The 72,089-nt window shown below is 36.6% G+C and overlaps 1 protein-coding gene and 1 non-coding gene across 2 annotated transcripts; both read left to right on the top strand.

Annotated features, from left to right (window-relative positions):
* The first annotated feature begins 16,980 nt into the window (after positions 1-16,980).
* Positions 16,981-30,177, top strand: LOC130962798 (uncharacterized). Its single transcript, XM_057888965.1, has 5 exons — positions 16,981-17,063; positions 17,794-17,978; positions 18,080-18,203; positions 18,271-18,357; positions 29,002-30,177. The coding sequence occupies exons 1-5, from the start codon at positions 16,981-16,983 to the stop codon at positions 30,083-30,085; spliced, it is 1,563 nt and encodes a 520-aa protein (XP_057744948.1). The 3' UTR covers positions 30,086-30,177.
* A 35,793-nt stretch (positions 30,178-65,970) lies between these two features.
* LOC130964189 (small nucleolar RNA R71) lies at positions 65,971-66,078 on the top strand. Its single transcript, XR_009080293.1, has one exon. It is a non-coding gene; the product is annotated as a small nucleolar RNA R71 (small nucleolar RNA).
* The last annotated feature ends 6,011 nt before the right edge of the window (positions 66,079-72,089 follow it).

The raw sequence follows: 72,089 nt of genomic DNA, 5'->3' as shown, positions 1-72,089 counted from the left end.
TTGGGGACAAGCAAATTTTAAGTTTGGTGTGGTAAAAAGCCTAAGCTTTTTATTTTTCATTCACCATCAATAGCACCCAAGGCCGGAGTTTCCTCAAGAAAAGGAAAAGGGAAGGCAAAAGCTTCCACTTCCGAGTCATGGGAGAGGGAAAGATTCATCTCCAAGAGCCATCAAGACCACTTCTATGATGTTGTGGCAAAGAAGAAAGTGATCCCTGAGGTCCCTTTCAAGCTCAAGAAGAATGAGTATCCGGAAATCCGACATGAAATTCAAAAAAAAGAGGTTGGGAAGTCTTAGCCAACCCCATGCAACAAGTCGGAATTCTCATGGTTCAAGAGTTCTATGCCAATGCATGGATCACTAGAAACCATGACCAAAGTATGAACCCAAGCCCAAAGAATTATCTCACAATGGTTAGGGGGAAATACTTGGATTTTAGTCCGGAGAATGTGAGGTTGGCGTTTCATTTGCCTATGATGCAAGGTGATGAACACCCCTACACTAGAAGGGTCAACTTTGATCAAAGGTTGGACCAAGTCCTTAGGGACATTTGTGTGGAAGGCGCCCAATGGAGAGTTGACTCCAAAGGCAAGCCAGTCCAACTAAGAAGACTGGACCTCAAGCCTGTAGCTAGAGGATGGTTGGAGTTCATTCAAAGATCCATCATCCCCACAAGCAACCGATCTGAAGTTACTGTGGATCGGGCCATCATGGTTCATAGCATCATGATTGGTGAAGAAGTAGAGGTTCATGAAGTCATAGCCAATGAACTCTACAAAATAGCTGACAAACCTTCATACATGGCACGGCTAGCATTCCCTCACCTCATATGCCATCTATGTTATTCAGCCGGAGTTATCATAGATGGAGATGCCTCCATAGAAGAAGACAAGCCCATCACCAAGAAAAGGATGGAGCAAACAAGGGAAGTTCCTCACGGCCCTCAAGGAGAACAAGAGAGGTTCACCATCAACAAATGCCTCAAATGCACTTTCCTCCCAACAACTATTGGGAGCAACTTAGCACCTCCTTGGAAGATTTGAGCCATAATGTGGAACAACTAAGGGTGGAACACCATGAGCACGCCCTCACTCTTCAAGAAATAAGAGAAGATCAAAGAGCAATGAGGGAGGAGCAACAAAGGCAAGGAAGGGACATAGAAGAGTTGAAGAACATCATTGGTCCTTCAAGAAGAAGACGCCACTAGAGGTGGATTCATTCCTTGTTCTTTATTTCTTTCTATTTTCGGTTTTTAATTATTATGTTTATCTATGTTTTGTGTCTTTATTTCATGATCATTAGTATGTAACCATGCCTTAAAGCTATAAATAAATTCCATTAGTCCTTCACCTCTCTTAAAAGAAAAATGTTTTAATTCAAAAGAACAAAAAGTACATAATTTTCGAAATTATTATTGAATTTAGTTTAATTATATTGATGTGGTGACAATGCTTTTGTTTTCTGAATGAATGAATGAACAGTGCATATATCTTTGGATCTTGTTGTTTATGAGTGTTAAAATTGTTGGTTCTTGAAAGAATGAGGAACAAAGAGAAATGTTATTGATGATCTGAAAAATATCATGAAATTGATTCTTGAAGCAAGAAAAAGCAGTAAAAAAAAAAAAAAAAAAAAAAGAGAGGCGAAAATTCCAAAAGCAAGGATCCAAGGCTTTGAGCATCAATGGGTAGGAGGGCCCAAGGAAATTTAATCCGGGCCTAAGCGGCTAAATCAAGCTGTCCCTAACCATGTGCTTGTGTCATGAAGGTCCAAGTGAAAAGCTTGAGACTGAGTGGTTAAAGTCGTGATCTAAAGCAAAGAGTGTGCTTAAGAGCTCTGGACACCACTAATTGGGGACTTTAGCAAAGCTAAGTCACAATCTGAAAAGGTTCACCCAGTTATGTGTCTGTGGCATTTGTGTATCTGGTGGTAATACTGGAAGACAAAATGCTTAGGGCCACAGCCAAGACTCATGAGTAGCTGTGTTCAAGAATCAACATGCTTAACTAAGAAAGTCAATAACACTATCCAAATTCTAAGTTCCTAGAGATGCCAATCACTCTGAACTTCAAAGGAAAAAGTGAGATGCCAAAACTGTTCAGAAGCAAAAGCTACAAGTCCCGCTCATGTAATTAAATTAATATTCATTGATATTTTGGACTTTATAGTACATTCTCTTCTTTTTATCCTATTTGATTTTCAGTTGCTTGGGGACAAGCAACAATTTAAGTTTGGTGTTGTGATGAGCGGATAATTTATACACTTTTTGGCATTGTTTTTATATAGTTTTTAGTAAGTTTAAGCTACTTTTAGGGATGTTTTCATTAGTTTTTATGTTAAATTCACATTTCTGGACTTTACTATGAGTTTGTGTGTTTTTCTGTGATTTCAGGTAAATTCTGACTGAAATTGAGGGATTTGAGCAAAACTCTGAAAAAGGCTGACAAAAGGACTGCTGATGCTGTTGGATTCTGACCTCCCTGCACTCGAAATGGATTTTCTGGAGCTACAGAACTCCAAATGGCGCGCTCTCAACGGCGTTGGAAAGTAGACATCCAGGGCTTTCCGGAAATATATAATAGTCCATGCTTTATTCGAAGAATGACGACGTAACTTGGCGTTAAACGCCAAGTACATGCTGCTGTCTGGAGTTAAACGCCAGAAAAACGTCATGATCCGGAGTTAAACGCCCAAAACACGTCATAACCTGAAGTTTGACGCCAAGAAATGCCTCTACACGTGGATTGATCAAGCTCAGCCCAAACACACACCAAGTGGGCCCCGGAAGTGGATTTATGCATCAATTACTTACTCATGTAAACCCTAGTAGCTAGTCTAGTATATATAGGACCTTTTACTATTGTATTAGACATTCTGGATCCTGGATTGTATTTTGATCTAGTGATCACGTTTAGGGGGCTGGCCATTCGGCCATGCCTGAACCTCTTGCTTATGTATTTCAACGGTGGAGTTTCTGCACACCATAGATTAAGGGTGTGGAGCTCTGCTGTACCTCAGAGATTAATGAAGTTCTATTTCTTTTATTCAATTCTCTATCTTATTCTTATTCCAAGATATTCATTCGTACCCAAGAATATGATGAATGTGATGAGCTAATAACTCTCATCATCATTCTCACTTATGAGCGCGCGTGATTGACAACCACTTCCGTTCTACATGCAACAAAGCTTGAATGTGTATCTCTTAGATTCCCCAACAGAATCTTCGTGGTATAAGCTAGATAGATGGCGGCATTCATCTGGATCCGGAAAGTCCAACCTTGTCTGTGGTGTTCCGAGTAGGATCCTGGGAATCCGGAAAGTCTCACCTTGTCTGTGGTGTTCCGAGTAGGATTCCGTTCATGAATGACTGTGACGTGCTTCAAACTTTAACCTGCTGGGCGTTAGTGACAAACGCAAAAGAGGGATTCTATTCCAGTAGGAGCGGGAACCAACCGGTGATTGGCCGTACTGTGACAGAGTGCGTGCATTAGCTTTCACTGCGAGGATGGGATGTAGCTATCAACCATGGGTGATGCCTCCAGACTGGTTAGCTGTGCGAGTGACAGCCGTACAGGTTATTTCCCCGAGAGGAATGAAAGTAGCCACAGCTGATAGTGAACCCCTATACAAAGCTTGCCATGGAAAGGAGTAAACTCAGGATTGAATTGAAGCAATAGAAGAGCAGGCGTCCGAGAGCTCTACAGCATCTCCATTCCGCTTATCTGAAATTCCTACCAATGAATCTGCATAAGTATTTCTATCCTTTTTATTATTTAACTTCTTTCTATTTTATTTAAACCCATAAACTATTTTAATCTGCCTAACTGAGATTTGCAAGGTGACCATAGCTTGCTTCATACCAACAATCTCTGTGGATTCGACCCTTACTCACGTAAGGTTATTACTTGGACGACCCAGTACACTTGCTGGTTAGTTGAACGGAGTTGTGACTTCAAATAAGGACAATTATTGAATAAATCTAATTACAATGAATCAGATCAAAGAACAGTGATCACAATTTCGTCCACCAATATGCAATTGACACCAAACTTAAAAATTGACTCAAGACTCAAACAAGAAACACAAAATATTTTTGGTTTTTATAATTTTATGATTTTTTTGGTATTTTCTTTATTTATTTTCGAAAAAAAGGAAAAAAAAATTTTGAAAAATTTTTGAAAACAAAACAAAAAGAAAATTACCTAATCTGAGCAACAAGATGAACCGTCAGTTGTCCATACTCGAACAATCCCCGGCAACGGCGCCAAAAACTTGGTGCACGGATTTTGTGATCATCAACAATGGCTCCAATAATTTGGTAGCTCTCACACGTGAATTACACTTAGTCACAACTCCGCACAATTAACCAGCAAGTGCACTGGGTCGTCCAAGTAATACCTTACGTGAGTAAGGGTCGATCTCACGGAGATTGTTGGTATGAAGCAATCTATGGTCATCTTGTAGATCTCAGTCAGGATGATTCAAATGTGATTGGATTAAATAATTAAAAGATAAATAAAATAGGATAGAAATACTTATGTAAATTAATGGTGGGAATTTCAGATAAGCGCATGGAGATGCTTGTCCCTGTTGAATCTCTGCTTTCCTACTGCTTTCATCCAATCCTTCTTACTCCTTTCCATGGCAAGCTGTATGTAGGGCATCACCGTTGTCAATGGCTACATCCCATCCTCTCAGTGAAAATGGTCCAAATGCTCTGTCACAGCACGGCTAATCATCTGTCGGTTCTCAATCAAGTTGGAATAGAATCCCGTGATTCTTTTGCGTCTGTCACTAACGCCCAGCCTTCAGGAGTTTGAAGCTCGTCGCAGTCATTCAATCCTAGACTTTCCGGATTCCCATGAATGCCACCATCAATTCTAGCTTATACCACGAAGATTCTGATCAAGGAATCCAAGAGATATGCGCCCGGTCTAAGGTAGAACGAAAGTGGTTGTCAGTCACGCGCGTTCATATGTGAGAATGATGATGAGTGTCACGGATCATCACATTCATCAAGTTGAAGTGCAACGAATATCTTAGAACAGGAATAAATCGAATTGGATAGAAAATAGTAGTAATTGCATTAAAACTTGAGGTACAGCAGAGCTCCACACCCTTAATCTATGGTGTGTAGAAACTCTACCATTGAAGATACATAAGTGATAGGTCCAGGCATGGCCGAATGGCCAGCCCCCAAACGTGGTCACAAGACCGAATGATCAAAAGACCCTTAATAAACTAGTAAAAAGTTCTATTTATACTAAACTAGCTACTACGGTTTACAGAGGAAAGTAATTGATGCATAAATTCAATTCCGGGGCCCACTTGGTGTGTGCTTGGGCTGAGCTTGATCTATCCACGAGCTGAGGCTTCTCTTGGAGTTGAACGCCAAGTTGTAATGTGTTTTGGGCGTTCAACTCTGGTTCGTGACATGTTTCTAGCGTTTGACTCCAGAATGCAGCATGGAACTGGCGTTGACCGCCAGTTTATGTCATCTAATGACGAATAAAGTATAGAATATTATATATTGCTGGAAAGCTCTGGATGTCTACTTTCCAACGTTGTTGAGAGCGCGTCATTTGGAGTTCTGTAGCTCCAGAAAATCCTTTTCGAGTGCAGGGAGGTCAGATTCCAACAGCATCAGCAGTCCTTTGTCAGCCTCCTATCAGAGTTTTGCTCAGGTCCCTCAATTTCAACCAGAAAATACCTGAAATCACAGAAAAACACACAAACTCATAGTAAAGTCGAGAAATGTGAATTTAGCATAAAAACTAATGAAAACATCCCTAAAAGTAACTAGATCATACTAAAAACTACCTAAAAACAATGCCAAAAAGCGTATAAATTATCCGCTTATCAATGGTGAATAGAGAGGGTCCTAAGACTTCCCCCCCCAATGCCGCATGACTAATTCTATGAGGCTAAGGCCTTTATATAGGCTTTCCTAAATTACAAACTTAAATGAAATTGAAAGCAAATTACAATGAAATGAAAATAAACTATTCTAGATGCTTCTTGTGGCCTTGATTGGCTAACAATTGTGGCTTGAATGAGAGTTAGAGTGGGCATGGTTGAAGGTTGGAGGCTGCAGGGAGAAGTTGGCGTGTGGTTTCAAGTGCCTCTCCTACTTGATTTTGCTCTTTGGATTTTGACCTATTTGACACGCTGAAATGATGGAGTTGTTTAGGCCTTAAATTGAATGTCCACTATAAAGTATTATATATTTTTAGAAAGTCCTGGATGTCAGCTTTTCAACTCCTTTGGAATCAACTCATTTGGACCTTTGTAGCTCAAGTTATGCCCATTTGAAGATGAAGAGGTCAGTCTGTCAAGTAGCCCGGCGTGCCACGCCCATATGTTATGAAAGTGACATGCCACGCCCACTCCTTGGCATGCCACGCCTTCAATGATGCACAAAATCTCCTCTCTGGCCATTAGAACTGGCGTGCCATGCCTGCGATATCAAGTAGCACGCTCAGGTTTTGCAATGCTGAAATAATGGCCTTTTTCACCTCCAGTTTTAATGTCCACCCTAAAGTACTATATATCGTTGGAAAGATCTTGATGTCCGCTTTCCAACGCCACCAAAATCAGATCATTTGGACCTCTACAACTAAAGTTATGCTCATTTGAATTTGAAGAGGTCAGGCTGGTAACTCTGCAGTGACGTGTTTTTCTCCTTGTGATTTTGGGATCAATATTTTCCTCAATTCCAGTGTCCATTATAAAGTGTTATATATGGTTGGAAAGCTCCGGATATCTAATTTCTAATGGCACTAAAATATCTTTATTTGGAGTTGTGTAGCTCAATATATTTTCATTTGAATGAGAGGAGGTCAGGCTGACATATGCCCCGGCATGCCACGCCCACTTCTTGGCGTGCCACGCCCATAGTGGGGCTCAAAATTACTCCTCTGGAACTTAAGCCTGGTGTGCCATGCCTATAGCACCAAGTGGCACGCCCTCTTTGAGACTTGGCTTCACAAACTTGGTGTGCCACGCCCATAGCACCAAGTGGCACGCCCATTGTTGAGAATTGGTTCAAAAGTTTGGCGTGCCACGCCCAGAGCTTTAACTAGCATGCCCAGCTTCACACACATAGCTTTATTTGTTATTTCCTTTCCTCTTTTGTTGCTCTTTTCACCTAAAATTCAGTACAAACCCATTTCAAAGCAATGTACCATAATATATATCATTTGGTTCATGAAATTGCATTGATTTAATGAGATTATGCTCTTTTTATGGTCCTTTTAGATAAGAAAAAGGGGTAAATAATGCAAGTCATCAATAACAAAACTCTAAACCCTTATGGTTTGTCTAATTTTTTGTGACCTAGTACTAATCTCTAGGAATTATATGAATTAGATTGATATTGTATTAAATTGGAGTTGAATTGGTAAAATTCGAGCAATTAGAATCAAATTGGTGGATGTTGGGTGCTTGAAGTGAGCCTTGGAAACTAGAAATTTCATTTGGTGTAGAGTTGAAGACTTGGAGCTTGTGGAGGAAAGATCTTTTGAGGCATTTTTGGCTTTGGGAGGAATCAGTCAAGGTATGATTTTGGTTTCTCATAGTTAATATATAATGTTGTGTGAAAACATAAACTAGTTACCTTAGGATATGTTTGAATGACATGAATTTTCCTGGTTTGATTGATTAGAAATGGTATATGTATATAATGTTATTTGTTGATGATTAATGTTGAAGTTGGTTAGAAATTATGAATTGAATTGTTGAATAGATGAAGATTGTGATGTGGGTGAGAATTGTGAATGGTGGAATGTGAATTTAATTGAATAATTAGGATTGGTATGATTGAGGTATGATAAAAAGGCAGTGGTATTGATTTGGTTGGTGTTGAATTGAGGTTTGGTGCTATTTTAGGTTGTGCTTTATAGGCTTTTGAATTGAGGATTTGAAAAAATAGAGATTTGATTTCTTTTGGTAAAAAACTTATTTTTGACCAACTTCGACGGGCCATAATTTGGCTTCCGGGCCCTCAAATTTTGTAAGACTTATTTTGAATAAAAATTGGGTCCGTGAAGTTCATATCGTTCGAGGAATGCACTAAAAATAATTTTTTACAAAAAAAAAAAGTTATGCACGTTCGAAGTTGGGTGTAAAAAACTGATTTTTATGACTTAACAGCTTTTTGAAGTTCTGATGCAAATGCGTACATGGACATGCACGCGACGCAGACCCTGGGCTTTGTCTAGACGTCTCGTGTACGCAAACATGGCGTATGTATGCAGAATTGGCCAAATAACAGGCTCACGTATGCGAGCAATGCTACGCGATGTGAGAATGCTTCCCTGCCTAAGGGCTCGCGTACGTGGGCAAGGGGTTCGTACGCGAGGTTGTCTAAATTCACACTATCGCGTACGCGAAACCCCTGTTCTCTGAAAATGTTGTTTTCAAGTTTTAGACCATTCCTCTAACTTTTCAAACCTCTGTAATTACCATTTGAGATTTCTTAACTGGTGTTTAGGTTGTTGGTGTGAGTGAGAGTGTACTAGTAGAATAAAAAAGATAGTTTCTATTTTGTATTTAGAGTTAGAAACTTAGGGCTACAGAGTACTGTGGGTAGATTAACTAGAGTGGTTTAGTGAAGTGTTTTGAATTGATTAAAGAAAAGATATCGGATTATAGTGAAGATAGGGTTGCATAAATATATTTTTAATATTATAAAACTAATTTTTAAAGAAATAATTGCTTCATCTGAGCACTTTTTCTTAAAAGTGTGACCCCAGGAGATGTGGAAAGTGAGGATCCCCTTCTTTGTTCCTCCTGGTATTGTAAAATCGCCTCCAGCGAGATGGTAGGAGGTTAGGATCCCCTCATTTATTTCTCCTGGACATATGAGAATGTACCTCTTGGGTAGACGCAAGGGTTGTGGTTTCACCCCCACTTGCTCCAGGTTGGTTAGTATTGAGGCTCTCTCGGTAGATGCAAGGGTATGGTTTGCCTCACTTGCTCCAGGTTATGATGATTTGAGCTTCGTGGGTAGTAGCAAGGGTTGCGGTTTGCACCACTTGCTCCAAGATGGAAAATTATAAATTATTTCCATCTCATTCCTTTGACCCTACATCGTCAGTATGGCTGAACACTTATACCTTTTTAAATGAGCTCTTTCCCATGGATATATATATATATATTGAATGATTATGATTGTTGAGCTTGGGGATGTGTGCACGCAAGGACTGTCCAAGGTTAGTTACCAGACATGTCGTGTTTGGCTGGGTAATCGACAGATGAAACTCATCGGTCATAGGGCAAACATGCATCATGTGCATTTACATGTTTTGCTTGAGTGTGCATTATTTTGGTTTGCCTAATTGATTAGCCATGCTTATCTGTTATTTGTCTTACTTGCTGTAATTGCATCATATCTGTGTTTTCTTTACCTGTCTTGTGTGTCTTTACAATTGAGAGATCTCTCATGCTGGCAGAGGTTACATTGAGGGCAGTTTCACCGGTGAATAGGAGGCTTGGTAAGACAGAAGGTGCAGAGTTATATTAGAATTAGAATTCTCTTAGATAGATTACCGATATTACTGGTTTAGAATTAATTTTAAGTTTGAATCTGAGTGTCGAAGTTCTAGAAATGCCTCTGGCTTTCTCGGGACCTTATATATTATTTACGTGGACACCTTTACTATACTGAGAACTACCGGTTCTCATTCCATACATGTTGTTATTTTTCAAATGCAGGTCGAGAGGCACCTCGTTGAGCGTCTGGAGATTTCCTGTGCAAGCAAATATTTAGTTTTGGGGTTGTTATATTTTGTATATGAGCTATGTATATATGTAGATATATTCTCCACCTATATATTTTATATTTTGTCCCTCTTAGAGGTTGATTAAGGAGAAACAAGGTGTTTTGTTTTATGTTTTGGGATACCTTTGGTTGTGTGTATATATACATATACTCTGGCCAGTCTTAGCTTTGCAGGTCAACTCTAGAGTTTGATATCTGTATCTTAGAACTCTAATATGTATATATATGTTTTTAGCCTTCTTTCAATCTTATTTATCCGTCTTACATTTATCCGGATGAGTGTGACGTAATTGTCTGGTCTTGGTTTTGCTTATCTTTTTCCTTCAAGGCTCCTAGTCAAACTATTCTTCACATATATCTATGTATGTATTTTGTTTTTAGAGATAGTAGTACCTCACCACCTTTAGTTTACGTCCTAGGCGTAAGGCTCTGTGTGGTAGGGTATTACATCTTATTTGTTTGTGTGGTGCTTCCAATATGAAAATCCTTTGTTTTGTGATTCTTTCTCTCCTTAGCTATGTTTTTTTACTACACTTATCCCTAATTCATCCTGAAACATTAGCAAGCACATCAAGGCACGAAGTAGATTATTAAAGATTCAAATACATTCAAATAATGACAAAAGTCCATGTAATTTATCACTAAATACAATTGGAAAAGAGAATTACAAATATAAGCAATTAAGTACAAAAAAATTGAATATAATTTCCTAAACATACAATTAATCACATGAACTTTGGTTCTGTCAACCATCCAACTTGTCATATTAAATTACTGAATAGGACTTTAGATGACAAGTGGATTGTAGGACAAAAAGGTCCCTACGAAGCCTCACACAAAAATAACATTTCATCCAAAATGCTTAAACACAATGTTTGGATATCATCTTCTTCATTGTTACAGAACTCTCATAATGTTGAAAAAGGTGCACGAGAAAAAGGAGTTAAATCATGTGTTTGTTTGCAATGGAAATATGTGTTAATTTGTTCATGTTACAAACTTGGTTTAAGTTTTTTTTAAGAAAGATTACAAGATTTGAATTCAGATATATCTTTTGAGGTCTATTATTAACTTTAGATAGCCTTTTAAAATAATTTCTAAAAATTTTAGATACTTTTAGTAGAAAGGTTGTTTGCTTTTGAAATCTGAATAAACTACTGTTAGTTAAAATAATTACTTTCAAAAAATTAAGCTAATTTGAAATGATAGTGAGGTGTCAAGAAGAGAGTAGAGGCCGAAAAGACACACATGAAAGTGATAAATGGAAATTATATGACACAGATTTGATTTCAATATCTTGACAAATCAAGCAATCACTCGAATGAATAATCAAATAGTCTTTCAAATAGAGAATCGAGCGGTTACACAAATAGGGAAGTTGAGGGTTTTTTTCTAAATTAAGGATTTGTTGGTAATGTTCGTGGGCAAATAAGCGGGAACAGTTACCTAAGAATTCGCATGCAAGGCAGCATCATGTAATTAATAGTCGGTTATGAAAGTGAGTTATAAATATTAGTAAGTGTTAGGAAATAGGGGTTGGAACTTCTTTTTTCAGAAATACACTCAAGCACACTCATATCCCAGCGTAATCCTGAGTCTGCATTCGAGTTTGATTTCTGTAGGGTTCCTTCCATGTCTTTGTCTTTCAATTTATGGTTTCAGTAAAACTTCACTTTTCCTGCTCAATTTATCTTTCAAGCAACTTTAATTTCCTTGTTTAATTCAACATTTCAGCACCTTTAATTTTCATGTCTGAAGTCCTTCAATTAAATCAAAGGAATCTTTATCGCTTTCTTTAAAATTTAATGCAAACCATTTCGATTTAAGTCAATTTTACTTTTCGAATCCTTTAATTTACACACTTCTTTTAGCCTTCTGCACTTTTTGAACTTATTTCCTATCTTAATACTCATCTAATTCAAGAACCTTTGATGAACTTTTAGAAAACTGGTACCTGCAAAAGAGGAGTTCGTTTCGCTCCCAAACCATTAGAATCGAACCACCATCGATTTGCTAAAAATCGACAAAACAACTATCAAACAATAAAATGATAGTAAATGCAAGGGATAAGAGTTTAGAGAGAAAGTACACAAGCGATATATACTAATTCGGCTTAAAGTGCCTACGTTTAGTTGATGCCAGGGCATTTTGGCCAGTTTCACTGACCTTTTCTTTACTATTTTTAAGGTAGTTTCATGCATTTTCTCAGAAAATAAGCGAGTTTTGGGTAGATATTCACTTACATCTTGATTCAAGCATACATTGTGCACTTTACATGATTTCATGAGAATTTTGCATGAATTATATGATAAATTGGATGATGCATGATCCCATGATTAAGAGCAAGACTTTGATGCACTTTGTTTGATTGATTTCAGGCCAAAAGAAGAAGAGAAGAGCCACGTTAGTGGCTACGTTAGTTACACTAACGTGGGCACTAACGTGGAAGAAAGGAAAGTCCCAACGTTAGAGAGAAAAGTTAGTGGCATTAACTTTGAAGAAGGGCCAACGTTAGTGGAAAAAGTGAGTGCCACTAACGTTTGCGAAGAAGCAAAAAGACCCACGTTAACAGCCACGTTAACTTAGTTAATGTGGTAGTTAACGTGGAAAGAAAGGGAGATGCCAACGTTAGTGGAAAAGGTGAGTTCCACTAACGTTGGCGAGGCAAAAAAAAAGACCCACGTTAACTTCTACGTTAACTAAGTTAACGTGGAAGTTAACGTAGGCAAAAGTCCCACCTGGCAGCCTGACCATGCCTTCTTCAAACACGCATAACTTGAGCCAAAAAGCTCCAAATTAGGTGATTCCAGCGGCATTGGAAAGTAGGATTCCAGAGCTTTCCAAGCATATATGGCATTACATGGTTGACACTAAATTTGAGGGAGAAAACCTGCCTCAAAAGTGCAAAGATGAACATGGTATCAACCTGTAGTAAGGCCAACTGACCTCTTCACCTTCCAAGAAGTATAACTCGAGCTGTAGAGCTCCAAATGATGCGCTTTTAGAAGCGTTGGAAAGTAGACATCCAGAGCTTTCCAACAATATATAATAGTATGGGGTGGACATTAAGTTTGAGCCCCTGATCGCTAGCGTTATTGTGACTCACGTTTTCCACTAACGCTAGTCGCTAGCGTTAACGTGACTCACGTTTTCCATTAACGCTAGCGACTATGCCAGCGACCATGTCCACTTCAAAGGAGCATAACTTGAGTTACAGAGATCTAATTGAGGTGATTTTAATTGCGTTAGAAAGCTGACGTTCAGAGCTTTCCAAAGATATATAATAGTCTATAGTGGACATGAAATTGGAGCACAAACAAGAGACATCTTTTAAGCCCCAAAAACGCCAAAGCAATAAAGCCAAGTCACCCTAGACCTCAATTTGCTTCATTTCTCTTGGACCACCCAACCTCAAGGAAGCAAGCCCACAAGTGTCAACCAATCAAGGCCACAAGAAGCATCTAGAATAGGAATTTTCATTTAATTGTAATTTGCTTTTACTTTCATTTTGTAATTTAGGAGAGCCTTATAAAGGCTTTAGTTTTTACTTTAAAAGAAGATTGGACGGAAGGGAACAGAAATTGGGGATTGAAAGAGGGGTCTTCGAACTCCCTCCCCTCACTCACTTTTCCTTCTCTTCTTTTCTTTGTACTTTTCATTTATGAATTTAGAAGTTTGAATGTTAGATTTAATCTTCATCTTTACTTTTCTGCACTTTCTTCTTTTCTATTTTGGTAGAGCAATGATCAACTAACTCTTTTCATTGGGTTAGAGACCTCTATTGTGATTCAATGGATCAATTATAGTTTTCATTCTTCTTCTTCTTTCTTTTCTCTTGATCTTACTAGAAAGCTTTCAATCTTAATTCAATTGGTTAGTTGTCTTGGAAAAGAAACTCTCCATAATTGGATCTCTTCGGAACCTTGGAAGAGGAATAAAGAGATCATGTTAGAATTGCTTTCTCATGCTGGACCAATTTGGGTTGGGATGGATATGTGACTATAATCTTACCAATACTTTAATTGGGAAATGTATGTGGTATAATCAGTGACCATACTTCATCTCTTCTCATGAGCAATTGACCAAGGAATTGGCTATTAATCAAGATTTGAGAGATTGGATTACCAAGGAATTGGAATCCAATCACTTAAGATTGCCAAGGAGATCAATGAATGCATTGATTGAGGGAGAGATGAGAATGAACTTGATCCGGAGGATTGCAATATCACTTGATCCCAATGTTCATTTTATTTTTAGTTCTTACATTTTCTTTTCTTGCCATTTTACTCTTCTGCACTTTATAGCTTTTCTTTACTTTTATGCCATTTACATTTCCTTGTTACTTATCACTCCAATATGATTTGTCTAACTAGGAGAATCAATTAATCATTGTTTGCTTAATCCGTTAATCTCCGTGGGATTCGACCTCACTCTATTGTGAGTTTTACTTGACGACAATTCGGTATACTTGCCGAAGGGAAATTTGTTGAGAGACAAGTTTTCATGCATCATTAGTCTCCAAAAAATTTGAAAGTTTCACTAATAGAATAAGTATACAAACATATTATTTGGATAAAGTCTTCTCAGACTATAACTTTAACTCAAATTGCACCACAGGAAAGTACAACTTAAGAACTTTTAATATTATGTTCTATTGTTTTCTTAGAACTATGATTGACTCAATTTGATGCCCATCAACAAAAAATCTTAGATACTCTACAAAATCCACTACTTTATTTTTTAGGTAAGTCGCAAAATCATTTCAGTTCTTCATCCCCTAAATTCGAATTTCATGGTGAAATGTGTTGAGATTTTGGGCTCTTTGATGTTATAGAACCCAACTCTCTTGAAGGAGAAGGTTAATCTTATCTCCTTGAACCTTGGGTGTGGTAAGATTCTCAACCCTAGTGTAATTTGTTGTTTTATGATGGTTGGGTATTGAGTTGTGGTGTTTGGGTATGATAATTGTGGCCTAGGAAGTTTGTATAGGAATATTAGAGCTTGATTGGGATTTTAGAAAGCTTGAATAAGGGTTTTGGTATGCAAAAATCTATTCTTGGAGGTGTTGAGACCTTGAGTGCTTGTGGACAAGTAGTTTGAAAGTGCTCCGGTTGAGCTTGGGAAATCGGCTAAGGTATGATCTCGGTTTTCTGTATCTAAAACATAATGTGATGTAAAAACTTAGGCTAGAGGCCCTAATATAGTCATTGAATTGTTGATGTTGTTGAATGGTTGAGATATATGTTATGGTCATATATGTGATTATGAATATTGATGCCTTGATGGTGTGATATGTGAGAAAATGCATGTTGTGATATATGCTTGATGAATGATTAAGATCAAATTGTGGGTAAAACCATGTTGATGGTGAGTATGATATTGATTATGTATAATGATGATTGTTTAGAAATGGTATTATTGGAAATTGGGATGAGATAGGATATATGACATGTTAATATGTTTGTCTATTAGCCATTCGATTGAGAAGTGTTAAAATGGTTGGATGGTGATTTTGTGAATTGTGGTAAAGTGTTAATGTATGAGTTGAGGAGTCTTGATGTTGATTTTGGTATATTTTGATTTATTTCAAAAAGGGTTAAAATTGGCATATTTTGATTGATTTTGAAAAGGGTTTAAAATGGCTTGTTTTGAAAATGGCACTTTGTGGTTTTGTATGAAAATATGGTATTTAGGCATACTTTGACGAGCTATATCTTGGACTCCGGATTCCCATTTTGTGCCAAACTTGTTTAGAAATGAAATTGGATCTGAGATGTTCATGTCGTTCGAAGAACGAGCGAAAAATGATTTGAAATGAAGAAGTTTTGTCCGTCGGAAGATTGGAGGTTGAATTTGTGAATTTTGCAGCTTTTAACTTATAAATATTTTTGGTAAAATGCGCATCCACGCGTAGGCGTGACCAACGCGTACGCGTCGTTTTCACTACCCACGCGTGCGCGAGGCCGACGCGTACGCATCGGTGTGCTCCAGCACATGCCTAGCCACTTTTCCGAGAGTTATGCCAGAGTTGTGCCAGTTTTGTGCGTGGGGCACAAACAAACCCACACGTATGTCTGGCTGACGCGTACGCGTCACTTGGCTGTTTTTCCATCCACACGTGCGCGTGGGCGACGCATGCGCGTCGATGAACTTTGAGACCATCCACGCGTGCACGTGGAGGACGTGTACGTGTGGCCCTGTTTTCATCCCAAAGTTGATTTTTGAGCTTTAAAAGCCAAATTTCATACTTCTGAGCCTCCGGTCTCACCCTTTATGTCTTAAATCATTATGATAAGACTAGAAATGAGAAAGGAGTTAGGGGATGTGGTAACTTGTGAATGAAGCAAGGGCAAAAGTTATGATCAATGATGATCAAAGATGATTATATGAGATACAGAGGATGGCAGTGGAAGTGCTGTGTGTGCCATGAGCCGAAGGGCTGTGTTTATTGATAAATTAGCTGGTTCTGGATTGAACCGTGAGCCGGATGGCTGAGTTATTGCCGAGTTACGGCGGAGCCATTATTGATTATGGCCGTTTATAAATGCATATATGCTATTGAATGAAATGTGAATGTTGCACTTCCACTATCTGAGATACGAGTTTTCCTGGGTGAAAGCAGTGGCTAGCCACTATGTGCTCCAGGTGGAGACTCGATACTCTGTTGACCCTATGTCGTAAGTGTGGCCGGACACTGTGAAAGTTCCAAATGAGCTCGCCCCCGTGAAAATACACCAATGAGGATGTTGGATATGGATTATGATTATGATCATGATGATGATCGAGGATAACTTGAGTTGGGGATGCACGACAGAGAGACAGTCCAATGGTTAGCTACCAGAACTTGTCGGGTAGGTTATATAACCGACAGATGATATCATCAGCCATTAGGGACAGGCATTCATCATATGCATACTATGTGAATTGTTTGAGATTGCCTACTTGACTGTATATTACTTGTTAATTGTCTAAATGCCTTATCTATTCCTGTTTGTATATCTTTTGTCTGACATAACTGTGTTTGCTATATTATACTCTTATTACTGGTGGTTGGGAGGTCTGAAGGATTTGGAAAGGGAATTATTAGTTAGACTGAAGAATCTTTAGTTAGTTGCCATTTATGGTTTAGCCAACTTATAAGCTTTGATTTCTCTGGTGGAAGTTCTAGGATTGCCTTTGGCTTTTCCAGGACATTACATGTTAGATATGTGGGTACTGTTACCATACAGAGAACCTCCGGTTCTCAACCATGCGGATTTTGTGGTTTTCAGATGTAGGACGTGAGGCTTTTCGCTGAATCATGTTGGAGACTTCTAGATTTAGCGAAGATCCTTGTTCTTGGGGATCTATTTTGGTTTATATATTTTGTTTAGATACTTTTATCTCCACTAAATAAAAGAAACTGTGATGACTCCTCTTAGAGGATATTTTGGAGAATAGGTTTTCTGTATTTATGTCCCTTTGGGTTTCCTTGCGGTTTCTTATTTTATTTACATGTATATATTGCTATGCTCGGACCGGTTATCTTCGCAACCAGATTTTGAGTTTTGATATTCCTGTTTTTGACACTCCTTTGTATATATATAATCTCACGTTAGTTTATCTCTTATTCGTTACGTTACCGATCGGAGTGTTGCGCTTTCGAGTTACGATTTTGTTTTACCCTTTTTCTTCAAAGGCTTCTAGTTATAATCATTTTTCCACTATTATACGTACTAAATTTTTATTTTAGAGGTCATAATACCTTGCCATCTCTAAATTATGACTTAAGCATAAGGCTCTGTATGGTAGGGTGTTACATTATGGTATCAGAGCAGTTCGTTCCTGTAGAGCCTGAGGGACGGAGTGGCTATACTTCTGTGCATTCTATGTATGTGTGTTATGTGCTATTAGTATATCTACTTGATAGAACTAGCATAAATGTTCATGAGCATGCATTTGGGACTTTGAAGCACTAAACTTTCGATATTGAGACTGATCAACTTAATATCGATTGTTTGGTGTGTATAGAAACCAGATAGCGCCTCGTGGACGCGGTAGAGGCCATGGGAGAGGTCGTACTAATGCTCGTGGACCGGAGATCAACCCTAACGACCTGGTGAACTTTATGACTGTGTTGGAGAACATGGCTGCTGCTATGCAGGCCACTACTGAAGCTCTTGGGCAACAGATGAACAACCATGGCAATGACGGAGGTGGAGCTCAGGGCCCGATGACATTAGCAAACTTTTTGAAGGTTAATCCACCTAAGTTCAAGGGAACTACAAGCCCGACTGAAGCCGATATCTGGTTTCAGGCTATGGAGCAAGCACTGCAAGCACATGTGGTACCCGAAGGGCAGCGTGTCGAGTTTGCTACCTATTTTCTCACTGGGGAAGCATCGCATTGGTGGCAATGAGTCTGACGTCTCCTATAGCAAGGTGATGACTATATCACCTGGGATGTTCGAGAGGAGTTCTATAAGAAGTACTTTCCAACTTCTGCCAGGACGGCCAAGGAACTTGAGTTACTGCAGCTGAAGCATGGTACTATGTCTGTATCTGAGTATACTAACAAGTTTGAGGAGCTGTTCAGGTTCTCCCGTATGTGTCAAGAAACTCCAGGAGACTATGAGGAATGGAAGTGCATTAAGTATGAAGGAGGACTTCGGAGTGATATCTTCACCTCAGTGGGACCAATAGAGATTAGGACTTTCTCCGAGTTGGTGAACAAGAGTAGGGTTGCTGAAGAGTGTGTGAAGAAGGTAGCTACTGAGAGAGGAAGTCACAAGGGATCATTCCCATAGAACCAAGGGAAGAGCTTTGCACCTAGAGGTCTGACTTTCAAGAGGGAAGGCTCTTTCAAGAGGCCCAACAACAACAACTCCCAAGGAAAAAGGTCTGGGAAGCAGCCTCAGAATGAGCAAGCTTGTGCTAGGTGTGGAAGTCACCATCTGGAGGCACCGTACAAGACCGGATGGGGTTTGTGCTATTCTTGTGGTAAGGTAGGACATAAGGCCGCGAACTGTTCAGAGAAGCAGAAACAAGGTGCTGGGAAGGCACAACAGACTGGTCGGGTGTTCACCACCTCAGCTATAGGTGCCGAGGGATCCGAGACACTTATTCGAGATAACTGTGAAATGGCTGGTTAAACTTTAAATGCTTTATTTGATTCCGGAGCAACCCATTCATTCATTGCATTCGAAAAGCCTAGTGAGTTAGGCTTGAAGATTGTAGTTTTAGGTTATGACCTAAAGGTGTATAATGCCACCCATGAAGACATGATAACTAGGCTAGGATGCCTGCGAGTTACTTTTAGGGTCAAGTAACGTGACTTTGTCCATAACTTTATCTGCTTGCTGATGATCGGTCTTGATCTTATCTTGGGATTGAACTGGTTATCTGAGAACCATGTCCTGCATGATTATTTTGCAAAATTGGTATACTTTATGCCAGAAGATACAGAAGGACCGATTGTATTGAATAGTTATTACTTGAATTCGATGATGGTGAATTGTTTTGGATCCGAATGTCAGGGTATCTTGTTGTTAACTGCGGGTGTTTCGGGTGATGATCAAAGATTGGAACAAATTCCGGTTGTGTGTGAGTTTCCGGAAGTGTTTCCTGACGATATTGATGAATTTCCACCTAACCGAGCGGTTGAGTTTGCTATTGAGTTGGTGTCTGGGGCTGGACCAATCTCGAGTGCTCCTTATAAGATGTCACCGCTAGAAATGGTCAAGTTAAAGTCTCAGTTAGAGGATCTGTTGGGTAAGAATTTTATCCGACCAAGTGTTTTCCCGTGGGGTGCGCCAGTGTTACTGGTAAAGAAGAAGGACGAGAGCATGCAGCTCTGTGTGGATTACAGGCAGCTAAACAAGGTCACAATAAAGAATAAGTACCCATTGCCGAGAATTGATGATCTCATGGATCAGTTACAAGGAGCCGATATTTTCTCCAAGATCGATTTGTGATCCGGTTATCACCAGATAAGGGTGAGGGGTGAGGATATCCCTAAGACTGCTTTTAGGACTCGTTATGGTCATTACGAATACACTGTAATGTCTTTTGGGTTGACAAATGCTCCTGTAGTGTTCATGGATTATATGAACAGAGTCTTCCGTCCGTTTCTAGATAAATTTGTTGTTGTCTTCATTGATGACATACTGATTTATTCCAAGACTAAAAAAGAGCATGCAGAACACTTGAGGACCGTGTTGCAGATACTAAAGGAAAAGAAACTCTATGCGAAACTGTCTAAGTGTGAATTCTGGAAGAGTGAAGTGAAGTTTTTGGGTCATGTGGTAAGTAAGCAAGGGATAGCAGTAGATCCCTCTAAAGTGGAGGCGGTAATGGATTGGGGGCGACCGACCACAGTGACTGAGATAAGAAATTTTCTGGGCTTAGCTGGCTATTACCGAAGGTTCATCAAGGGCTTTTCATAAATAGCTTTACCGTTGACAAAGTTAACCCGCAAGGACGCACTATTCGTATGGACTCCTGAGTGCAAGGAGAGCTTTTAGGCGTTGAAGCAAAAGTTGACCACTGCACCTGTGTTGGTGTTACCCGTGCCAAATGAGTCATTTGAGGTGTACTGTGATGCCTCATTGAAGGGTCTAAGGTGCGTGCTGATGCAACATCGTAATGTGTGGCGTATGCCTCACGTCAATTGAGACCTCATGAAGTTAATTATCCTATGCACGATTTAGAACTCGTTGCGGTTGTGTTTGCACTAAAGTTGTGGAGGCATTACCTCTATGGGGTTAAGTTCCAAATTTTCTCGGATCACAAGAGCTTGAAGTATCACTTTGATCAGAAAGAGCTTAATATGAGACAGAGGAGGTGGATGAAATTATTGAAGGACTACGACTTTGAGTTAAATTACCATCCGGGGAAAGCGAATGTAGTAGCGGATGCATTAAGTTGGAAGTAATTGTATGCTGCTTGGATGATGATCCGAGAAGAAGAGTTACTCAAAGAATTCAAGAGTCTGAAGAGTGGTGTTCAAGAAGTGTTTGGGACTTTGTGTTTGAGTCGATTACAGATCTCCAGTGATTTTAAATCTGAACTCTTAAAGGCTCATGAAAATGATGAAGCATTATGAAAGGTGTTACCAGCCATTGAGCAAGGGAAACAGTGGAGAGTGTCGGAGGATAAAGATGGGTTATGGAGATTCAATGGTAGGATCATTGTGCCAGATGTTGGCACTTTGCGGCAAGATATCTTAAAGGAAGCACACAAAAGCGGATTCTCCATTCACCCGGGAAGTACTAAGATGTACCATGATTTAAAGGCGATGTTTTGGTGGCCGGGTATGAAGAATGATGTGGCAGAATATGTTTTAAAGTATGTAACCTGTCAGAAGGTGAAGATTGAACATCAAAGACCTGCCGAGATGTTGCAACCTTTAGAGGTGCCGCAATGGAAGTGGAAAAGGATTGCGATGGACTTTGTGTCTGGATTGCCAAGACTAGGGCTGGTTTTGATGCTATCTGAGTGATTGTGGACCAACTGACGAAGTCAGCTCACTTTTTACCCATTCGGATGACTTACACCCTTGAGGAGCTAGCACGGTTATACATAAAGGAGATTGTGAGACTTCATGGTGTACCTGCTACTATAATCTCTGATAGAGATCCTCGTTTCACTTCGAGATTTGGGGGTGCATTTCAGAAAGCTTTCAGAACCCGATTAAACCTGAGCACGACTTACCATCCTCAAACAGATGGTCAATCCGAGAGGACGATCCAAAGCTTAGAGGATATGTTGAGGGCTTGTGTCCTGGATCAGCCGACGAGCTGGGATCGTTATATGCCACTAGTGGAGTTTACGTACAATAATAGCTACAATGCGAGCATCGGGATGGCTCCATATGAGGCTCTATATGGAAGAAAATGTCAATCTCCGCTATGTTGGTATGAAGCTGGGGAGAAAGGCTTGTTGGGGCCAGAGATGATAGCTGAGACCACTGAACAAGTCAAGAAAATCCGAGAAAGAATGCTTACGGCGCAGAGTCGTCAGAAGAGTTACCCCGATCAGAGGTGGAAGCCCTTGGAATTTGAGGAAGGAGACCATGTTTTCCTTAAAGTCACTCCAACCACAGGAATAGGTAGGGCGATTAAAGCAAAGAAGTTGAATCTTCGGTACATTGGTCCATTTTAGATCCTGGAGAGGATTGGACCGGTGGCGTATCGGATGGCTCTACCACCTCATCTTTCGAACCTGCACGACATATTTCACGTGTCGCAGCTTCAGAAGTATACTCCTGATGCAAGCCATGTGTTAGAACCTGAATCGGTTCAGTTAAAAGAAGATTTGACGCTTCCGGTGACTCCAGTCAGAATTGATGATACTAGTATCAAATGGTTGCGTGGAAAAGAGGTTTCATTAGTCAAAGTGGCATGTAGTCGAGGCAGTGTTGAGGAACACACTTGGGAACTTGAGACGGAGATGCGAACGAACTATCCGCACTTATTCTCAGGTAATTGAATTTGAATTTTTTGGGCAAAATTTCCAATTAGGTGGGTAGAATGTAAAACCCGGTAAATTAATGGCTAATTAATCCATAAATGAGAATTTATTCTTGAAAGCCAAAAATGTGATTTTTATGGCTAAATATGATAGAGGAGATTGAGACGAGAATTTCGATACCAATTTTGTAGAGATAGGACCAAGATTGGACCAAATGGGCCAAATCGGGCCAACCGGACCCATATTGGGCCCTTGACCCAACTAAACTAAACCTAATACACTCATTTCAGTACTCTCTCTCCTCACTTAGCTCTCATTCACGTTGGAAATGAAGGCACAAGGGGGAAGAGCATTTCTCCAAAGTTCTACCCTTGTTTGATCTTCAAACCACCATAACCTTTGATCTAGAGCTCCAATTTCCGCACCATTTGCGTTCACATGTTCACCACGAAGAGCTCTACAAAACTCACTACTTTATTATTGAGGTAAGCCACGAAATTATTTCAGTTCTTCATCCCCTAAATTTGAAATTCATGGTGAAATGTGCTGAAATTTTGGGCTCTTTGATGTTATAGGACCCAACTCTCTTGAAGGAGAAGGTTAATCTTGTCTCCTTGAACCTTGGGTGTGGTAAAATTCTCAATCCTAGTGTAATTTGTTGTTTTATGATGCTTGGGTATTGAGTTGTGGTGTTTGGGTATGATAATTGTGGCTTAGGAAGTGTCTATGCGAATATTAGAGCTTGATTGGGATTTTGGAAAGCTTGAATAAGAGTTTTGGTGTGCAAAAATCTGTTCTTGAAGGTGTTGAGACCTTGAGAGCTTGCGGACAAGTAGTTTGGAAGTGCTCCAGTTGAGCTTGGAAAATCGGCTAAGGTATGGTCTCAGTTTCCTGTAACTAAAATGTAATGTAGTGTGAAAACTTAGGCTAGAGGCCCTAAAATAGGCATTGAATTGTTGATATTGTTGAATGGTTGAGATATATGATGTGCTCATACATGTGATTATGAATATTGATGCCCTGATGGTATGATATATGAGAAAATGCATGTTGTGATATATGCTTGATGAATGATTGAGGTTAAATTGTGGGTGGAACCATGTTGATAGTGAGTATGATATTGATTATGTATAATGATGATTGATTGGAAATTGTATTATTAGAAATTGAGATGAGAAAGGATGTATGACATGTTAATATGTTTGTCTATTGGCCATTCAATTGAGAAGTGTTAAAATGGTTGGATGGTGGTTTTGTGAATTGTGGTAAAGTGTTAATGTGTGAGTTAAGGAGGCTTGATGTTGATTTTGGTATATTTTGATTTATTTCAAAAAGGGTTGAAATTGGCATGTTTTGGTTGATTTTGAAAAGGGTTGAAAATGACTTGTTTTGAAAATGGCACTTTGTGGTTTTGTATGAAAATATGGTTTTTGGACAAACTTTGACGGGACATAACTTGGACTTCGGATCCCCGTTTTGTCCCAAACTTATTTAGAAATGAAATTGGATCTGGGATGCTCACGCCGTTCGAAGAACGGGTAAAAAATGATTTGAAATAAAGAAGTTATGTCCGTCGAAAGATTGGGGGTTGAATCTGTGAATTCTGCAGCTTTTAACTTAGAAAATTTTTTGGTAAAATGCGCATTCACGCGTAGGCGTGACCGACGCGTATGCGTTGTTTTCTCTACCCACGCGTGCGCGTGGCTGACGCGTACGTGTCGATGTGCTGCAGCAGATGCCTAGCCATTTTTCTGAGAGTTGTGCCAGTTTTGTGCGTGGGGCACAAACGCAACCACGCGTACGCGTGGTTGACGCGTACGTGTGGCTGACGCGTACGCGTCACTTGGCTATTTTTCCATCCACTCGTGCGCATGGAAGACGCATACGCGTGGCCCTGTTTTCATCCCAAAGTTAATTTTTGAGTTTTAAAAGCCAAATTTCATACTTCTAAGCCTCCGTAATCATTATGATATGCCTAGCAATGAGAAAGGAGCTAGGGGATGTGGTAACTTACAAATGAAGCAAGGGCAAAAGTTATGATTAATGATGATTAAAGATGATTATATGAGATACAGAGGATGGCGGTGGAAGTGTTGTGTGTGCCATGAGCCGAAAGGCTGTGTTTATTGATAAATTGGCTGGTTCTGGATTGAACCGTGAGCCGGATGGCTGAGTTATTGTCGAGTTACGGCGGAGCCATTATTGATTATGGCCAATTATAAATGCATATATGCTATTGAATGAAATGTGAATGTTGCACTTCTACTATCTGAGATACGAGTTTTCCTAGGTAAAAGCAGTGACTAGCCACCATGTGCTCTAGGTGGAGACTCGATACTTTGCTGACCCTATGTCGTAGGTGTGGCCGGACACTGTGAAAGTTCCAGATGAGCTCGCCCCCGTGAATATACACCAGTGAGGGTGTTGGATATGGATTATGATTATGATCATGATGATGATCGAGGATAACTCGAGTTGGGGATGCACGATAAAGGGACAGTCCAATGGTTAGCTACCAGGACTTGTCGGGTTGGCTATATAACCGACAGATGATATCATCAGCCATTAGGGACAGACGTTCATCATATGCATACTATGTGAATTGTTTGAGATTGCCTACTTGACTGCATATTACTTGCTAATTGTCTAAATGCCTTATCTGTTCCTATTTGTATATCTCTTGTCTGACATAACTGTGTTTGCTATATTATACTTCTACTGGTAGTTGGGAGGTCTGAAGGATTTGGAAAGGGAATTGTTAGTTAGACTGAAGAATCTTTAGTCAGTTACCATTTATGGTTTAGCCTACTTATAAGCTTTGATTTCTCTGGTGCAATTTCTAGGATTGTCTTTGGCTTTCCCAGGACATTACATGTTAGATATGTGGGTACTGTTACCATACTGAGAACCTCTAGTTCTCACCCATGCAGATTTTGTGGTTTTCAGATGCAGGACGTGAGGCTTCTCGCTGAAGCATGCTGGAGACTTCTGGATTTAGCAAAGATCCTTGTTCTCGGGGCTCTATTTTGGTTTATATGTTTTGTTTAGATACTTTTATCTCCACTAAATAATACAAACTGTGATGACTCCTCTTAGAAGGGATTTTGGAAAATAGGTTTTCTGTATTTATGTTCCTTTGGGTTTCCTTGTGGTTTCTTATTTTATTTACATGTATATATTGCTATGCTCGGCCCAGTTATCTTCGCAACCGGATTTTGAGTTTTGATATTTCTATTTTTGACACTCCTTTGTATATATATAATATCGCGTTAGTTTATCTCTTATTCGTTACGTTACCGATCGGAGTGTTGCGCTTTCGAGTTATGATTTTGTTTTACCCTTTTTATTCAAAGGCTCCTAGTTATAATCATTTTTTCCACTACTATACGTACTAAATTTTTATTTTGGAGGTCATAATACCTTGCCATCTCTGAATTATGACTTAAGCATAAGGCTCTGTATGGTAGAGTGTTACAACAATAAATTTTTATTTCTTCACAGCAATGGTTTTTATAAGAACTACCTATGATGCACGAACACTGACACGGATACGGGACACGACACAATATGGGACACGTCGACACGTAAATTTTAAAATATTACATGACACGGAAATACGTATACATATAAAATATAAAGTATTTTTTAGATAAATCGTAATGATATTTTGATATTTTATTAATATTAAAATATAAATTAAATTTTTTAACTATTTTTAATGTCTTATTTTAATTATGTCAAGTATTTTAAATATTTTTTATTTTAATAAATAATAATTTATACTATACGTAAATTTATTTTAAGAATATATGTTAAGAATAAGATTGGACACGCTGACACGTGATGATATTTAGGTGTGTCCAAACGTGTCTGAAAAAAATTTGTTTGTTATTTATTAAGACACGACTGGACACAGCAGACACGCGTGTCGGACGAGTGTCGGTGAATATCATATTCAAAATGTGTCCGACACGCAGACACGACAATTTAATGAAGTGTCTGTACTTCATAGAGACTACTATAAAAAGTTGTTCTCCAATCCAAAGGATGTTTTGAAACTCTGCTAAATATTATCATTTTAGATCAATACTTAATTAGTAATAATTTATATTATATTTATAGATATTTGTATATAAAAAATATATTATTTATATTTATATTTATTAAAATTTATACATATAAATTAATATAATTTTTAATTATATTTTTTAAAATTTATATATATAAATTAATATAATCTATTTATTAAAAATAATTTAATATTTATATTAATTAAATAATAGTCAAAATTATTAAAAATTGCTGATAGCCTAGAATTTCTAAAAGCTAAACATGTTATTAATTTATTATTATTGTGTGAATATAAAATTGACACATCTATTTTTAATTAAGACAAGATGTGACATAAAAGAGACACAATAAATATTCAATAAAAAATATGTTCTAAATGTACCTAATATTCTGATATATAGATAAGGCAATTCAGTAGTATCCGTATTTCATATATTATAAATATATAAATCATAAATCATTATCATTATAATTTATATATTTTACATTTATATAACTGATATGGAAACTACATCAATGTTTATTATTATTATTAATTGAGATGTCCAAGTCATTATATACAGAACAAGACATTTGGAAAATAAAATCGATCATGGTAATGGTAAGAATTACATCGTATATTGAACTTCTACCGAAAGGAGATATTGGAGAAAGAGGAAAAGAAAAAGAATAGTGAAACCACCAAGGGGCTTTCAAGTATCATCATTGCTCTCTTTATTGCTACTTTGGCATAAGTGATGTATTTGTTTTGTATTTTAAAAAAGATTTGGTAATTGTTAAGGATATTATAGATAAAAGAAATCTTAATAAAGATATTTTAAAATTTTCAATATATTTAATTTATCATTAATATATTGAAAAATTATTTTTTATTTTTTCTCTTATTTAATGTCTTTAAAATTTTCTTTACTTAATTTCTTTTTAAAATATTGAATTAAATTTAATTAGAAGATAATCTATTTAATTTTAAAGAATTATTTATTTTTAAATAATTATATAAATATCTAAGAACTAATTATTTAATACTTGTTTGGGTGTCATTATTTTAATAAGAAAAGATCTTTTTTAATAAAAAAATATCTTTTTTATTTTTTAACGTATTTGACAAATTTCTAGTAGTAAAAGTAAAAGTATTAGAAAAATAAAAAATATCTTTTTTGAGAAGTTATAATTTACATCTTTTTTTAAAAGATGTTATTTTTTAGAAAAAGATATTTTTCATGTAATAAGTAAATAAATAAAGTACTTTTATATTATTATACCCAAACATAATTGATAAATAAAAAAATCTTTTTATATGAGATATCCAAACATAAAATTACTTTTATTTTTTCATAAAATCTTTTAAAAAAAATTAAAAAAAAATCTTTTTTTATAAACTTACCCAAACAACCTCTTAGTTTTAATTTTTCTTTTCAAAGTGAAAACTACAACAAATACACCCTGATTTGGCGTGGACAAGTCACCTACATTCATGATGCATTCCTAACTAGTGCCTTAAAAGTATATTCTCACATCTCAATGGGAAAAAAGAGAAAAATAATTCACCTCACATTGTCTTAACATGTCACAACAGGACCACAAATTTTAGATCCCCGGATTATTCAAACTATTGCATGATGTGGTGTCAATCATTTATTTTTTAAACACCTATACACAAAAAATGAGGAATAATTAATTTGGTAAAGTAATGGCTCCACTTATAAAATAATACCTACCTTTCATGCTTGGGAAGTACCACATGATTTTTTAGTTGATAAAACTTAGGGAAATTCATTATCAGTCATCAATCATCATACTAATTAAAATTACAACAGTTTTCTCAAACTTTAATAAATATTTACATGTATAAAGATATTTATGATTTATTCACTAAAAAAAATTCTAACAATCCCAATAACTTGAACATAAAAATCTTTACAACATGCATTTTAAATCCTATCACATGTGGTTTTCATTAATGAACACTTGACTTAAAATTGAAACTCTTTTCTTCTTAAGATTTAGTTATCGTATATCTTAAAAGCACATGTTAAAATTATTATTAATAAAAATTTTTATATTTTTATTTTAATAAACAAATAATAAATACATAAATTTTATAATTTTTCATAAACATTTTTTAATTAATAACTTTAATTTGTGACAATAGGATATACGTCAGTTAAACTTTTTTTAACCTGTATTAACTATTTAAGTAGTCTTGCTATTTATACGATTCAGTTATATAATTTGAGGCCAACTCTGTCAAATTGTTCTAGTGTTAGATATTAGAGTTTTAAATAAAAGTAGTTTTTATTCGAAAATTTCATTTGTATGAGTCATGGCTGGAAGTTACAAGAATGCCATGTGATATGAAAAAAAGTTTTGGATTTAACCTCTTACAACTCGTATAAGAAAATGGATTATTTGAGTTGTCCAAATAACATTTTGATAACTTAAAGAGGTAATTCAAAATTTCAGATGGTAGAACTTAGAAGAGAGGTGATAAGGGTTAATATATATATATATATATATATATATATATATATATATATATATATATATATATATATATATATATTTTAATAAATTTAAAAATGAAAAAATAGTCCTTTTTATATTGCAAAAGTTTGGCAAAGATCATCACTTCAAATAATACCATACCCCCTATACTCTCTCTCTTTCTCTCTCTCTCGCTGCTCAATTTCCCATATAGGCATCTCCATACTCCAAACCAAAGCAAAAATATTCATTTAAGTTTAACACATAGAAGAAGAGATCAAGAATCACATGAAATAAAAATGGCCACAAAACAATCAACAACTACTACTTTGGTTCATGTGAATGAAGACTACATTGACATGGAATTAGTCACTTCTTGTTCTTCAAACTTGTGTCCACCACAAAAAAGCTACAGCAGAGAATTTGAATTCCAAATGACTCCATTGTCATCAAATGAGAAAGATTCAACAGCTTCTGTTGCTGATGAACTCTTCTACAATGGAAAACTACTCCCTCTTCATAATGTGAAGTCATTTTCATCTTTGGAAGATTCCAACTTTCCCATCATCACCAACACCAACACCAACAACAACCACCTTTTCGATGATTCATTCAGTAACATTATTTCACCTTCAGAATCATGCAGATTAAGCAGTGATTTTGCTGTAACCCCAGATGAATACTTGTTTGAATGGTCTAATTGTTCTTCTCAAATCAACAACAATAGCAATGTTCTTCTTCCAAATAATAAGAAATCTTCTTCTTCTTCATGGTCAAAGAAGCTGAAGCAGATTAATGTGGGTCAAAGGATCAAGAATTCAAGGTCTTACATTAGATCCTTGTTCTTCACCAAAGCATCATCTGGTTCTTCAAGATGCAAAGAGTATCAGGATTTGAAGATGAAGAACAAGAAGAACAACCACCAATTTGGGATGAACATTGTTGAAGATGATGAGTTTAGTAGCATCCATGGTAGAAGATCTTTTTCTGGGGTGGTTCAGCGGCATTGTGGTCCATCAAAGTCTTCATATTTATCAACATCTTCATCTGGGTCAAGTTCATGTTCTTCATCTTTCTCATTCAGTTCTTCATCAGGGTATAACAATAATGATTTGCAATTTTTCAAAAGGAACATCATCAATGCTGCAAATAATTGTGAAATTGAAGGTTCAATTGAAGGTGCCATTGCACATTGCAAGAAGTCTCAGCAGAAATTTGCTTCCCCAAAAGTTGCAATTTGTGGGAAACAAGAAAATGAAGAATTACTACCTACCATTCCTAGAAGAGAGGTTAATTAATTAACCATCACACTTATAAAAGTAGAGATCTTCGGAATGTTTAGACGTTATGTCTTGAATTCAATTTTTAGAAGCCATGTGTATGCAGCAGATTTTATAACCACTCTGTAATGGAATTTTTTTTAAATAAATTATTTTATTTAGCAAAATATATAATTTGTAGTCTATTAATCAATTTATATCACATTGGCTAATTATTTTGTTTGCACTATAAACAAATATATGTATTATTATAAAAAAAGTTATAATTAAAATAATATTAATTTAATTTTTATTTTTAAATTAATCTAATTTTTAGATTAAAGATTCATCCTAACAAAAAAAATGTCTGTTAACCCAAAAAAAAGTGTGTAAAGAAAAAAATTAAAAAAATGACATTTTAATTTCATTAATTTCAATTGAGATGCTATTTTATTTTCCAATGGAGTTTTGTTGATGTTTGAGTTACCCAAGTATTGTTGAGTTGTCCAGCGTTAATATATCTTTTCTTTGGTTCAATTTAATATCGTACTATTAAAAAACTTTTAAATGTACCGTACATTAGTGTTTTAATAATTTTTAACCGTTGATGTTAATTATAAAAAATATATAATATATAATTAAAATTAACAATTAAAATTTATTAAAATATCAATACATCAGTATATTTAAAAGTTTTTTTATATTATTATTCTTGTCTTTTGTCTTTTTTTTTGTATAACTTATTACTACTGAATCTCTTAGTAGCTCCAAAGAATAATTTATTTGTGCAATTGTCTTTTAACTATGAAATTATGTACGTTTTTTCATAATACAGTTATTTTATTATTGGTTAAAAAAGGAAAAAGATATACATAAAAAGACAGAAATATAAAGTAAGTTACGTATATAAATTAATTAGTGTTTAAATTTATGAGATTGCAATTTTCTAAAACAGCATATGTGTTTGCAATTTTTTAATATCTATATAGACCGTTACAAGATGTAGCAGTCTTTAACTGTACACATAATTCGTTACAGAGTAGCACAGATTACGTGAAAAAAAAATACAAAGTTAGAGGATGTAGCGGTTTTTTGAAAGAACGCGACCAATCATAAATCTTATAGAGTCCAATAGTTTATAAAAAAATAACGGCTACCCTAATTTACTGGAGGGTGTCACGGTTTACGTGGAGGTCGGCTATAAAACTGCAATAACCAGTAGCAATAACCAGTAGCAGATCCTTCATCTCGTGTGGAGAGAGAATTTGGTTAGAGAAAAAAAATTCTTGAGGGAGGAAGGAAGAAGGAGGAGGCTGTGAGAGGATTTGGGTTTTTGGGAAAGACCATATTTAAGTGAGACCATGCACGGATTACAACCGCTTGTACTAATTCAACAACTCATTAATGAAAAGGTTAGTTTATTTTTTTTTTTTTAGTATTAGAGTTTAGAATATAAAATTTAGTATTTAGGATATAGGAATTAGAATATAGAGTTTGAAATTTATAGTTTAGTATTTAAAATTTGAAATTTATAGGAATTAGAAATTCCTACACCTTCTAACGGTTTCTTTTTAACTCATTTTTTTTTATGTAATCTGCATTACTCTATAACAAATTACATTTAATTTAAAAACCACTATACCCTATAACAATATACGTAGATATAAAAAAATTATAAATACATCTGCTATGTAAAAAAAGTCATAATTTAATAAATTTAAAATTCAATCAATTTATTTAAGTAATTTACTTTATATATATATATATATATATATATATATATATATATATATATATATATATATATATATATATATATATATATATATATATATAAAGTGATTGCATTACAATTTAAATGTAAAAAATCCTTTTCAAATTTGATGGATTTATGGGCCTTTATAATTAACATTTGAAAGAACATCCATTACTTGCATAACGTGCATATTATGTGCACTTAATTAGTCATTAAACTTTATGCTTTAACAACAAATTTTAGTTGCTTAATTGATTAGTTTACTTTTTTATTTTAAAAAACTTGATTCTTTCATTATTGACCAGAAATTTTTATGATGCGTTTGATTTGTTTTTTTATTTTCTATTTTTTATTTTCATTTCAGTATTTTTATTTTTTAAATTTTACAAAAAAAAGTAAAAATAAAAAATAAAGTAAAAAACAGAATTTTATTTTTTTTACTGTTTCCTTCACATAAAAAACAAAAAATACTAAAAATAAAAATAAAATATAAAAACACAAACTAAAAACACCCTTATAATTATTGAAGTCCAATTAGTCAAGACCATTAGATGATGATGATTATGTTAGTCGTTAACCAGCAAAGGTTTTGAATTCATATTTTTAAGAATACAATTTTTTTTTTGTTTGAACACTTTCTAGTATAAAAATTATTAGACTTAACTCAATATTTATTTGCAAATTAAAGGTATTTATAATTAAAGACTTAATTATATTTTTGACCGTATATATTTTGAAAGAAATATTCTATTAATTTTAATATTTTTTATATAAAAAAGACTTAATTACAAAATTAAAAATATTATAAGAATTTAATTTAAAAAAACATATAAAAATTTAATTTAAAATTTGGTAAAACTATAAAAACAACAAAATTATTAAACCTTTTATGAATGAAAACTTTTTTTGCTTGAACACTTCTATTTTTTTTATATAGGGAACTTCCCTCAGGCTAGGCCAAACTAATGAAGTTATTAACAATAAAATCTTGATGGCTGGTTCAATTGAAAAAAAAAAGAAAAAAAAAAGAAAGCTTTATGGAAAGTTTTCTTATTTCCCTCTTCAATCTGACTCTTTTTCCCAAAACTTGATTCTCAATGATGGGTCTAAACTTTATTCCATCAGTGTCCAACAGAAAACAAACAAAAGTGAAAGTATGTGATCAGTGAACACCATTTTTATCCTCACCCCTTTCTTTCTGTGATATTTTTTTTAGAGTTCTTTCTGTAAAGAAGGAAAAGTTAAAAAGTTTTTTGGAATAATTAACCACCCACTATAACTTTCTAATAATAATTAAAAGAAAATGCGATGTCAAAGACAAAAGAAACAGAGCAATGCAAAAAAATAAAATTGAAAAAAAAAAGTAGAAAGAAGATTACAAAATGTCATTCACCTTTGGAAAGGAAGAAAAAAAAGCTCAAAGGAAAAAAGAGAAAAGAGAAAGGGAGAGAGAGAGCTGAGTTTCATTTGTAAGATGTAAAAATTATGGTAAATTTTGGTTTGAAACCTTAATTTTTTTTAAAGTATTATTTTGCTCCTAACATTTATATTTTAAGTTAGTCTTTAATATTTTTAAAATTTTATATTTGTTTCAAAAAATGTTAATCAAATTTATTATTATTCTATTATTCAATTTGACACGAATAATTAATAAAATAAATAAAATAGACATTAATAATATTATTAATTAAGTCATATATATTTTTTTATCTCCATGTATGTATTAGAAAATTAAAACATAATCAAAACCTCCTTCTTAGAACACTTTCTCTTCTCTTTTTTTTTGGGTAAAAAATCGAAAATCTTAATAATCAATCAATGTTTTAAAATAAAAGAAAAAACTTTTGCATTAGAGATAAGATTATTGGCTCATCAATATTTTAATTGTTTGTATCAAATTTAATGATGAAATAAGATTAAACTCATTCGAAACTTTATTCAAAATATTAAAAATAAAATTAAAATTTAATTCAAATATTAATGATTAAAATAGTATTTTATTTTGTTTTATTTTTTCGAATAGAAACTTGTGGTCACTATATCCTTTATGCTGCGTTTGTTTTGTGTATTCTTTAATACATAGACACAGAGACATAGACATTGAAGACACATACACAACAAGACACAAATTTTTTAAACTTGTTTGGTATACAAATATAAATCAGAAGACACAAAGCACAATCTTGTTAAATTTCAATATTACCCTTATTGCAAACTGATATCAGTATCACCGCTACACAACCACTATCTCAACCAAACTACCACCATTAACAATCAGCCACCATCTCAACAAAAAATAACTACAAATAACAATCTAAAACTAAATAACAAATTTAATCTAACAAATATCAACAAAAAAAAATCAATCTAACAAAATTATTTTAACAAAATTTAACAAAAATTCAAACAAATAAAAAATTAAATTATACAAAAAATAGTGCCAAAAGGGAGAATAGATCTGGAACATGGTAATAGATCTAGAAACACAATGCGCAAAAGAACGGATAACGGATCTGAAAAGATGGTGAAAGACGAGCATCAACGAGAGGTGAAGCAGAGGCAACAACAGTAAAAAGTGACTGTGGCAGCGACAAAAAAAAGTGAGGGAGGAGAAAAGGGAGGAAGGGATAGGGTGGTAGCGGTGGTCTGGGTGGAAGAATGGGAGGAGAGACGGTGGTCTGGGTGGAAGAGAGGCGGTGGAAGGAAAGAAGGAAGAGAGGCTGCAGTGATTTGGGTGGAAGGAAACGAGAAAGAGATACGGTGGCAGACTAGTGGTACGATAGGAGGAGAGGCGATGGTGGTTGGAGTGACAAGAAGAGAAGATGAGAGGTTAAACTCTCTGTATTTTGAAAGTGGAAGAGAAAATGGATGAAAGGAGACTGAGGAAGGAGAAGAATTTGAAGGGTAATTATGAAAATTAAGTGTTAAAAATAGTGTGTCTATGTCTCAAGTTTAGTGTTCCACCCCTCCCTGCTATACACAAATTTTGTGTCTTTGTGTGCCTTTGTGTCTTCCCGTGTCTATCAGAATTTTGTGTCTTACTAACCAAACGAAGAACGCGTGCTTCCGTGTCTATGTCTTGGGAAGACACACCCACTAACCAAACGCACGCTTATTGAGAACATTCATGATTACTAATAGTAATCCCAGCAAAGCATCATGGTTGACTGCAGATTAATAAAAGCTAATTTAATCAGTGCAAATTATGTGTCCTTGTTGCAATTACCTAAGTATAACAGTCACTGAAAATGATTATGAATTTATGATCATAACATATGCTTATTTTCAATTTCAAAAGGGCCCCAATTATGTAAATAGAAAGTTTAGATGTTATCAACCGAGGAGTATTATTGGACTATTGGCAGCTTCAAATAATAATTATCAGTGAATAATTGAATAAGATATTTTGTTTAATTTAATAATGTGTAATTAAATTTTAGTGTAAAAAAGAAAAAATCGCTATTGGATTAAAAGTTCATAATAGATTATGTTTATAAATTTTTATATAAATCTGTTAGATTTAATATATTTTTTAGGAAAAAATTTACTCTTTTTTTTGACAGATATTTAAATAATAATTTTTTTATTTATAAAATGTACATTTTTTTCTTATAATTTTTAAAAAATTTTCTTGTTAATCTATTTTAAAATTTGTGTTAACTAATGTTAATTTTATTCATTTTTTTAAAAAAATTATGTTTTTTATCATTAAATTTTGTTTACTAAAATATCCTTTAATAAATTATTTTTTATTAATTAAATTATATTTTTATCAAAATATTTTTAAAAAATTTAAAATTTAAATTATTTTTTCTAAGATACTCTTCAATAATTTTTTAATTATTAAATTATTATTTTACCAAAAAATTTTTTAACAATTATTTTTATATTTTATTATTAATTTTTTGATATCTATATATATATATTATTTTAACATTAAATAAAAAAATCTTACCACTGTTAATATGTATATCAATTAATATATATTTATATCGAAAAATAATCTTATCAAGATTTTTTTATTTAATGTTAAAATAATATATATTGATATCAGAAAATTAATAGTAAAATATAACTATAATTGTTAACGAAAATCTTTATAAAATCACAATTTAATTATTAAAAAATAATTGAAGGAATCTTAGAAAAAAATAATTTAATTATTAAAATTTTTTAAAAATATTTTGGTTAAAATAAAATTTAATAAAAAATAATTTAATAAAGGATATTTTGGTAAGAAAAATTTAATGACAAAAAAATAAAATTTTTGTTAAATTTTTTGTAAAAACAATTTATTTTTTCTTGAAAAATGAATAAAGTTAACATTAGTTAACACAAAAAATTTAAAATGGATTAAAGAGGAGGCTTTTTAAAAGTTATAAGGAAAGGGAACGTATATTTTATAGAGGGAAGGAGAGTGTCATTTTAGAATCTCTCAAAAGAGAAAAGTGGAATTTTTTATTTTTTAATGTATAAAAATTAACCATAATATGAATGTTTAAAATGTTATGAATATGACTTGTTCGATTATGTTTCTGTTGATATTCAATTCTCACAAAATTTAGTATACATAATTTTTATAACAAGTTGCTGTAATTTAACAATATAATCGATAAATAAATTTCATAAGAACACAAGATCGGTGACAAAACAGCTTAACCAATCTAAATACCTTAACCAAATGTTATGTTCTTTAAGAGATATGTTTCCTTAAATTCAAATTTATGTTCACTTACTATTGTATCGAACGTTTGTTGGTTAATGTGTGTCAAGTTATATACATGAGACATGTTTAAACAGTTTTGTACTTATTAATATTACAATTTCATACAAGTCAAAATTTATTTACATATAAAGGTAAGATGTTCAAAAATTGAACTCAATAATTATTTTCTTGTTCCTAGCCGTTCATTGCAACCCTACCTTTGTGTTTTGATATTGACTAAACATTAAACAAAGGAATCACATACATCATGCATGCAGAGGAATTTTATTTCAACTTGCATGCATGTTAGTATGTTACAACTTGTAGGGCATCAATTAGACAAATGGATAGAACAATAACATATATAAGGTACAAAGAATTATTTCCTTCAGTTCCCCACCATAGATGGCTTAATTTCCCAAAAGCGACATCACCCATCCCTTATTCCCTTCTTTCTATATAGTACGTTGTACTTTTTTGCTTTAAAATTGCATATAAACTAGTAAGAAAATAGGGAATTAATTTCTAATTAGTTAATATTAATTAATTTTTTATTTATATACTTTTTTTTAAGTTAAAGGATTTGAAATATAGAATTGAAAATTTAGGAATAATTACTATTTTGGTTTCTAAGGTTTAGAATCAAAATTAAATTCGTCTCCAACGTTAGTTTGGATTTAAAATCGTCCCTAACATTTCATCTGGTATTGAAATCGTCCTTTTGACTTTTTAGGAACAAAAATACCCTCCACCACCACCATCTTTATCACTACCACCACCTCCCTTATTCCCACCAAATACCAATAATCATATTCAAGAACACAATATTTAACACCAACAATAATCCATTATTCAAATTTAGAAATAACAACATCAAATTCAACAACAAAATCAATACACAACAACAATAAAATTAGAAAATACCAAATTAGAGACAAATTTGATTTTGACCCTAAACTTTAGGAGACCAAAACAGTACTTATCCCTAAAATTTAAGATTTAAAGTTTACAATTTAAAATTTAATATTTGAATATAGAATTAAAAATTAATTAAAAAAATTAGTAGAAATCGGTTGAAAAAGATTAATTTCGTAGTTAAATGAATTCTTATTGAAATGGTAATAAAAAATTTACATCACTGACAAAAACAAATAAAAAAGGTACAAACAACAAATAAGTTATCAAAAATTTTAAAATACGACAAAATAAATAAATAATATCTTTTATAAATAGCAAATAAATTTTGGATTTGACAAGCAACTTGTGTATTTGATCCGATTTTTGTAAAAACATTTAATTTGGATAAGTATTTATAAAATGTATAAAAAAATTAGAATAAATTTAATTACTAAATTTCTTTTTTCTTTTTTTTTTAAAGTTTTCAGTTATTCACATAAACTGATAAATATTAAATGAATATAAAAATCCCAAATTTTAACCATGTAAAAGAATATCTTTTTTTTAAGGTGAAGATTCACACATAGTTGTTGACTTCATGTGAAATTAATAATTGAAATTTTTAAATAATAATTTAATCAAATATGTTAAATAATCTTACGATTTTTAACTAGCAACGTTATATGAAGACAACTACCAGTACAATAAATAAAGATTTTCATAACGACCAAAAATTATTGCCATAGATCGAAAAACCATTACTAAAACTTTAGGCAATACTTTGACAATAATTTTTGACTTGTTGTATATGGCTATTACCAATGCTAATAGGCAACGATTTTTTTATCTAAGGCAATGTTAACAAAAAAACCATTGCTCTTGTTACCTTAATTGTAGCACCTTACCATTCATATTCTTAAGCTCGAATCCTAAGTCAATGATAATAAGGTGATACGACTTAAGATAGAGTTGTAATATATATATATATATATATATATATATATATATATATATATATATATATATATATTTAAAAAATTACGAGTGCAAATACACTCGTATCAAAAATATAATGCGTTTGAAAAAGCGGGATAAGATAAAAACTTAAAGGAGGAATAGAGTAAAGACAGAATATATATATATATATATATATATATATATATATATATATATATATATATATAAAACTATATATATCATAGCCACTGGTTACGACCTGTGAAGTTTAGGTTGGCTAGGGTTACAACAACAAAAATAGTTGATAACCGCTCCTATCTCTCTCAAATATACATCAAAGCCTCTATAGGTAAGGTTTCAATAGAAAATATATACATATACATCATTAAAGTTTTTCAAAATAAGGGGAAGAGAAATCTAAACAAAATACAATACAAAATTCAAAAGAACTTTGTTGTCTTCCAGATGAACTCCAACTCACCGTGAAACACCAGGACCTGCATCTAAAAAATAAAGAATATATACGGAATGAGAACCTCCAATCCATGGGTTTCCAGTACAGTAAAAATACCAAATATATACAGTATAAGGTAACAGGAACTCTCTAAACAATCTTAAGATTCCACACAATAATCTTTCCATCCTAGGTTCTCACTAATCCATGATTAGGCAAGTATCATAGAAAATTCTAATCTAATTCACTTTTCTCGTAGTTTTCACAACTCTCTAAACTCCAAACAGAACAACTCTCAGCGTCAACTGACACCAGTATGAGGGACCTCTAAGATATTCAAACACAAACAAGACAAACAAATAATATACAGGTAAATTCAAGTAAAACAATTAGTACATAGTCACTTAATATGCACAATTAAACAAGCCATGACAAGTAACAAACCCAAACAAATAAAATAAATACAAATGATGCATGCCTGTCCTATGGCGAATGAGCTCATCTGTCAATTATGCAGCCAAACTCAATCCAGAGCCAAGGCATGGAACAGTAGCCCCCCAAATGTTGCACACTTAGTTGTAACCGCATCATCACATTTTTGCGGTCTTGAGGTAGTATTTGTTCTTTGGGAGTTCGATTGGAGACAAACGGTTTTTAGAAGCTCCTTATCGTGGGAGACGTGCTTGCAGTTTTTGAGGCATCACGTCTGTTCGATGGGAGGGGCATTTATTATCATGGGAGCTGAGTTTATCATATTGCCCTTCCAATCCCTTCAGTTCGCACTTTTTGGGGTGCCTTCATTTAAACTTTGTTTTCAGTTTTGCTTTCCTCAATCTTCTAATTCTAATTCTTCTTCTTCGCAAATTTAGTCACCTTCTTCGTATCTCTTTTCTCCATTTCCATTAGTTTCTTTCTCTGCTTCAGGCTCTGATTGGCTTTCTAGGACAATTTTCGCTCCCTTTCATTCACTCGCCACCATTACTATCCATGTAAGTCGTTATTTGCTCTGCCATATGTAAGCTTTTCCTTGTTTGCTATCTATTTTGTTGCATTGGCTTTGGTGGTTAGTCACCACTGTGGCGGTGGCATCGAGTGGTTTAGCAAGGGTGCCACTACATTTTTGGCCTGGTGTTCAGACCATATTTCTTTGTTTATTTCCTTTTGTCTTTTGCGCCTTCGTGATTCGGTTGAAATTTGTAGGTTCATGGTGGCGGTGGTGCTCCTATTTGTTGGTGTGGTGCAGAGGAGCACTGAGCTGTGAGGACTTATTTTTTCGGTGGAGGTGTGCCCCGAACATATTTTTGGTGCAATACGGAAGTGGTGGGGGCCCCTCGCATCTCACCAAGGGAGACCTTCAAGAGATTCGGAATGTCAGAGCGATCTGTGGCGGGGGCATAGCGGAGGAACAATATGTGCTCTCCTTTCCCGAGCCCCACAAATGGGTCTACTACATCGACTCGGATGCTCCTCGGGTCCCCAATTGGATGTGGGTTTACAAACCCATGTTTGACATTATTGGAGTTCGCTTCCCATTTTCCGACTTTGTCATTGGGCCCCTGAATCGGTGTAACATTGCCCTGTCATAGCTTCATCCTAATAACTTGGCCACTATTAGATGCTTCAAGCTCATGTGTGAATACTTGGAGATCCCTGCCGTGGTAGAGGTCTTCTTGTTCTTTTTACTTTTGATTGTGCCTCATCAGATGGACAAATTAAAGAAATGGTACATGTCCTTCCGGGCCGTCCAAGGCTAGAAGATTATTCGCCTCTTCGAGGACTTGTTTCACGGTTCAAAGAGTAATATTTTAAGGTACGGCAGGCTGAGGGTCACCACCCCCTTTGGTTGACCTTGGAAAGGGAGCGTAGGTTCCTTACCTACTGGAAGTATGAAGCTACTATCGACTACATTGTGAAGGTGACATACAAGGGATTGAGTCAGGATAACAAGAATGTCGTTGAGGTGTTGACGGCTATATTCGGGAGAATGTCATTAAACCCTCGGCACGTGACGAGTGATTGGGATGCAGGTAGTCAATATGTGGGTAGGTGTCTTGATATTTTTCATTGTCTTTTATATTTGTTTTTTTATTTTTGTATTTGTTGGCCTCGCGATATTTCCTTTTGCAGTTGATATGGCCGGTGGTCTCACCACTATGGAAAATTTGATGGCAATTTTCCTCATTGAGGACGAAGACGAGGAGTAGCTCTAAGCCGAGGATGCCGTTGACTTAGCCGCTACCTCAGGGGTCGATGTTGGGGGCCCTCATGAGGCGGCTGAGGTTTGGCCCAAAGATGACATTCAAGAGATTGTGCCTCTATCTCCTCGGAAGAAGAGGAATACTGCTTCCAAAGAGAAGGGAAAAGGGACCATGGTTCTTTCCGTGATGGAGAAGTTCTTCGGTGCTCCCACCTTTATCGATGAGTAGCTGCTACCGGGGACCGAGGAGTTCTTTGTCGATAGCAAATTGGAGGCATAAGCAAAGTGGGTTTATCGTTTTTTGCTTTGCTCTACCATCGTGGTACGCAAGATGGAGACATATCTTAGACAGTCTCACGTCTTGGATAGCAAGCTTCACCAAGCCCAAGTGGACTTGGTAATGGCTCGTCAAGCGAAGGAGTCGACCAAAGAGGCCAAGGTCAAGGTAGAGAAGTTGGGTCATGAGGCTGCTAGCGAGGTTCAGCGCCTCAAGGATCTGGAGACCTTGCTAAGATCAGAGGCTACAAAGGCGGAGAGTCGTACAGTGGAGGCTGAGAAGAAGATGAAAGCTACCAAGGCTTTAGCGGATACCTAGAGGAAGAGGAACAAAGAGGTTGTTCAAAATGAGAAGGAGGACGTCTCTACCACAGAGGAATCCCTAAAGTTGCAGATAGCTCTTCTAGCCCCCCGACTTTGATGTTTCTTGGATTGGCGCTTTTAAGACAATTCACGACGGCTAGATTATGGACCTCAACGTTGAGTAGAGGGCGTATCGGCTTCCTGTCTCTTTGTTTTTTATATTTTCTATGTATTGAACTTTTTTGTACTTTGTATTTATGCTCGAAGGGCTTACTTGAGTTGAGATCGTGTTGTTTGGTACTCCTTTGTAAATGCCGTTTTGTCTTTGGATATCCGCTTGGGTGGCTTTTTGGCTTCTAGGTTGATCAGACCTGTTGCGCCATTTTTACTACTTAATTATATTATAACGCTTTTTAAAGCATAGAACACTGGAATCCATCGTTGTAGGTTTCAGTACTTGTAAGAACTAAAAGGGAATCTCTTTTAAATTACTTTATTACTTGTGCCTTGTTAAACCTTCCTTTAGGTCCCTTTCGGGCCGAGAGGTGAGGAAAGAGTACTCGCCACGAAACAAATTAATGAAGAAAAAATGTAAAGTTCAAAATAGAGGATCAAACTTTCACAATTTGGACTTCTTATGAGTGAACCTTTTGAGGTTGATAACGTTCCAGGTCCTAGAGATGGTCGCACTGTCAAGTCATTCCAACTGATATGCTCCCTTACCGTATGCTTCCTAGATATGATAAGATCCTTCCCACTTTACTGCCAACTTGCCTTCTTCGAATTCTGGGTTCCTACATCATTTCGTTGTAGGACTAAATCTCCCACCTCAAAGACCTTTTTGATGAGCCCCGGTTATACCTGAGGGCCAACCGTTGCTTAAAGGCTATTTTCACTCAGGTGGGCTAAGGCTTGGACCTTGTCTGATAGGTCTAGCTCTACTTCTCAATCAATTACTTCGAAGAGGAATTTGGGACTGGTCTCCCTGATCTCTACTAGGATCATGGGCTCCATACTGTAAGTTAGTCAAAAGGGGGATTCCCCTATTGTCGACTATAGAGAGGTACAGTAGGACCAGAGGACCGAGCTGAGTTCTTCTGGGTAGTCACCCTTCTTTTGTTCTAGCCTTTTCTTAATACCCTTTAGGATTACCTTGTTGGCGGCCTCTACCTGGCCATTGGCTTGAGGGTGTTCAACAGAGGAGAAGCGGTGTTGAATCCCTAACCCCTCGAGAAGACCGCAAAATTTTTTGCCGGTGATCTGGGTGCCATTGTCAGAGATGACAACTTCCGGGATCCCCAAACGGTTAACCACTTGCTTCCAAAAGAAATTTCCACATCGGGTTGTTGTTATTGTAGTCAGGTTCTCTTCCTTGATCCACTTGGTAAAGTAATCAACGGCTACTATGAGATATTTGAGCTAACCTGGTGCGATTGGGAAGGGTCCTATGAGGTCGATCCCCGTGTGGCGAAAGGTTGGGAGGTCGTGATGTGTGATAACTCCTCGGTGAGGGCCTTGTGAAATTTGCCATACTCTTTACACTTAACACATGATCTAACAAGCTTCATCACCTCTTGGGTTATCGTGGGCCAATAGTATCCAGCCATTATGACTTTTTGAGCTAGCGCCTTCCCCCCATGTGATGGTCATAGCATCCCTTGTGATTTTCCCTCAGCACATAGTCCATCTATTTGAGGCATAGGCATTTCAAGAGGGGCTGGGAAGCTCCTCTTCGATATAAAGTCCCCTGGATTATCGTGTATTTGACGGCTTCTCTTTTCACCAATTTCTATTCTGCCGCATTATCGGGAAGCTTTCCTTCCTCTAAGTATTGTGGGATGGGCGTGGTCTGGTCGGTGTCCTTTACCGCACCCACCACCAATGTTACCGATGGTTCTCTGACGACCTCGTGGATGAGGGAGTGATTTCCTTCTGTGGTCTTAGTGATGGTCAACTTTGATAGAAGGTCTGCCCTAGCGTTTCTTTCTTGGGGAACATGTTGGACTATCACCTTTCCAAAGCTGGAACACAATTCTCTAGCTTTTTCCAAGTACTTCTAAAAGAGTAGATCCCAGGCTTGGTAGGTGCCGTTGATTTGTGACATGACCACTTGGGAATCACTTCAGACGATCAAACATTTGACAATTAGTTCTCTGGTTAATGAGAGCCAATTCAGATGGCTTCGTACTCAGCTGGATTGTTTGACACTAGAATTTGTATTTTATAAATTGCTCGTACAAGAGCTCGTCCGGGTTTCCAAAATCACCCCACCCTGCCTGAGTCATTATTGGAGGCTTCGTTTACATGGAGTTCTCACTGTTGGGTTGGAAGGTCGGCATTGGGGCTGGCCATCTCAGCCAAGAAGCCAGCCATGGCCTGGGCTTTGATAGCATGCCTCGATTGGTAGGTGATATCAAACTATGATAGCTCTATCGACCACGTCATCATTCTACCCACTAGGTCGGGTTTTTGTAGCACTTGCCTGATGGGTTGTTGATCCCGACCATGACTAGGTGGTTTTGGAAGTATTGTCTAAACTGCCAAGATGAGACGAGTAAGGAAAAAGCTAATTTTTCCAATTATGAGTATTGGTTTTCTGCGTTATGGAAAACCTTACTGATGAAGTATACCAGGAGTTGCCAGCACCCAGCTTTCTTTATGACCATTGCTCCTATGGTTTCATTTGAGATCGCTAGGTATAGGCATAATGGCTCTCCGACTTGTGGTTTTGACAACACTGGTGGCTTCGATAAGAGTTGGAAAGTGATCCCCTTTTCATCAAGTTGAAGAAGGGGAAAGCCCTTTGCGCCGAGGCCTCGAGAAATCTTGAAAGGGCCACAAATTTTCCTGATAGTCTTTGAAAGTCTTTGACAGACCCTATGCTAGCCATCTAGATAATTGTGTCACATTTCTCTAGGTTGGCTTCAACCCCTCCCTAGGTTAGCATAAACCCGAGGAACTTACCCGCTTCCAATGTGAAGGTGCACTTTGCCGGGTTCAGGCACATCTTGTGTTCATAGAGTGATCTGAAGATCCGACGAAGGTCATCTAGCAGTGTTCCCGATTGTAAATCCTGTGTAATTAATAAATAATTAGTAAATAAATTAATTATTAAACAAAGAGGTTATGAAATTAAATTATATTAATCCAAAGAGGTAAAAATATTAAAAATATAAATTTTGGCACTAGTTTTAAAGGTCTTGGCCTAAAATTGGGCCAAACGTACCAAATCGGTTGAACTGAGCCCACATTGGACCCAAGGCCCAACCCAACACCACTTTAATGAAGAGCTTCGGCTCTTATTCCCTCTCTCATAAGGGAACACGCTGGAAATCAAAATGGGGAGAAGAAGAAAGCTTCAAAACCCTTGTCTCAATTTCAAATCCGCACAACTTTCAATTTGGAGCTCTGATCGCCACACCGTTTGTGGCCATGCAACCACCCTGCCAAGATCTACAAAACCCACTAAATAATTTGGTAAGAAAGTCTCAATCTCACACTCAGTCTTTCCTTCACCCAATTTTGAAATTTGACATTTTGGTATTGGAATTTGTGAATTGTTTTGGTGTTTATGATCAAACTAGCTTGAGGAAAACGTTGAATTTTGTTAAATTGATGAATGGGTGAGGTAAGAACCCTCAAACCCCCTATAAATTGTGTGTTAGTAAGCTTTGATATTGATTATAGTGATATGTTGTGGAAATAGATTGATTTATGTTGATTTGGAGTTCATTGATGATGTTGGGATCGTGATTTTGGATCTTGGTGACTGGGTTCTTGTTTGGAGAGCATTTGGTGCTTAGAATGTTGGTGCAATAGTGGCACTTGTGGCATTTAGGGCTTAAGAAGAAATCGACCAAGATATGATTTTTGTTTTTCATAGATAATATATAGTCACATGAAAACGTAGGTTAGATGACCACAAGATATGTTGAAGCATGTATGTATGTTAATGGTTAGTAATCTTAATGAAAATATTGAGTTATCTTGAAATGGGTTGATGGATGATAATTTTGATGATGATTGATGAGAATAATGAATGTGAGTTGTGAATATTGATGAATTGATGAATTGTGTGTTGTATGTTGTGTAGATTCAGAATTGCCAGGAATAAAATTGCCTAAATTGAGGTTTGGTAGGTTGTAAAAGATATGAAAATGATATGGAGCTGTTTTGTGTGTATTTAGTGTTATTTTGAGGTGTGAAACTTTGGTTTTGAAATGAAAGTTTGGTAAAAATAGAGGTTTGTATTTCTTTGTAAAACTTGACTTTTGGCCCAAACGGCTACCGAACCCACATTTTTTGTCAAACTTATTTCAAATGAAAATTGGGTCCATGAAGTTTACGCCGTTTGAAGAATGGACAAAAAATTATTTCCAACGAAAAAGTTATACGCGTCAGAAGTTTGGTGTGCAAAACTGAATTCTGCAGGACTTAATAGTTTTTTAGCATTTATAGAGGGCATGCGTACGCAAACACACACACGACGCAGACTTTGGGCTCTGTCCAAACGTCCTGCGTACGTGGGTGTAAACCCCGTAGAATTAGTGAATAATTAATTTTTATTAAAAGAAATTAGAAATATGAATTTTATAGTTTAGTAAGATAGAGCTAATTAAAATAAGAATTTTGACACTAATTTTAAAGAATTTGGCTCAAGATTAGGCCAAACAGACTGAACGGTTGAACCGAGCCCAAGGCCCAAGTACATAAGCCGCACTTTAGCCTTTTCTTCCCCAAATGATGAGAATCACGCTGAAGGGGCTGAACATGTAAAGAACACACCAAACCTTCACTTAGATATTCAATCCAACGTAACTTTTGATCCGAAGCACTGATCGCCGTACCGTTAGCGGCCATGTGTCCACAGTGACGAGGTCTACAAAGCCCAGTACATTGTAAGATAAGAAAACTATATTTCCAGTTTTCAATTTTCTCTTCTCAAATCTGAAAATGGCATGGTCTTGGGTGTTAAGATTTGTGATTAATTTGATGTCTTAGGACCAAATTGACTTGAGGAATTAGTGGGTCTTGGCTTAATTGAGGCACATACAAGGTAAGAATCTTCAACCCTAGTAAAACCCTTAGTTAATTGTAGCTTTGGTATCAAGTGTGTATGTATGGCTGCAATGATATGATATAGGTGTGCACATATGTGAATTGGAGCTTAATTGTGAATGTTGGATACTTGGTGAAACTTTGGAGGCTGAATTTTGGTGGTGGAACTTGTAAGCTTGCCTTCTGGGGTTGTCTTGGGTTATACGAGGAAATCAGCTAAGGTATGGTTTTAGTTTTTCGTATTTAATATATAATATCTTATGAAAACTTAGGCTAGATGACCATAGGATAGGTTAAATTGCATGATCATGCTAATTGCTTAGCACCTTTGATGATAATTGTTGGAATAGGTTGAGTATTAGTTTGGTGATTGATGGTTGAGATGATAATGGAATGTTAAATGATGATTTAATGATAAAGAACAAGATGATATGAATGAATATGAGTATGTGGTGATATATTGATGATCTTATTGATATAATTAAGAAATTCATGTATGAGATTGTTTAAATTGAGGTATGATTGGTTGTAGTAGGATGAGGGGATTGTGGTGCTGAAAATGGTATGTTGTGGTGCTGTTTGTACGTATAAGATGTTGGTATTGAGTTTGATTTGGTGAAAATAGAAGTTTAAGAACTTTTGTGAAAAATCTTATTTTTGGCCAAACTTCGGTGAGCCATAACTCGGTATCTGGACCTCCAAATTCTTTCAAACTTCTTTCATATGAAAATTGGGTTCATGAAGTTTATGTTGTTTAAAGAACAGATGAAAAATATTTTAAAACGAGAAAGTTATTCCTGTCGGAAGTTCGGTGTGCAAAATTAAAATTCTGTAACACTTAGCATTTTTACCCATTCTGCAGAACTTATGTATGTGACCACTTGCACGCGACGCGACCAACTCACTCAGATTGGGTATCTCGCATACGCGAGCAAGGTAAAACAAGCCCTTGCATATGCGAGCAAGGTGCTTGCGTACGCGATACCCCTGTTTTTAGCAACATGAATTTTTGTGTTTTAAAACCTAATTATGAACCTCTAAACTTCTATTTTACTCTTTTAACCCCTAGAACTTAGTGGTGTGCCTAGTAAGGGGATGAAGCTAAGAACAAGTGGTAACTTAGAGATAAAGAAAGCTTGAGAAGTGATGACTTAGGTATGATGAGATAGGTTGCATAAATATATATATATATATATATATATATATATATATATATATATATATATATATATATATATATATATATATACATACTTCTTATATTACAAAGCTGATTAAAGAAAGAAATAAATGTTACATCTGAGCAGTCTTTCTTAAAACTGCAACCCTAGAAGATGGTGGAAGGTGAGAATCCCATTCTTTGTTCCTCCTGGTATTGTAAAATCAACCCTAACGAGATGGTGTGAGGTGAGGATCCCCTCCTTTGTTTCTCTTGGGTATCTGAGAACGTACCGCCTGGGTAGACGCAAGGGTTGTGGTTTCACCCCACTTGCTCCAGGTTGGTTAGTATAGAGGCTCCCCCGATAGATGCAAGGGTGTGGCTCGCGCCACTTGCTCCAGGTTATGATGAATTATGTATAAAAAGTGCAAATATATGATGTATAAGTGATGTTATGGCTATAATGAATGATTATGAATTGATTACGTATGAGAATGAATGCTTAAGTGGCTTATACACTTATTTTATTTGAGATACGAGTTTTTCTAGGTAAAGAGCAGTGGCTTGCCACCACGTGCTCCAGGTTATGACTCGATACTCTGTTGACGCTATGACGTAAGGGTAACCGGGAACGTATAAATTCCCGGGAAGGATATCCCCCAATGAGCAAGATTTATATATATTAGAAAAAGCTATGCATAGACACTTGGGGATGCGCATCGAGGAATAGTCCAGGGTTTAGCAGCAGGACTTGTCGGGTTGGCTTGATAACTGACAGATGATACTCATTAGCCATAGGACAAGCATGAATCATATGCATATTATTTGAATTGCTTGCTTGTGTTCTAATTGGGAATGCCTATGTGATTTTAATATGCTTAATTATCATATGTGCTATCTGCATGACTTGTATCCTAGTTGTGTTTGTGATAGGCAAAATTGTGATTTCTGATAATGGCATTCATGTTCGTTCTCTCCCTGGTAATGGCGCCAAAAACTTGGTGCATGATACCATGGTCCAAACATAACTTCACAACTTCGCACAACTAACCAACAAGTGCACTGGGTCGTCCAAGTAATAAATCTTACGTGAGTAAGGGTCGATCCCACAAAGATTGTTAGTATGAAGCAAGCTATGGTCATCTTGTAAATCTCAGTTAGGAAGATAATAAATGGTTGTGGAGTTTCGAATAATAACAATAAATAAACAGAAAATAAATATAGAAATACTTATGTAATTCATTGGTGAGAATTTCAGATAAGTGTATGGAGATGCTTTGTCCCTGTTGGATCTCTGCTTTCCTACTGCCTTCCTTCAATCCTTCTTACTCCTTTTCATGGCAAGCTGTATGTAGGGCATCACCGTTGTCAATGGCTACATCCTATCCTCTCAGTGAAAATGGTCCAAATGCTCTGTCACAGCATGGCTAATCATCTGTCGGTTCTCGATTATGTCGGAATAGAATCCATTGATTCTTTTGCGTTTGTCATCACGCCCAATAATCACGAGTTTGAAGCTCGTCACAGTCATTCAATCCCTGAATCCTACTCAGAATACCACAGACAAGGTTTAGACTTTTTGGATTCTCATGAATGCCGCCATCAAATCTAGCTTATACCACGAAGATTCTGATTAAGGAATCCAAGAGATATGCGTTCGGTCTAAGGTAGAACGGAAGTGGTTGTCGGTCACGCGTTCATAGGTGAGAATGATAATGAGTGTCACGGATCATTACATTCCTCATGTTGAAGTGCAACGAATATCTTAGAACAGGAATAAACTGAATTGAATAGAGAATAGTAGTAATTGCATTAAAGCTCGAGGTACAGCAGAGCTCCACACCCTTAATCTATGGTGTGTAGAAACTCCACCGTTGAAAATACATAAGTGATGAAGGTCCAGGAATGGCCAAATGGCCAGCCCCCAAAACGTGATCACAGGATCAAAAATACAATCCAGGATGTCTAATACAATAATAAAATGTCTTATTTATACTAGACTAGCTACTAGGGTTTATATGAATAGGTAATTAATGCAGAAATCTACTTTTGGGGCCCACTTGGTGTGTGCTTGGGTTGAGCTTGAGCTTTACATGTGCAGAGGCTTCTTTTGGAGTTGAACGCCAAGTTGTAACGTGTTTTTGGCATTTAACTCTGGTTCGTGATGTGTTTCTGGCGTTTGACTCCAGAATGCAGCATGGAACTGGCGTTAAGCGCCAGTTAACGTCGTCTAATCTCGAATAAAGTATGGACTATTATATATTGCTAGAAAGCTCTAGATGTTTACTTTCCAACGCCGTTGAGAGCGCGCCATTTGGAGTTCTGTAGCTCTATAAATTCCATTTCGAGTGCAGGGAGGTCAGAATCCAACAACATCAGCAGTCCTTTGTCAGCCTTCTTATCAGAGTTTTGCTCAGGTCCCTCAATTTCAGCAAGAAATTACCTGAAATCACAGAAAAAAACACACAAACTCATAGTAAAGTTCAGAAATATGAATTTAGCATAAAAACTAATGAAAACATCCCTAAAAGTAGCTAGATTCTACTAAAGATTACCTAAAAATAATGCCAAAAAGCGTATAAATTATCCGCTCATCACAATACCAAACTTAAATTGTTGCTTGTCCCCAAGCAACTGAAAATCAAATAGGATAAAAAGAAGAGAATATACTATAAAGCTCAGAATATCAATGAATATTAGTTCTAATTAGATGAGCGGGACTTGTAGCTTTTTGCTTCTGAACAGTTTTGGCATCTCACTTTATCCTTTGAAGTTTAGAATGATTGGCATCTGTAGGAACTTAGAATTTTAGATAGTGTTATTGATTCTCCTAGTTAAGTTTGTTGATTCTTGAACACAGCTACTTTTATGAGTCTTGGCCGTGGTCCTAAGCATTTTGTTTTCCAGTATTACCACCAGATATATAAATGCCACAGACACATAACTGGGTGAACCTTTTCAGATTGTGACTCAGCTTTGCTAAAGTCCCCAGTTAGAGGTGTCCAGAGTTCTTAAGCACACTCTTTTTGCTTTGGATCACGACTTTAACTACTCAGTCTCAAGCTTTTCACTTGGACCTACATGCCACAAGCACATGGTTAGGGACAGCTTGATTTAGCCGCTTAGGCTTGGATTTTATTTCCTTGGGCCCTCCTATCCATTGATGCTCAAAGCCTTGGATCCTTTTCACCCTTGCCTTTTGGTTTTAAGGGCTATTGGCTTTTTCTGCTTGCTTTTTCTTTTTCTTTCTCTCTTTTTTTTCGCAATTTTTTTCGCAAGCTTTTGCTATTCACTACTTTTTCTTGCTTCAAGAATCAAATTCATGATTTTTTAGATTATCAATAACATTTCTCTTTGTTAATCATTCTTTCAAGAGCCAACAATTTTAACATTCATAAACAACAAGATAAAAAATATGCACTGTTCAAGCATTCATTCAGAAAATAAAAAGTATTGTCACCACATCAATATAATTAAACTAATTTCAAGGATAAATTCGAAACTCATGTACTTCTTGTTCTTTTGAATTAGGAACATTTTTCATTTAAGAGAGGTGAAGGATTCATGGAATTATTAATAGCCTTAAGACATAGTTACTACATACTAATGATCATGTAGGAAAGACACAAAACATAAATAAACATTTAAGCATAAAAACCGAAAAACAGAGAAATAAGAACAAAGAATGAGTCAACCTCAGTGATGGTGGCGCTTTCTTTTCGAAGAACCAATGATGTCCTTGAGCTCTTCTATGTCTCTTCCTTGCCTGTGTTGCTCCCCCCTCATTGCTCTTTGATCTTCTCTAATTTCATGGAGAATGATGGAGTGCTCTTGATGTTCCACCCTTAATTGATCCACATTGTAACTCAAGTCTTCTCGGGAAGTGTTGAGTTGTTCCCAATAATTATTGGGAGGAAAGTGCATCCCTTGAGGCATTTCCGGGATTTCTTGGTGATGAGCTTCCTCATGCGTCTCTTGGGATCCATGAGTAGGCTCTCTTGTTTGCTCCATCTTCTTTTTAGTGATGGGCTTATCCTCCTCAATGGGGATGTCTCCTTCTATGATAACTCCAGCTGAGTAACATAGATGGCAAATAAGATGAGGAAAAGCTAGCCTTGCCATGGTGGAGGACTTTTTGGCTATTTTGTAGAATTCAAGGGAGATGACTTCATAAACTTCTACTTTCTCTCCATTCATGATGCTATGAATCATGATGGCCCGATTGGTGGACGAAATTGTGATCAACAATAATGGCTCTTTGGCATGTGCATAAAAATTAACTCAGCACTTTCTTTCCACAACTCCGTTCAACTTAACCAGCAAGTGTACTGGGTCATTCAAGTAATACCTTACGTGAGTAAGGGTCGATCCCACAGAGATTGTTGGTATGAAGCAAGCTATGGTCACCTTGTAAATCTCAGTTAGGCAGATTAAATTGGTTTATGATGAGTTCGAAAATTAATAATAAACAGAAAATAAAATAGTATAGAAATACTTATGTAAATCAATAGTGGGAATTTCAGATAGGCTTATGGGGATGCTGTGCTCCTCTTGAATCTCTACTTTCTTATTACGTTCATCCAATTCTTCTTACTCCTTTCCATGGCAAGCTGTATGTAGGGCATCATCCTCGTCAATGGCTACTTTTCATCCTCTTGGGAAAATGGTCCTATGCGCTGTCACTGCATGGCTAATCGTCTGGAGGCATCACCCTTGCTGATGGCTACATGCCATCCTCTCAGTGCAAATGGACCAAATGCTCTGTCACAGCACGGCTAATCATCTGTCGGTTCTCAATCAGGTTGGAGTAGAATCGCTTGATTCTTTTGCGTTTGTCACTAACGCCCAGCCTTCAGGAGTTTGAAGCTCGTCACAGTCATTCAATATCGGAATCCTACTCAGAATACCACAGACAAGGTTAGACTTTTCGGATTCCCGAGATCCTACTCGGAATACCACAGACAAGGTTAGACTTTCCAGATCCCCATGAATATCGCCATCTATCTAGCTTATACCACGAAGATTCTATTGAGGAATCTAAGAGATATGCGCCCGGCCTAAAGTAGAACAGAAGTGGTTGTCAGTCACACGCGTTCATAAGTGAGAATGATGATGAGTGTCACGGATCATCTCATTCATCAAGTTTGAAGTGCAACGTATATCTTGGAATAAGAATAAAAGGGAATTGAATAGAAAGTAATGGTAATTGTATTGAAAGTTGAGGTACAGCAGAGCTCCACACCCTTAATCTATAGTGTGTAGAAACTCCACCGTTGAAAATACATAAGTGAAAGGTTCAGGCATGGCCGAATGGCCAGCCCCCTAAAACGTGATCAATAGCCTCTTAAGATGAAGAATAAAACAAAGCTGAGACCAAAGATGAAACGTGGTCAAAAGACGTCTAATGCAATAGTTAAATGTCCTATATATACTAGACTAGCTACTAGGGTTTACATGAGTAAGTAATTGATGCATAAATCCACTTCTGGGGCCCACTTGGTGTATGCTTGGGCTGAGCTTGATCTATCCACGAGCTGAGACTTTTCTTGGAGTTGAACACCGAGTTATAGCGTGTTTCTGGCGTTCAACTCCGGGTTATGACGTGTTTCTGGCGTTTAACTCTAGACAGCAGCACGTACTTGGCGTTGAGCGCCACTTTACGTCGTCGATTTCCGAATAAAGTATGGACTATTATCTATTGCTGGAAAGCTTTGGATGTATACTTTCGAAAGCCGTTGAGAGCGTGTCATTTGGAGTTCTGTAGCTCCAGAAAATCTATTTTGAGTGCAGGGAGGTCAGATTCCAACAGCATCAGCAGTCCTTTGTCAGCCTCCTTTTCAGAGTTTTGCTCAAGTCCCTCAATTTCAGCCAGAAATTACCTGAAATCACAGAAAAACACACAAACTCATAGTAAAGTCCAGAAATGTGAATTTAACATAAAAACTAATGAAAACATCCCTAAAAGTAGCTTGAACTTACTAAAAACTACCTAAAAACAATGCCAAAAAGCGTATAAATTATCCGCTCATCACAACACCAAACTTAAATTGTTGCTTGTCTCCAAGCAACTGAAAATAAATTAGGATAAAAAGAAGAGAATATACTGTAAATTCCAAAATATCAATGAATATTAATTCTAATTATATGAGCAGGACTTGTAGCTTTTTGCTTCTGAACAGTTTTGGCATCCCACTTTTTCTTTTGAAGTTTAGAATGATTAGCTTCTCTAGGAACTTAGAATTTTGGATAGTGTTATTGACTTTCCTAGTTAAGCATGTTGATTCTTGAACACAGCTACTTATGAGTCTTGGCCGTGGCCCTAAGCATTTTGTTTTCCAGTATTACCACCGGATACATAAATGCCACAGACACATGACTGGGTGAACCTTTTCAGATTGTGACTCAGCTTTGCTAGAATCCCCAGTTAGAGGTGTCCAGAGCTCTTAAGCACACTCTTTTGCTTTGGATCATTTTTACCCTTGCCTTTTGGTTTTAAGGGCTATTGGCTTTTTCTGCTTGCTTTTTCTTTTGCTTTCTATATTTTTTTTCGCAAGCTTCTTCTTTTTCACTGCTTTTTCTTGCTTCAAGAATCAATTTCATGATTTTTCAGATTATCAATAACATTTCTCTTATTCATCATTCTTTCAAGATCCAACAATTTTAACATTCATAAACAACAAGATCAAAAATATGCACTGTTCAAGCATTCATTCAGAAAGCAAAAAGTATTGTCACCACATCAATATAATTAAATTAAATTCAAGAACAATTTTCGAAATTTATGTACTTCTTGTTCTTTTGAATTAAAAATATTTTTCATTTAAGAGGGGTGAAGGATTAATGGAATTATTCATAACTTTAAGACATAGTTACTAAACACTAATGATCATGAAGTAGAGACACAAAATATAGATAAACATAACATAGAAACTGAAAAACAGAAAGAAATAAGAACAAGGAATGAATCCACCTTAGTGGCGTCTTCTTCTTGAAGGACCAACAATGTCCTTAAGCTCTTCTATGTCCCTTCCTTTCCTTTGTTGCTCCTCCCTCATTGTTCTTTGATCTTCTCTTATTTCATGGAGAATGATGGAGTGCTCATGATGTTCCACCCTTAATTGTTCCACATTGTGGCTTAAATCTTCTAAGGAAGTGTTGAGTTGTTCCCAATAGTTGTTGGGAGGAAAGTGCATCCCTTGAGGCATCTCAGGGATTTCTTGATGATGAGCTTCCTCATGCATCTCTTGAGAACCGTGGAGGGTCTCTCTTGCTTGCTCCATCCTCTTCTTGGTGATGGGCTTATCCTCTTCAATGGAGATGTCTCCTTCTATGATAACTCCAGCTGAGTAACATAGATGGCAAATAAGGTGAGGAAAAGCTAGCCTTGCCATGGTGGAGGGCTTTTCGGCTATTTTGTAGAATTCATTGGAGATGACTTCATGAACTTCTACTTCCTCTCCAATCATGATGCTATGGATCATGATGGCCCGATCCACAGTAACTTCAGATCGGTTGCTAGTGGGAATGATGGAGCGTTGAATGAACTCCAACCATCCTCTAGCCACAGGCTTGAGGTCCAGTCTTCTTAGTTGAACTGGCTTGCCTTTGGAGTCTCTTTTCCATTGAGCTCCTTCCACACATATGTCCATTAGGACTTGGTCCAACCTTTGATTGAAGTTGACCCTTCTAGTGTAGGGGCGTACATCTTCTTACATCATGGGCAAGTGGAACGCCAACCTTACATTTTTCGGACTAAAATCTAAGTATTTTCCCCGAACCATTGTGAGATAATTCTTTGGACTCGGGTTCATACTTTGATCATGGTTCCTAGTGATCCATGCATTGGCATAGAACTCTTGAACCATTAAGATTCTGACTTGTTGCATGGGGTTGGTTAGGACTTCCCAACCTCTTCTTTGGACCTCATGTCGAATTTCTGGATACTCATTTTTCTTGAGCTTGAAAGGGACCTCAGGGATCACCTTCTTCTTTGCCACAACATCATAGAAGTGGTCTTGATGGCTTTTGGAGATGAATCTTTCCATCTCTCATGACTCGGAGGTAGAAGCTTTTGTCTTCCCTTTTCCTTTTCTAGAGGATTCTCCGGCCTTAGGTGCCATTTGATGGTAATGGAAGAACAAAAAGCTTATGCTTTTACCACACCAAACTTAGAATATTGCTCGCCCTCGAGCAAGAGAAGAAAAAAGAGAAGAAGAAGAAGAAAAAAAAATTGAGGAGAAGGGGGAGGGTGGGTTTCGGCCAAGGTATAGAAGAGGGTGTTGTGTTGTGTGAAAATGAAGTGGAATGGAGGGGTTTATATAGGGAAAGGGGAGAGGGTAGGTTCGGCCATTTTAGGGTGAGTTTGGGTGGGAAAGTGTTTTTGAATTTTAAAGGTAGGTGGGGTTTATGGGGAAGAGTGGATGGATGTGAGTGGTGAAGAGGTGATGGGGAAGAGAGATTGTAATAGGATTAGGAGGTAAGGTGGGAATATGTTAGGTGGGGATCTTGTGGGGTCTACAGATCCTGAGGTGATCCTGTGGGGGTCCACAGATCCTGAGGTGTCAAGGAATTCCATTCCTGCACCAAATAGGCATGTAAAATGCCTTTGCATACCATTATGGCGTTTAAACGCCGAGGTGATGCACGTTATGGGTGTTCAACGCCCATGTAAAGCATGTTCTGGGCGTTCAACGCCCATATGTAGCATGTTTCTGGCGTTGAACGCCAGTTCCATACTTGTTACTGGCGTTCAGCGCCAGCTTTTCTCAATGCACATTCCTGGCGTTCAAACGCCAGAATGTTGCTTGTTTCTGGCATTCATTGCCAGATTCATGCTCTGTTCTAGCGTTGAACGCCAGCCAGATGCTCCTTACTGGCGTTGAACGCCAGTCTGTCCTTCCTCCAAGGTGTGATTTTTCTTCTGCTGTTTTTGATTCTATTTTTAAGTTTTATATTTTTTTTTCGTGACTCCACATGATCATGTACCTAATAAAACACAAAATAACAATAAAATAAAATAAAATAAAAATTAGATAAATAAAATTGGGTTGCCTCCCAACAAGTTCTTCTTTAATGTCAATAGCATGACAGTGGGCTCTCATGGAGCCACAAGGTGATCAGGTCAATGTTGTATAGTCCCAACACCAAACTTAGAGTTTGGATATGGGGTCTTAACACCAAATTTAGAGTTTGGTTGTGGCCTCCCAACACCAAACTTAGAGTTTGACTGTGAGGGCTCTTCTTGACTTTGAACTGAGAGAAGCTCTTCATGCTTACTCTCTTTTGTCACAGAGGGATGGCCATGTGCCTTAAACACAAGGTAGTCCCCATTCAATTGAAGGACTAATTCACCTCTGTTGACGTCTATCACAGCTCCTACTGTAGCTAGGAAAGGTCTTCCAAGGATAATGCATTCATCCTCTTCCTTCCTAGTGTCTAAGATTATGAAATCAGCAGGGATGTAAAGGCCTTCAACCTTTACTAACACGTCCTCTACTATTCCATAAGCTTGTCTCAATGATTTGTCTGCCAATTGTAATGAGAACAAGGCAGGTTGTACTTCAATGATCCCCAGCTTCTCCATTACAGAGAGTGGCATAAGATTTATCCCTAACCCCAGATCACCTAGAGCTTTTTCAAAAGTCATGGTGCCTATGGTACAAGGTATTAAGAACTTACCAGGATCTTGTCTCTTTTGAGGTAAAATTTTCTGAATCCAGGTGTCTAGTTCCCCAATGAGTAAGGGAGGTTCACTTTCCCAAGTCTCATTACCAAATAACTTGGCATTCAGCTTCATGATAGCTCCTAAATATTGAGCAACTTGCTCTCCAGTCACATCTTCATCCTCTTCAGAGGAAGAATAGTCTTCAGAGCTCATGAATGGCAGAAGGAGATTTAATAAAATCTCTATGGTCTCTATATAAGTCTCAGATTTTTTTGGATCCTTAATAGGAAACTCCTTCTTGCTTGAGGGACGTCCCAGGAGGTCTTCCTCACTAGGATTTTCGTCCTCCTCCTCCCTTGTGCATTCGGCCATGTTGATTACATCAATGGCCTTGGACTCTCCTTTTGGATTCTCTTCTGTATTGCTTGGGAGAATACTGGGAGGAGTTTCAATGACTTTCTTACTCAGCTGGCCTACTTGTGCCTCCAGATTTCTGATGGAGGATCTTGTTTCACTCATGAAACTAAAAGTGGCCTTTGACAGACCAGAGACTAGATTGGCTAAATTAGAAGTGTTTTGTTCAGAATTCTCTGTCTGTTGCTGAGAAGATGATGGAAAAGGCTTGCTATTGCTCAGCCTATTGCGTCCACCATTGTTAAAGCCTTGTTGAGGCTTTTGTTGATCCTTCCGTGAGAAATTTGGATGATTTCTCCATGATGAATTATAGGTGTTTCTATAAGGTTCACCCATGTAATTAACCTCTGCCATTGCAGGGTTCTCAGGATCATAAGCTTCTTCAGAAGCTGCCTCTTTAGTACTGTTGGATGCATTTTGCCATCCATTCAGACTTTGAGAAATCATGTTGACTTGCTAAGTCAACACTTTGTTCTGAGCCAATATGGCATTCAGAGCATCAATTTCAAGAACTCCTTTCTTCTGAGGTATCCCATTATTCACGGAATTCCTCTCAGAAGTGTACATAAATTGGTTATTTGCAACCATGTCAATGAGTTCTTGAGCTTCTGCAGGTGTTTTCTTTAGGTGGATGGATCCACCTGCAGAATGGTCCAATGACATTTTCGAAAATTCAGATAGACCATAATAGAATATATCTAATATGGTCCATTCTGAAAACATGTCAGATGGACACCTTTTGGTCAGCTGCTTGTATCTTTCCCAAGCTTCATAGAGGGATGCACCATCTTTCTGTTTGAAGGTCTGAACATCCACTCTAAGCTTGCTCAGCTTTTGAGGAGGGAATAATTTATCCAAGAAAGCCGTGACCAGCTTATCCCAAGAGTCCAGGCTATCCTTAGGTTGTGAATCCAACCATATTCTAGCTCTGTCTCTTACAGCAAAAGGGAAAAGCATGAGTCTGTAGACTTCAGGATCAACTCCATTCGTCTTAACAGTCTCACAAATCTGTAAGAACTCAGTTAAAAACTGGTAAGGATCTTCAGATGGAAGTCCATAAAACTTGCAGTTCTGTTGCATTAAAGCAACTAGTTGAGGCTTAAGCTCAAAATTATTGGCTCCAATGGCAGGAATGGAGATGCTTCTTCCATCAAATTTGGACGTTGGCTTTGTGAAGTCACCAAGCATTCTCCTTGTATTATTATTATTTTCGGCTGCCATCTCCTTCTCTTGTTCTAATGTTTCTGAAAGGCTACCTTTAGATTGTTGTATTCTAGCTTCTCTGAGTTTTCTCTTTAGAGTCCTTTCAGGTTCAGGATCAATTTCAACAAGAGTGCCTTTTTCCTTGTTCCTGCTCATATGAAAGAGAAGAAAATAAGAAAAGAAGAGAAATCCTCTATGTCACAGTATAGAGATTCCTTTATGTTAGTAGAAGAAGAAAGGGGGGAAGAGTGAAAAAGAATGAATAGTCTGTATAAAGAGTAGGGATAGGGGAGGTGATAAGAGATGAAGAGAAGTGTTAGTAAATAAATAAAATAAATAGAAAGAGATGAGGGGGAGAGATATTCGAAAATAATTTTTAAAAAAAATGTGTTAGTAATTTCGAAAATAAAAGATAAGATAGAATTAAAATTAAAACAATTAATTAATTAAAAAGAATTTTTGAAAAAGGGGTGAGATATTTTCGAAAATTAGAGAGGGAGAAGTAGTTAGGTGATTTTGAAAAAGATAAGAAACAAACACAAAGTCAAATAGTTAGTTGAAAAAGATATTAAAATCAAATTTAAAAAGATAAGAAGATAAGAAGTTAGATAAGATATTTTAAAATCAAATTTTTGAAAAAGATAAAATTTTAAAAAAAGATATGATAAAAAGATAAGATATGAAGATAAGATATGTTTGAAAAAGATTTTAATTTTTAAAATTACTTAACTAACAAGAAACTAAAAGATAAAATTCTAGAATTTAAAGATTGAACCTTTCTTAACAAGAAAGTAACAAACTTCAAATTTTTGAATCAATCACATTAATTGTTAGTGTAATTTCGAAAATATGATATAAAGATAAGAAAAAGATTTTTGAAATTTTCGAAAAATAGAAAAAAATGAAAAAGATATAATTTTTGAAAAAGATTTTGAAAAGATAAGATTTTTCTAAAATTGAAAATTTGACTTGACTTGTAAGAAACAACTAATTTTAAAATTTTTTGACCAAGTTAACCCAAAATTTCAAAAATTTGGAGAGAAAAAAGGAAAAAATATATTTTTGATTTTTGAATATTTTAATTATGAGAGAGAAAAACAAAAACATGACCCAAAACATGAAAATTTTGGATCAAAACACAAGATGCATGCAAGAACACTATGAATGTCAAGATGAACACCAAGAACACTTTGAAGATCATGATGAACATCAAGAAGATATTTTTGAAAAATTTTTGATGCAAAGAAAACATGTAAGACACCAAACTTAGAAATCTTTAATGCATGGACTCTAACAAACAAAAATGCATATGAAAAACAACAAACAACACACAACAAGAAGATATCAAGATCAAACAAGAAGACTTACCAAGAACAACTTGAAGACCATGAAGAACACTATGAATGCATGGAATTTTCGAAAACTTAATGCATAAATTTTAAAAACATGCAATTGACACCAAACTTAAAAATTGACTCAAGACTCAAACAAGAAACATAAAATATTTTTGACTTTTATGATTTTATGATTTTTTTGGATTTTTATTAATTTTTTTTTCGAAAACAAAGTTGGAAAAAACGAAAAAGAAAAGAAAAATTTTGAAAAAGATTTTTGAAAAGAAAATTACCTAATCTGAGCAACAAGATGAACCGTTAGTTGTCCAAACTCGAACAATCCCCGGCAACGGCGCCAAAAACTTGGTGGACGAAATTGTGATCAACAATAATGGCTCTTTGGCATGTGCATAAAAATTAACTCAGCAATTTCTTTCCACAACTCCGTTCAACTTAACCAGCAAGTGTGCTGGGTCATCCAAGTAATACCTTACGTGAGTAAGGGTCGATCCCACAGAGATTGTTGGTATGAAGCAAGCTATGGTCACCTTGTAAATCTCAGTTAGGCAGATTAAATTGGTTTATGATGAGTTCGAAAATTAATAATAAACAGAAAATAAAATAGGATAGAAATACTTATGTAAATCAATAGTGGGAATTTCAGATAGGCTTATGGGGATGCTGTGCTCCTCTTGAATTTCATCCAATTCTTCTTACTCCTTTCCATGGCAAGCTGTATGTAGGGCATCACTGTCGTCAATGGCTACTTTTCATCCTCTCGGGAAAATGGTCCTATGCGCTGTCACTGCATGGCTAATCGTCTGGAGGCATCACCCTTGCCGATGGCTACATCCCATCCTCTCAGTGAAAATGGTCCAAATGCTCTGTCACAGCACGACTAATCATCTGTCGGTTCTCAATCAGGTTGGAGTAGAATCCCTTGATTCTTTTGCGTTTGTCACTAACGCCCAGCCTTCAGAAGTTTGAAGCTCGTCACAGTCATTCAATACCGGAATCCTACTCGGAATACCACAGACAAGGTTAGACTTTTCGGATTCCAGGGATCCTACTCGGAATACCACAGACAAGGTTAGACTTTTCGGATTCCCGGGATCCTACTCGGAATACCACAGACAAGGTTAGACTTTCCAGATCCCCATGAATGCCGCCATCTATCTAGCTTATACCATGAAGATTCTGTTGGGGAATCTAAGAGATATGCACCCGGCCTAAAGTAGAACGGAAGTGGTTGTCAGTCACACGCGTTCATAGGTGAGAATGATGATGAGTGTCACGGATCATCTCATTCATCAAGTTTGAAGTGCAACGTATATCTTGGAATAAGAATAAAAGAGAATTGAATAGAAAGTAATGGTAATTGTATTGAAAGTTGAGGTACAGCAGAGCTCCACACTCTTAATCTATGGTGTGTAGAAACTCCACCGTTGAAAATACATAAGTGAAAGGTTCAGGCATGGTCGAATGGCCAGCCCCCTAAAACGTGATCAATAGCCTCTTAAGATGAAGAATAAAACAAAGCTGAGACCAAAGATGAAACGTGGTCAAAAGACGTCTAATGCAATAGTTAAATGTCCTATATATACTAGACTAGCTACTAGGGTTTACATAAGTAAGTAATTGATGCATAAATCCACTTCCGGGGCCCACTTGGTGTATGCTTGGGCTGAGCTTGATCTATCCACGAGCTGAGGCTTTTCTTGGAGTTGAACGCCGAGTTATAGCGTGTTTCTGGCGTTCAACTCCGGGTTATGACGTGTTTCTGGCGTTTAACTCTAGACAGCAGCATGTACTTGGCGTTGAGCGCCACATTACGTCATCGATTTCAGAATAAAGTATGGACTATTATATATTGCTGGAAAGATCTGGATGTCTAATTTCCAAAGCCGTTGAGAGCGTGCCATTTGGAGTTCTGTAGCTCCAGAAAATCTATTTTGAGTGCAGGGAGGTTAGATTCCAACAGCATCAGCAGTCCTTTGTCAGCCTCCTTTTCAGAGTTTTGCTCAAGTCCCTCAATTTCAGCCAGAAATTACCTGAAATCACAGAAAAACACACAAACTCATAGTAAAGTCCAGAAATGTGAATTTAACATAAAAACTAATGAAAATATCCCTAAAAGTAGCTTGAACTTACTAAAAACTACCTAAAAACAATGCCAAAAAGCGTATAAATTATCCGCTCATCACCGATCCACAGTAACTTTGGATCGGTTGCTAGTGGGGATGATGGAGCATTGGATGAACTCCAACCGTCCTCTAGCCACAGGCTTGAGGTCCAGTCTTCTTAATTGAACCGGCTTGCCTTTGGAGTCTCTTTTCCATTGAGCTCCTTCCACACAAATGTCCATAAGGACTTGGTCCAGCCTTTGATCAAAGTTGACCCTTCTAGTGTAGGGGCGTGCATCTCCTTGCATCATGGGCAAGTTGAATGCCAACCTCACATTTTCCGGACTAAAATCTAAGTATTTCCCCGGAACCATTGTAAGATAATTCTTTGGGTTCGGGTTCATACTTTGATCATGGTTCCTAGTTATCCATGCATTGGCATAGAACTCTTGAACCATTAGGATTCCGACTTGTTGAATGGGGTTGGTCAGAACTTCCCAACCTCTTCTTAGGATCTCATGTCGGATCTCCGAATACTCATTTTTCTTGAGTTTGAAAGGGACCTCGGGGATCACCTTCTTCTTGGCCACAATAATATAGAAGTGGTCTTGATGGGATTTGGAGATGAATCTCTCCATCTCCCATGACTCGGAGGTGGAAGCTTTTGTCTTCCCTTTCCCTTTTCTAGAGGTTTCTCCGGCCTTAGGTGCCATCAATGGTTATGGAAAAATAAAAGCTATGCTTTTACCACACCAAACTTAGAATATTACTCGCCCTCGAGTAAGAGAAGAAGAAGAAGAAGAAGAAGAAGAAGAAGAAGAAAAAGAAGATATAGAGGAAAGGGAGAAGTGTTTGGTTTCGGCCAAAGTGAAGAAGAGAGGGTTGTGGTGTGTGAAAATGAAGAAAGATAGAGGGGTATATATAGTGAAGGGAGAGGGAGTAGGTTCGGCTATTTAGGGTGGGTTTGGGTGGGAAAGAGATTCTGAATTTTGAAGGTAGGTGAGGTTTATGGGGAAGAATGGATGGATGTGAGTGGTGAAGAGGTGATGGGGAAGAGAGATTGAGGTGATTACTGAAGGGTTTTAGGGAAGAGTGTTTATTGGATTGTGTGAAGAGGAGAAAGGGTGAGTTGAGGTAGGTGGGGATCCTGTGGGGTCCACAGATCCTGAGATGATCCTGTAGGGTCCACAGATCCTGAGGTGTCAAGGATTTACATCCCTGCACCAATGAGGCGTGTAAAATGCGCTCTGCATGCAATCTTGGCATTCAACACCAGATTGATGCTTGTTTTTGGCGTTGAACGCCAGCTTTATGCTTATTTTGGGCGTTTAACGCCCATTTGCAGCATGTTTCTGGCGTTGAACGCCAGTTCCATGTTTGTTTCTGGCGTTCAGTGCCAGCTCTCCTCAGGGTGTATTCCTGGTGTTTGAACGCCAGGATGCTGCTTGTTTCTGGCGTTCAACGCCAGATCCATGCTCTGTTCTGGCGTTGAACGCCAGCCAGATGTTCCTTACTGGCGTTTAAATGCCAGTAAGTCCTTCCTCCAGGGTGTGCTTTTTCTTCTGCTGTTTTTGATTCTATTTTTAATTTTAGTATTTATTTTGTGACTCCACATGATCATGAACCTAATAAAACATAAAAGAAAAATAAAATTAGATAAATAAAAATTGGGTTGCCTCCCAACAAGCGATTCTTTAATGTCAATAGCTTGACAGTGGGCTCTCATGGAGCCTCACAGGTGATCAGGTCAATGTTGTAGACTCCCAATACCAAACATAGAGTTTGGATGTGGGGATTCAACACCAAACTTTGAGTTTGGTTGTGGCCTCCCAACACCAAACTTAGAGTTTGATTGTGGGGTCTCTGTTTGACTCCGTACTGAGAAAAGCTTTTCATGCTTCCTCACCATTGTTACAGAAGAACGCCCTTGGGTCTTAAACACAAGGTAGTCCCCATTCAATTGAAGGACTAATTCTCCTCTGTTAACATCTATCACAACTCCTGCTGTGGCTAGAAAAGATCGTCCAAGGATGATGCATTCATCCTCCTCCTTCCGAGTGTCTAAGATTATGAAATCAGCAGGGATGTAAAGGCCTTCAACCTTCACTAACACGTCCTCTACCAATCCATAAGCCTGTCTTACTGACTTATCTGCCATTTGTAATGAGAATATGGCAGGCTGTACCTCAATGATCCCCAGCTTCTCCATTACAGAGAGTGGCATAAGATTTATCCCTGACCCCAGGTCACATAGAGCCTTCTCAAAGGTCATGGTGCCTATGGTGCAGGGTATTGAGAATTTACCAGGATCTTATCTCTTTTGAGGTAAAGTTTGCTGAACCCATGTATCTAGTTCACTAATGAGCAAGGGAGGTTCACCTTCCTAAGTCTCATTACCAAACAACTTGGCATTCAACTTCATGATAGCTCCTAGATATTGAGCAACTTGCTCTCCAGTCACATCTTCATCCACTTCAGAGGAAGAATAGTTTTCAGAGCTCATGAATGGCAGAAGGAGGTTTAGTGGGATCTCTATGGTCTCTCTATGAGCCTCAGATTTCTTTAGGTCATCAATAGGGAACTCCTTCTTGCTTGAGAGGCGTCCCATGAGGTCTTCCTCATTGGGATTCACGTCCTCTTCTTCCTCTCTTGGTTCGGCCATGTTGATTATGTCAATGGCCTTGCACTCTCTTTTTGGATTCTCTTCAGTATTGCTTGGGAGAGTACTAGGAGGAGTTTCAGTGACTTTCTTACTCAGCTGGCCTACTTGTGCCTCCAAATTTCTGATGGAGGACCTTGTTTCACTCATGAAACTTAAAGTAACCTTAGACAGATCAGAGACTATGTTTGCTAAGTTAGAGGAATTCTTCTCAGAATTCTCTGTCTGTTACTGAGAAGATGATGGAAAAGGCTTGCTATTGCTAAGCCTATTTCTTTCACCATTATTAAAGCCTTGTTGAGGCTTTTGTTGATCATTCCATGAGAAATTTGAATGATTTCTCCATGATGAATTATAGCTGTTTCTATAAGGTTCACCCATGTAATTTACCTCTTCCATTGCAGGGTTCTCAGGATCATAAGCTTCTTCTTCAAAAGATGCCTCTTTAGTACTGTTGGATGCATTTTGCCATCCATTCAGACTTTGAGAAATCATGTTGACTTGCTGAGTCAACCTTTTGTTCTGAGCCAATATGGCATTCAGAGCATCAATTTCAAGAACTCCCTTCCTTTGAGGCGTCCCATTACTCACGGAATTCCTCTCTGAAGTATACATAAATTGGTTATTTGCAACCATGTCAATGAATTCTTGAGCTTCTACAGGCGTTTTCTTTAGGTGAATGGATCCACCTGCAGAATGGTCCAGTGACATCTTAGAGAATTTAGATAGACCATAATAGAATATATCCAAAATAGTCCATTCAGAAAGCATGTCAGAAGGACACCTTTTGGTCATCTGCTTATATCTTTCCCAAGCTTCATAGAGGGATTCACCATCTTTTTGTTTGAAGGTCTGAACATCCACTCTAAGCTTGCTCAGCTTTTGAGGAGGAAAGAACTTAGCCAAGAATGCTGCGACCAGCTTATCCTATGAGTCCAGGCTATCTTTAGGTTGTGAATCCAACCATATTCTAGCTCTGTCTCTTACAGCAAAGGGGAAAAGCATGAACCTGTAGACTTTAGGATCTACTCCATTAGTCTTAATAGTCTCACAGATCTGTAAGAACTCAGTTAAAAACTGGCAGGGATCTTCTGATGGAAGTCCATAGAACTTACAGTTCTATTGCAGTAGAGCAACTAGTTGAGGTTTCAGCTCAAAATTGTTTGCTCCAATGGTAGGGATTAAGATGCTTCTTCCATCAAACTTGGAAGTAGGTGTAGTGTAATCACCAAGCATCCTCCTTGCATTATTATTTTTGGCTGCCATCTCCTCTTCTTTTTCAAAAATTTCTGTAAGGTTGTATCTGGATTGTTGTAATTTAGCTTCTCTTAGTTTCCTCTTCAGAGTCCTTTCAGGTTCAGGATCTGCTTCAACAAGAATATTCTTGTCCTTGCTCCTGCTCATATGAAAAAGGAGGGAACAAAAAATAATAATAGGGATCCTCTTTACCACAGTAGAGAGATTCCTTTATGTTAGTAGAAGAAAAAGGGAATAGAAGACGGAAAAGGTAAGAATCCAAACACAAGGGTAAAGATAGGTTTAGATTCTTGAGATGAAGAGAAGTGTTAGTAAATAAATAAATAAATAGAAGAAGATGAAAGGGAGGAGTTTTCGAAAATTAATTTTGAAAAATAAGTTAGTGATTTTCGAAAATTAAGAGAAGAAATAAAATTTAAAAATTAAAATTTAAAACAATTAGTTAATTAAAAGAAATTTGAAAAAGAGGGAGAAGTTTTCGAAAGTTAGAGAGGGAAAAGTAGTTAGGTGGTTTTGAAAAAAGATAAGATATAGTTAACACAAACAAAAAGTCAACTAGTTTAGTTGAAAAAGATTTGAAATTTATTTTTGAAAAGATAAGAAGTTGGAAGATATTTTGAAATCAAAAATTTTTTTGAAAAAGATAAGATTTTGAAAAATATATGAAAAAAAAAGATATTTTGAAAAAGAATTGATTTTTAATATTAAAATTTGATTACTTAATTAACAAGAAACTATAAGATATGATTCTAGAATTTAAAGATTGAACCTTTCTTAACAAGAAAGTAATAAACTTCAAATTTTTGGATCAATCACATTAATTGTTAGTAAAGTTTTCAAAATTTTGAAATAAAGATAAGGAAAAGATTTTGAAAATAAATTTTAAAAATTTTGAAAAAATGAAAAAGATTTGATTTCTGAAAAAGATTTTGAAAAGATAAGATTTTTTAATTTGAAAATTTGACTTGACTTGTAAGAAATAGCTAAGTTTTAAAAATTTTTGACCAAGTCAACTCAAATTTTCGAAATTTTGAGAGAAATAAGGAATAGATATTTTTTTGATTTTTTGAATTTTTAATGATGAGAGGGAAAAACATAAAAATGACCCAAAACATGAAAATTTTTAGATCAAAACCAATGATGCATGCAAGAATACCATGAATGTCAAGATGAACACCAAGAACACTTTGAAGATCAAGATGAACATCAAGAACATTATTTTAAAAAAAATTTTGATGCAAAGAAAATATACAAGACACCAAACTTAGAAATCTTTAATGCTTAGACACTATGAATACAAAAATGCATATGAAAAATAACAAAAGACACAAAACAAGAAAACATCAAGATCAAACAAGAAGAGTTACCAAGAACAACTTGAAGATCATGAAGAACACCATGCATGAATTTTCGAAAAATGCATAAAATTTTTAAAACATGCAATTGACACCAAACTTAAAAATTGACTCAAGACTCAAACAAGAAATACAAAATATTTTTATTTTTATGATTTTCTAATTTTTTTCTTTTTCTTTTTTTTTATTTTTCAAAAAATATTTTGGAAAAAGGAAGTAATGAATCCAAAGTCCTCAATCAGAATCCCAGGAATCATATAATGTTAGTCTAAAGCTCCGGTCCAGGAATTAGACATGGCTTTACAGCCAACCAGGCTTCAACATGTTACATGAAACTCTAGAATTCATTCTTAAAAACTCTGAAAATTTTCGAAAACAGGTGATAAATTTTTGAAAGATTTTTGAATTTTTTTTGAAAATAAAACAAAAAAAGAAAATTACCTAATCTGAGCAACAAGATGAACCGTCAGTTGTCCAAACTCGAACAATCCCCGGCAACGGCGCTAAAAACTTGATAGGCAAAATTGTGATTTTTGATAATGGCATTCATGTTCGTTCTCTCCCTGGTAATGGCGCCAAAAACTTGGTGCATGATACCATGGTCCAAATATAACTTCACAACTTCGCACAACTAACCAGCAAGTGCACTGGGTCGTCCAAGTAATAAACCTTACGTGAGTAAGGGTCAATCCCACGGAGATTGTTGTAAATAAACAGAAAATAAAGATAGAAATACTTATGTAATTCATTGGTGAGAATTTCAGATAAGTGTATGAAGATGCTTTGTCCCTGTTGGATCTCTGCTTTCTACTGCCTTCCTTCAATCCTTCTTACTCCTTTCCATGGCAAGCTGTATGTAGGGCATCACCGTTGTAAATGGCAACATCCCATCCTCTCAGTTAAAATGGTCCAAATGCTCTGTTACAGCACGGTTAATCATCTGTCGGTTCTCGATTATGTCGAAATAGAATCTATTGATTCTTTTGTGTTTGTCACCACGCCCAACAATCGCAAGTTTGAAGCTCATCACAGTCATTCAATCCCTGAATCCTACTCGGAATACCACAGACAAGGTTTAGACTTTCTAAATTATCATGAATGCCACCATCAATTCTAGCTTATACCACGAAGATTCTGATTAAGGAATCCAAGAGATATGCGTTCGGTCTAAGGTAGAACGGAAGTGGTTGTCAGTCACACGTTCATAGGTGAGAATGATAATGAGTGTCACGGATCATTACATTCATCATGTTAAAGTGCAACGAATATCGTAGAACAGGAATAAACTGAATTGAATAGAAAATAGTAGTAATTGCATTAAAGCTCAAGGTACAGCAGAGCTCCACACCCTTAATCTATGGTGTGTAGAAACTCTACCGTTGAAAATACATAAGTGATGAAGGTCTAGGCATGGCCAAATGGCCAGCCCCCAAAACGTGATCACAGGATCAAAAATACAATCCAGGATGTCTAATACAATAATAAAATGTCTTATTTATACTAGACTAGCTACTAGGGTTTACAGAAATAGGTAATTAATGCAGAAATCCACTTCTGGGGCCCACTTGGTGTGTGCTTGGGCTGAGCTTGAGCTTTACACATGCAGAGGCTTCTTTTGGAGTTGAACGCCAAGTTGTAACGTGTTTTTGGCGTTCAACTCTGGTTCGTGACGTTTTTCTGGCGTTTGACTCTAGAATGCAGCATGGAACTGGCGTTGAGCGCCAGTGTACATCATCTAATCTCAAATAAAGTATGAACTATTATATATTTCTGGAAAGCTCTGGATGTCTACTTTCCAACGCTGTTAAGAGCGCGCCATTTGGAGTTCTGTAGCTCCAGAAAATCTATTTCGAGTTCAGGGAGGTCAGAATCCAACAGCATCAGCAGTCCTTTGTCAGCCTTCTTATCAGAGTTTTGCTCAGGTCCCTCAATTTCAGCCAGAAATTACTTGAAATCACAGAAAAACACACAAACTCATAGTAAAGTCCAGAAATGTAAATTTAGCATAAAAACTAATGAAAATATCCCTAAAAGTAGCTAGATTCTACTAAAGATTACCTAAAAATAATGCCAAAAAGCGTATAAATTATCTGCTCATCAGTTTGTCATTGTCTGCTTGCTTGTCTCTGTGATTCCACTAGAGATGAGAGAACCACACTTATTTATGGTTTCTGCTTTAATTCTTAAGTTTTATAATTTGAGTGTCGGCGTTCTAGGATTGCCTCTGGCGTTCCCGGGGCCTTATAACTTATGTATGTGAGCACCTTAACCATACTGAGAACTTCCGATTCTCATCCCATATGATATTGTTATTTTCTAGATGCAGGTCGAGAGGTACCTCGCTAGGCGTCTGGAGGTCTTTGCAGCGAAGTGGGCTTTGGGAACTTTATATTTTGTTATATTTAGCTATATCTATATGTATAGACTCTATCACCTTATGTATATATGTTTACTTTTGCACGTCAGGGAGGTTTATGGAGAACTAGGGTTGGTTTTATGTATTTTGGGTTATGAATTTCTATATGTATTGGTACGCTCGGAATTACACTTTGCGCTATTGAACCAGCAAGTGCACTGGGTCATCCAAGTAATACCTTAGTGAGTCAAGGTTGATCCCACGAGGATTGTGATTTGAAGCAAGCTATGGTTATCTTGTAGATCTTAGATAGACGGATAGAAGAGTTGTTTGTTTGTTCAATTCGCATAAAAGAAAAATAAATAAAATGTTACTCAGTTGATGGTGAATGCAATGATATGAAAATTGTTAAAGCTTGGAGATGCTTTGTTCTTTTGGATCAATCCGGTCTTACTATCTTCCTCAATTGTGGATGATTTTTTCTATGGCAGGCTGTATGTGATTAACGCCTTTTTGAGAGATCGCTAATACTCCTCCAGATCTGAATCCCAGGGTTAGTGCGTATCTAGTCTGATTGAGGGTGAAGCTCCTGTAATTCATTCTCTTTGGTGATCCTACTCAAAACGCCACAAACAAGGTCGAATCTTCCAGATCAGGGAATGCTATGCCTTTGGTTCTAGCCTCTACCACAAAGACTCTAATCTCTCCATACTTCGGTTGAACTGGTGTCTCGAGAAGTTCCCATCGAAGTTGTGGATTAGCCGTCTAAGAGATGTATGATCAAGATGGTGGTTCATCATTGTCAGATGAAAGACTCAGTCTGAACTCCTGTAGAATGAGATTACCTTGTGCCGATTCAATGCATTCATAATGAGGAAGAATAGATATACATCTTAGAATAGAGAATCAAACACGAATTGAGATAGAACAGTAGTACTTTATTAATCCATAAAACTCAGCAGAGCTCCTCCCCTCAACCTAGGAGGTTTAGAAACTCATACTAATGGAAAATACAATGATAAATGAAATATGACAGGTCCTCCCCTTAAAACTGTAAAAAGTTCTCAAATAAATACTAAGCTAATGACTAAGGATTACATAAGAAGGGTAAAACAGTCTTTTAGTGCTAAAATCCATTTCTGGGGCCCACTTGGTGAGCGTTTGGGCTGAGCTTGAATGAGATTCATGTGCTAGGAGGCCTCTAGGTCATTGAACGCTGGCTAAGGGGTCCTTTATGGGCGTTGGATGCTGGTCTCTTCTCCCTAAGGCGTTGGATGCCAGAATAGGGCAGATAGCTGGCATTGAACGCCAGTTTTGGGCCTTCAATTCTGAAGCAAAGTATAGGCTATTAAATATTTATGAAAAGCCCTGGATGTTAGCTTTCCATAGTCGTTGAGAATGCTCCATTTGGACTTCTGCGCCTCTAGAAAAGCTCTTTCAAGTGCAAGGAGGTCAGATCCGGATAGCATCTACAACACTTTATCTGTCTCTGAATCAAACTTTTGCTCCAACTCCTCAATTTCAGCCAGAAAATACCTGAAATTGCATAAAAATATACAAACTCAAAGTAGAATCCAAAAATGTGAATTTTTCACTAAAACCTATGAAAATTTAATGAAACTTAAACAAAACATACTAAAAATTATATGAAAATAATGGCAAAAAGCGTATAAAATATCCGCTCATCATGTATGTATATAAATATTCTATGGTTAGCCTTAGCTTCACATACTGAGTTAGGAGCTTGTTATTTCGTACCATTGACCTTCTATTCTCACTTTCTATATATATATATATATATACTTAAGCTTTCTTCCTACGCAAGTAATCATTGTTCTGAGAGTTGCACTTTTATTGTCGCGATTTTGTTTTAACCATCCTTTAAGACTCCTCGAATACTATATTTTTCAATTATA

The sequence above is a fragment of the Arachis stenosperma genome, chromosome 2, assembly GCF_014773155.1.
Source record: "Arachis stenosperma cultivar V10309 chromosome 2, arast.V10309.gnm1.PFL2, whole genome shotgun sequence".
In the NCBI taxonomy this organism is placed as follows: Eukaryota; Viridiplantae; Streptophyta; class Magnoliopsida; order Fabales; family Fabaceae; genus Arachis; species Arachis stenosperma.
The sequence above is the reverse complement of the archived record's forward strand: the minus strand, read 5'-3'. Positions and strand labels throughout refer to the sequence as shown.

What these genes read in the sequence shown, in the direction of transcription:
- LOC130962798 (XM_057888965.1), top strand. Translation starts at nt 16,981, where the DNA reads ATGTTAGATATGTGGGTACTGTTACCATACAGAGAACCTCCGGTTCTC. An exon ending in GTGGTTTTCAGATGTAGGAC is followed by an intron (nt 17,064 to 17,793) that starts GTGAGGCTTTTC and finishes TGGTGTGTATAG; the next exon opens with AAACCAGATAGCGCCTCGTG. An exon ending in CAACCATGGCAATGACGGAG is followed by an intron (nt 17,979 to 18,079) that starts GTGGAGCTCAGG and finishes ATCTGGTTTCAG; the next exon opens with GCTATGGAGCAAGCACTGCA.